Source organism: Phoenix dactylifera, chromosome 13, assembly GCF_009389715.1.
Source record: "Phoenix dactylifera cultivar Barhee BC4 chromosome 13, palm_55x_up_171113_PBpolish2nd_filt_p, whole genome shotgun sequence".
Classification (NCBI taxonomy): Eukaryota; Viridiplantae; Streptophyta; class Magnoliopsida; order Arecales; family Arecaceae; genus Phoenix; species Phoenix dactylifera.
In genome coordinates this window covers 8,677,044-8,728,863 of record NC_052404.1, presented here as the reverse complement: position 1 = coordinate 8,728,863, position 51,820 = coordinate 8,677,044, and the positions used below count along the sequence as shown (strand labels likewise).

At 38.6% G+C, this 51,820-nt stretch overlaps 2 protein-coding genes across 2 annotated transcripts; both read left to right on the top strand.

Moving 5' to 3' along the window:
* The first annotated feature begins 18,199 nt into the window (after positions 1 to 18,199).
* On the top strand, positions 18,200 to 21,171 carry LOC103722165 (trans-cinnamate 4-monooxygenase-like). The gene is made up of 3 exons (XM_008812616.4): positions 18,200 to 19,060; positions 19,338 to 19,471; positions 20,361 to 21,171. The coding sequence occupies exons 1-3, from the start codon at positions 18,276 to 18,278 to the stop codon at positions 20,957 to 20,959; spliced, it is 1,518 nt and encodes a 505-aa protein (XP_008810838.1). The 5' UTR covers positions 18,200 to 18,275; the 3' UTR covers positions 20,960 to 21,171.
* A 2,793-nt stretch (positions 21,172 to 23,964) lies between these two features.
* Positions 23,965 to 50,291, top strand: LOC103722166 (probable inactive serine/threonine-protein kinase scy1). The gene is made up of 21 exons (XM_008812617.4): positions 23,965 to 24,243; positions 26,813 to 26,911; positions 29,333 to 29,484; positions 30,227 to 30,299; positions 32,347 to 32,469; positions 35,224 to 35,332; positions 36,745 to 36,824; positions 37,125 to 37,206; positions 39,612 to 39,751; positions 39,837 to 39,947; positions 40,043 to 40,159; positions 40,264 to 40,353; positions 41,927 to 41,980; positions 42,164 to 42,238; positions 42,525 to 42,600; positions 42,816 to 42,915; positions 44,759 to 44,828; positions 46,507 to 46,580; positions 47,720 to 47,829; positions 49,062 to 49,310; positions 49,732 to 50,291. The coding sequence occupies exons 1-21, from the start codon at positions 24,118 to 24,120 to the stop codon at positions 50,097 to 50,099; spliced, it is 2,478 nt and encodes an 825-aa protein (XP_008810839.1). The 5' UTR covers positions 23,965 to 24,117; the 3' UTR covers positions 50,100 to 50,291.
* Positions 50,292 to 51,820: the final 1,529 nt, after the last annotated feature.

Below are 51,820 nucleotides of genomic sequence, written 5' to 3'. Positions count from 1 at the left end.
CGCAAGATGATGTATTGTATATAGTGCAGTTTATTTGGACTTTGCAGAATCAATATGACTAGGGATTAATAATTTTTCCTAATAGAAAGTCTACATACTACACAGCATCAATTAGCCTTGGCAAATTTTGCAACATGATGCACTTGAGCAGTGAAGGACCCAGGCAGGACCCAAGTGGGGCCCGACTGGGTGTGGCCCGAGGTGGGCAGGTGGGCAAGTGGGCAACCAAGTTCCCGGCGCCGCTTCTTATCGAACGCGACCCCTCCACCCTCCTTTTTAGGTATTCTCTCACTAGGGTGCCTGAAAACTATTCCGGGTTGACCGTATGCGCCGGCAGATTCGGGCCCTTAAAGGATAGGCTCCGAGGGCGAGCAACAGCCTCAATTTTTTCTTGGAGCCCTCTTTTTGCCGGCAAATTTTGGAAGAATCGATCCCATCTTGGTTCAAGATGTCGCAAGTAAAACTGTATGACGGCATCTCGGATCATCTGGATCACCTTGAGAGCTTCAAAGCTCTCATGATGCTGCACAAAGCCACCGACGCCTTGCCCTACAAGGCATTCTCTTCAACCCTTAGCAAGGCGGCTCGGTTCTGGTTATGCTTCTCTGGGCTTTGGTCCGAGTCCATTCACTTCTTCGAGTAGCTCACCGGCCTCTTTACGGCACATTCCGTCTCCAGCCAAAAACGACGTCGCCGCTCGGACGCACTGCTTGACATTAAGTAGAGAGAGAGAGAGAATCCCTTAAAGAATACGTCAGTCGCTTTAGTGGCAACACTGGAGATCTGCGATCTGGATCAGTCAATCGCAATGTCGACAATGAAGAGCAGCCTGTGGCAATCGAGCTTCCTCTTTTTTCTAGAAAAGCGCTTCCCCCATCGATCTCGCTGAAATGTTGGAACGCACCGACAAGTACATCAATGCAGAGAAAGTAATGACCTCCCATTGTGGACTAATCTTTACACTATGGTGGTACCACCAGCCATTGCTTGGCCATCATTGTACGCCATGTTGGCCCAAGTAATGATAAAATTGGCTTCTCTATATAACGGAGGCAATCCAGAGAACCTGAGGTACGTATACAATATTGCTCACAGAGACTACAGTGCTGAAATCCTCTCCTTTCTATATTGTTGTCCTATTGTTTTGACTTAGGCATCGGAGGATCTCCGCCGGATACTCTTCGATAAGTAGACTTCTTGCAAGCCACCCAGTGGAGAAGACCAGCACTCGACGCCTCAACCAACCTGCTCAACTCGTCTCCAGCCTACCTCAGGGTCGTTTGAGCTGCACTGCTGCCTCTATCTGGATTCAATGGCAGCAATCTCCATCTCCTACTAAAAGATAAAACATCAATATCTCGCTTCAATTAAAAAACAAACTCAAAAATATTGAACCTAAGACTCAACTTAATATAACTCGGACTTGCACTAGAAGACAAACTATTCCAACTTGAATTGAAATAGGATCCTATGATAAACTAGGACTAGAATCCTAGTATAAGCATGATGAGCAATGGACCCCAACATTATTTTCTATTTGAGCATGCAATAAGATAAATTCTAACCCATAATATTTTAATTTTGATAATGGCATGGATTTACGGAAGGATTAAAGAAACTTAGTGTTGGAGATCTTTCTTCTAAAATATTATAAATCTTTTTTATAGAATTCTATTATTTTATCTTTAAAATTTAATTAATGGCTTCTGCACACCCTGAATAAATAAAATTAAGTTTTAATATTATCCAGTTTGAGGCAAGCTATGGAAGGTGCTTTCTTTAGAGTAAAATTCATCCTACTTAGGTACAAATAGTTGATAGTGGTCCACTCTCAAGATATAATGAACTACTTCATATTCTTCTTAAAGTATATTCTAATGAAGGAGAATCAAGATCGGACTCGAACTAGCCAAATCCAGATATGCTGAAAATCAGAAAATTTGATTGAAGCAGTCACTCTCAATCCTTTTTTTATGCGGACATAATCTTCTTCTCAAATGCTTAATAGGTGCATTTGAGTTCATTCACTCACTTATTGCTCTCAATTCTTTTCTATGTGGTGTTATTCAGATAGAAGGAGATGTTGTTTTGATGGATAGAAAATGCGATCCCTTTGCTATTTATAAATGTGAAAAGATAAGTATGATTGGATGCTTAGACACCCTTTCTTTGAATACATCCCCTCATATAATCCATTTATTCATCAAGAGTTGTGCCCATTGGAATTACCATCAGATCAAATGCATCTTTTCGTGAAAATTCATCTCTTCATTTATGAGAGTCTTCCAAGAGTCCATTTGCGAAGCATCAGTTCAAGATGTTTTGCAAACAAAATGAGCATCTTTACGCTTCATTTTGAAATACCGCATGAAAAATAATTAAAAATATATCCACAGAAGTTTCTTAGAATTTTAAGAGAGGAAAGATAAATAAAGACAAAAATCTAAATCTTATCTATTTAGAGAAGTAAGTTATTTGGGAGCCTAAGATAAGATTTAATATTTAAGTATACTTATATTTAGTTAAATATCCATCTTGCAATTTATTCCAAAAATAACAAAATTTTGAATTAAATATTTTATTAATAAACCAACTCTTAGAACTAGGACCTCATGGTCATGCCTAAGATATTTAATTGGATTAGATACACTATTTTGAGCAATGAAGTTTTAAGCCATGTGTAGATTGATTTGCATATCTTGTTTAAGCTATGTGTAGCATATTAGGGCTCGTTTGGTTCGCGGGAAAAGAAGGGGAGAAAGTGTGGTCAACGGGAAAGTAATGAGATGCCTCTTGTTTGGTTGGAGTTTTCAAAGGAGAGAGAAGGGAAAGTTGTATTCCCATGGGAATGTGATTCCCACATTTCATGGGAAAGTCTTTCCCATGAGAAACATGGGAAAGTTACTTTCCCATGAGGTGGGAATCACTCCATTTTTACTTTTTCCCAAAAAGTCCCTTCAGCATTAAAGAAGCATTAAAGAGGCATTAAAAACCTAATTTTTATTAAGGGCATAATAGGAATTATATATAACTTTCCTAGGAAAGTGGATGGCCAACCAAACATAAGCACCTTGGAAATTTGTCACTTTCCCATGGTCAACCAAACATGCCAAAAGTACTTTCCTAGGCATCCTCTTCCTAGGAATTTGTTTCCCAGGAATCATATTCCCAGGAAGGAAAATGCTTCCCGCGAACCAAACGAGCCCTTAAGAGCAAAAGTCTCTCTTACGTGCTTCCTTTTAGCTACGTTGTCCTCTACTCTGTTATCTTATTTCAAAAATATACCTCAAACTATCTTTATTATCATTTTATAACGTCATGTCCTGCAATATATGTGGTCATATCTAGAGCCGGAACCTCACCATCCAAAACCAGTGCCGCAAACATTTTTTCCTCTTAGAAGAAAAGGCCTCGTTTCCAATGGCGACCAACGTAAACAGAAAGCAGAAAGAACACACCTCCTTTAAAGTGTGGTCCTTCAACACGCTTAACACACGATGGAGCCGAGTCTGAATCCACATGGAGACACAGGAAAGGGAGATATCCAACCAAGTTGGCCACAATCTACGCCCTTGAAACGCAAACAGCGAGCATTTGCCAATTGCCCTGAGCAGCGGCAAGACTTTTCCAACGCTCAGGGCCCAGATTATGGCTACGGAGAAAAGGCTGCTGAAGACTTCAAAGCGTTGGGTTGGGCTGATCTTTTCAACATGCAAGGAAAAGACTGAACAACAGTTTTGAGGTCTGGAAAACTAGTCTTTGGTCTGAGATTCCCATTCCCTTCGCCCCACAGTCCGCATCCACCTTCCCTTCTCCGACGGAAACTCCTGTCGTCCCTTCGGCCAACCGCGGTAATATCGTCGGGCAGAAGGCCGACATGGGGATGGAAGACTGCGAATAGTCTTAGGCGTGGTCGTAGGCTTTGGCCAAATCTTTGAAAACTGGAGCAAAAGAGAATCACGGAGGACGAGGATGATTGGCTGCTGGTCTTGGCCTCATTTATCACTTAGACAACGGCGACTTCTGCATGAAATTCCACTGGAACAGTATGCTCGGCTTAGGATCCAGGACAAACTTTTAAAAAAAATAACAGAAAAAAAAAACGCTGAAAGAGAAAAATAGGCTTGTTAAACGAGAGTAAAATAGAGAAGTAGAGAAGTTTTCAGAGCCATGCACCAAGTAGTGGGACCAAGTTGATTAAATCAAGGATCGGAAGCTTCAAAATCATGGTCATTTATGAAGAAAAGCTCAGAGTCTTGCGTAGGGGCGGCCCAATATATTTGGAGGTCTAAGACAGATTCAGTGAATGAGGCCTTTTTTTTTAATAATAAAAAATTTAATATGTATAAAATATTTAAAAAAAGATATGAAAATAGATAGCCATCAAGTACATTATTTCAACAAAAATGCATGTATGCAACAAAGACAGATAAAAAAAAAATTTAGTTTAATATAATTTTTGAATGAAAGCACGGAAAAGTAATTATGCTTAAGGAAGGGCCCATAAAATTGATTAAATAACTGAGATAATGCTTGATGGTGCTGTTTACCATGTCAAGCAAGAGCAAAGTAGGAAAAGGTTATCCCATGGCACTTTATGGTCAAGGTAAAGGAAAGAATTTGTCCAGGAAGGAACCTCTCTATAGGAGAAAGTAGAGGCATTATGGGAAATTCACTCCATCTAATTAATAAAAGTCCCATCCCACCATCCCCCCTTCAGGTGAGTACCCAAGCAGCCACTGCAACATCACGATTCACGGCACAGCAGCCATTCAACCCCCCCGTCCCTCCTTTTCTTTCTCTACCCTCCAAGAACTCGATCTCCAATCCCCCTATCTTTCTTGCTGACAGCTGGATCAGGAGTAATGTGAGGGAAGGAAAACCAAGACCAAAACCAAAAAAGAGAAGGGATGAAAGATAAGAGTGGCTTCACACATGTATGAAGCCAACCAAATCCCTCCTCTTTTTTTTTTCTTTTTTTTTTTCCTAAAGAAAAGGGGTAGGGGGAGGAAGGGACAAGCCCACCCCCGCATAGCAGCCCCCACTGGGCCCCCGCCCTGCCAGGAGAATGTTCGATGCGGGCAGAAATGGCCGTGTGTTGGGCACCCCGACCGGTTTTACTCATACCCTCCCCACCCGTAGGCCCGGCTCAGCTACTCCTCTGAGCTCTGGCTCGAGTCCTACGTATGAGTACGTCACACCCGGCACCACCCCGGCTACTAGCGGTTCAAGAGCGGTCCTACACCACAAGTCCAAGCAGTGGCCAAAGTAATGAGCTTCGGTCCACAATTTAATCGTCGCCGCAGCGATTCGAACTTGGGACCTTATGGTTAGAATTGCTGCCCAGTACCACTAGGCTACCACCTTGGTGTCTCCACCCAAAACAAAACTACTGGCCCCAACTTCCCAAATTGCCCCTCTGCAGGCCAGGAAACTCTCCACCTCCCTTCCATCAAGGGGGAAGACTCGTAGCCAGCTCCTGTTTCCATTTTATATGGGGCCTTTGCTTCCTTTGGGTCAGCCTCCCGGAGGCCTTCCGTTGGCCCGGGACCTTAGGCGACCGCCTCGGTCGCCTAGGGCTCGGGCCGGCCCTGGTCTTGCGGAATCAACCCCTCATTAAGAACCAAACACTTTAAATTCTTGAACGGTTTAAGCTTGTGGTGTGTGTCTTGTGTCATTTCATGGAGTCACAGCTAGCCAATCGCCAGCGGGGAAAGCTTGTGGACATAAGATATCAGCTGAAGAATTCAAAAAGAAAGGGTTGAAGGACAACATTCGGAGAACAAAAGGTTGCATTCAGGGGTTCGGGTTGCATCTTTCGCAAAAAAGAGGCCAATAATTCCTTCTTCCATCCATCTGTACAGATCTCGAAGTAGTTATTATGAAATCCAGCGGCTGACGCATCATTTTTTGTATGCAAAGATACAACATGCATGAAACCTACATTCAGAGACCAGGAATTGAAAAGGACCAGCTAGCGTGTGCGTAACAGGCGAGGGCTAAATTTCGTGGAAGAGCAACGAAGGAGGGAGACAAATGCATCAAGACAAAACATTGGGCAATATACGGCTCCATCGGAGAAATATCCCACGTAGATTTGTCCAAAGGCTTGGTCGGCCCAAAACCTTACTGCAAAGATATTTGTAGCATTTTGTTTGCTTTAACCTATGGGGTGCTCAATGTAAGGCCGTTTCTTTCGTTACGAAGAGAAAAAGACACTGCAGCATCACTTACAAGATATATAAATCGTCAGCATGCATGTCTTAATCCTCATCTCGTTTTACACATTCCCATTTTCTATATGCCCACTTCATGGAAGACTCTAAATTAAGGACTCCTCTGGTTCGTAGAAAAAAAAAATCGCTAAAATATTTTTTCCAAAAAAATAATTTCTTAAAAAATAATTTTAACATGTTTGGTTGATCATAAAATAGTGCCACATCTTAGAGTGGCTTATGTTTGGTTGAGCATCTATTTTTTTTGAAAAGTTGTATGAAATATCTATTATATCATTAATAAAGAGAAAGATCTTATCCATAAATTTTGATGGCTTAAGAGTAGTTTTGGAAAAAAAAAATGACGTCAATTTTCAACCGATGAAAAAGTATCTTTTTCTCATCTTTTATAGATTTTTTTTCTTCCATAAAACATGAAAACCTTATTTTCATAAAAATATTAATTTTTTATCGCTCTCTTCTTTGAAAACTTCAACTAAATAAAAAATAATTTTTTATTTTTTCGTTGATCTTATCCTTCTTCTCTCGCTAGGAACCAAACAAGTTTTAGGTGTCTGAAACCTACCCCCATAACGTCTCCGCAGTTGGTCGCGCTCGCGGGGGAGTGAGAGTGATTTGGCTCCCAGATGTCAAAATGGGCCGCCTCCCAAATTCGCCCATTCACAAACAAACGTCACCTCAGCAACTCAGCTGCCGACCCACCAATAGATAAAAGCCCATTTGGTTGGCAAAACGATTCAACATGGTTCCCATCGCTATTGGCCACAGCCAACCATCCAACTTTTCCGAGCACCTGATCCACCTCCTCACCCAAGCTAGGACCAATGGCTGCAATGCAACTGCCATGGCTCATGGCTGTCCCAACCTTGCAACATGGTGGCCGAGGGAGGGGAAACGCGATGGACCCGGAATCCCATACCGTGCATATTTTTGCACCGCAGAGTGATGTACAGTGCTCGATGGCCTTTATCAAGAGATGCATGGTTATCAACAGCGATGCACCATGTATGGCATGTAAAGCTGTTCCATTTGATAGCCATCTATCTCCATGATAGGGTGATGTAGTGGCTACGGAGAGTTATACAATACTCAGCGATGTATACCATGCACCAAAGAAGATCCGTGCTTAATCCAATGATGGAGATAGGAGACAAGGATGAAGGTGTCCTCTAATGAATTGTTCATATCTTGTTGGGAATTTCTAATGTACCCAAACCAAGTAACACAGGCCGCATAGTTCCTAGATAGATCCCTACATGGAGCCGGTCAGTGCACAAGCCCTACATGGAGCCGGTCAGTGCACAAGCCCTACATGGAACGTCCTTTTTTTCTATTGATATCAATCCTTATGAGATAGACACTCTATTGGTGAACTTTACTAAAATCAAATGCATAAGATATTAAGATACCTACATCCGCCGCCTAAAAATAAGCTAAATATTGAACTTGTATTTTAATAATGAAAATTAGGGGGTAAAAAATTCTGAAAACTGATTCAGAACGTGTTCTACTGGACTGATTGGCTTGGTCATGTTACTACTGGACTGGCTTGTTTCAGGCAAAAAAAGCTTTCCTTTAAGTTTGGATTACAATGGGCCAGAAGTTTGTGAACAAAAAAAAAATGTTTCGTATTGGAAGTTAGCAAAAAATGGGGAAAACTCGGAGTAATTCAAGTAGAATAGCAGAATATATCTTGCTATAACACAATCCGCTTCCCCAATAGCTAATCTTGCCCATAACTGGACTAGTCTAAGCTCAACCATGATAACTTCAGTTGAGCTTGGGGCATAGAGATTGGACTTACCCGTGAAAAGTGGTTCCCCCTACTTACAATACTATGGGCTCGTTTGGATCGCGGGAAAAGATTGGAAAAAAGTGTGGCTAACAAAAAAATAATAAGATGCCTATTGTTTGGTTGAAGTTTTCAAAGGATTAAGAGGAAAAAGTTGTATTCCTATGAAAATATGATTTCCATGTTTTATGAAAAAGTGTTTTTCATGAGAAACATGGAAAAATTACTTTTCCGTGAGCCGGAAATCACTCCATTTTTATTTTTTTTTTAAAAAATCCTTCAGTATTAAAGAGGTATTAAGGACCTAATTTTTATTAAGGGTATAATAGAAATTACACATAACTTTCTCAGAAAAGTGGATGGTCAACCAAACAAAATCACTCTGAAAATCTATCATTTTTTCATTGTCAACCAAACATGCCAAAAGTACTTTTTCAGACATCCTCTTTTCAAAAATCTGTTTTGCAGGAATCATATTCCTAAAAGAAAAAAATACTTTTTGTGAACCAAACGAGCCCTATGTGTGTATTTCTAGATTAGTTTAGGTCGGGCCAGGGTAAACAACACAAAGGCGGAACCCGGTTCGACTTGATGGGCCAAAAATTCCAGCCCGAGCTGTAAGAATCAAGCCAGGCTGGACCGTACTCCTAAAAAACACCATGGACAAGGAGAGACGGAAAATTCTATTTTTTAAACATGCACAAACGAGCGGGAGCAATCCATCTACTTTTTCTATAAATAAGAGGGTGGCTACAATTGATAGAAGAGGAGGTGGTCGGGCAAATCCCTCCCCATCAAGAGTACAAAATATGACACAAACTAATACCAAATGTGCAATTTGTTGAGTATTATAACTCTTCACCATCTATTCATATTCACATATGATTCATAGTTAATTTCTTGAATCAAAGAGCTCAATGCCTATATGAGTAGAAGTTGGTACAAAATTTCTCTCGATGAGCTGCTCATTGGGGGAGAAACGATCTTGTATGAAATTTCTTGATCTCGCACAGTAGGAAATACCTCCCATCTACCCAAAACAAATTTTTCGGTTTAATTTGAGCTTTAACTCAATAGCACCAATTAATCTGCCTGCCACATATTCGCAGCTTAAGACACTACTTTCTTGCAATAGAAAAAAAAAAAAAAAACAATACCAAGGTATGATGAAACGAATATCTTTGGATAACGAATCCCCTCAAAACTCTTATTATTGAATGACAACAACCATTTTTTTTTGAAGATTCAACATTAGCTGGACAAATTTGGAAATGACAAATATGTGCATCCATTTTTGGCCATCATAATAGTCCAAAACAGCTAGCAATAACAATATATATATATATATATATATATATATATATATATATATCATTATTTACTCGAAATCACTATTATCTAATGCATATTATTTTTATCATAAAAATATTGTTTTTGTAAACTAAATATTAGAATTATAAAATAACCATGGTTAAAACAAAATAAATATTTTAATATAAAATTTTGTATATATCATTTTAGCAACGAGGCACCTTTGTAGTTTACTATTTTATATGAAGCATTTTTACAGGTATCTAACTAAGTTGACTAATTATCCCATCAAGTATATATACTCAACCCTGCGGAGAATAGGTGGTAGTGTAAATTTAGTGAAAAGAATAAATTCATAACTCAATATCGATACAGAAAAATATATCAAAGTAGAACTTTTTAAAATATAATTCAGTTTATTAATAGTTTTTCTAAAAAAATAATCAAGCAAATATTATTATTGTTATTCTATTATAAATAGGTATTATTTTATTCATTAAAAAAATAATATCTTAAATCATAAATCCTAAAGCCTTAACAATAGATAGCGGTTTTGTTCGAGTCCTGTTATTTATCTTGATTTGTTGTCATCATTCGATTTCAATTGCAAACTTGTGTTTTTTTAATTCTTAGTTGTGATATAATTATGCAATAATATTTCCGACTTTTTTTTCTTTCTTTCTTGACCAATTCTTCCCATCTCGGGTGCCGGTGGGCAGCTCTCTAATGTCAGGCTCATGCATGCGGTGACATCACGTGGCCCACAAATGACGTCGCCCAACAAGGACAGCCGTGCGAGATTAGCTTGCTTGCTTGCTGCTGCTACTGCTTTTTTTTCTTTTTCTTTTTTTTTTTTTTTTTTTTTTTGTGGCTTAGGCGGCGTCTCAAAATACTTAAGCCTCCTTCTTCTCCCCTTTTTTTTTTTTTTTTTTTTTTTTTTTTTTTTTTTTTTTTTTTTTTTTTTTTTTTACCTCTCAGTACGTAAGTACAGATACATCCAAAAAAATCTAAAAATAAAATATCATGAAGAGCCGTAGGCAGCTCTATCTCCGCATCCATGGGCTCGTTTGGTTCGCGGGAAGCTCTTCCCTTTCTAGGAATATGATTCCTGGAAAACAAATTTCTAGAAAAAGAATGCATAGGAAAGTACTTTTGGCATGTTTGGTTGACCATGGAAAAGTGACAAATTTCCAAAATGCTTATATTTGATTGGCCATTCACTTTTCTGAAAAAGTTATGTATAATTCCTATTATGCCCTTAATAAAAATTAAGTCTTTAATGCTTCTTTAATACTGAAGGGTCTTTTTAGGAAAAAATAAAAATAAAGTGATTTTCCCGATAGTAACTTTTCCATGTTTCTCATGGGAAAGACTTTTCCATGAAATGTGAGAATCATATTTTCATGGGAATACAACTTTTCCATTTCTCATCTTTGAAAATTCCAACCAAACAAGAGGTATCTCATTACTTTTCTGTTGACCATACTTTCCCCCATTCTTTTTCCGGGAACCAAATGAACCCTATAAGGCACCTTCTAAGTGTCTAGCCACGTAAGAAGCCACTAGCAGTTTTTATGATAGAGAAGTAGCCAGCAACTCCTCTTTTACACCGCCACCGGCCCTCTTCAAGAGGCAAATGTTCCCGAGTAATGTCTTTTGTCGTGCCATCCTGCATTTGAGGACTGGTGCAACTCGGATGAGTAGTACACTATTTCACACTGTTGCTGGAAATTGGACCCGGGGGCTGCCGCGAACCAAGAGGGGAGGAGCTCCGCTGCCGGGACGGTGGGTGGCGGCGCGTCGACTGGTGGCGTCCTCCTGGAGAATCCTGCAAGAAAGCCGGTGGCCGGGCTTTCCGGCGCCGGCCCTCCGAAGCTTAAGTTAGAGGGGGCTAATACGTGGGAGGAGTCAAGGAGGAGAATGTTTGTTTCTGTATTCGTTTGTGTCCCCCCCTCCCTTTCCCCCCAGGTTCCCTTTTATAGAAAGATATTATGTTACCTGGGAGGTGACAGGGGAATTTGTCTCCTTTTGTGATAATTGGGCACGATCATGCTCATTAATGGCGTCGTGGAGAATAAGGCCGGATCAGACCGGAGTCAGGGAGCTGTCACGGTTGATCGGACCCGTTGGGGTGGTTGAACCGCCGGCCGTGGTGGACCTGGGGTTCGTAGATGGTAAGTGCATTGATTGCTGAGTGAACCGGTGGTCAGAGAGAGTCATACGCTTTGATGGTTCAGTGATTCGGAGATCATCTTGAGCCGTGTTCATTTAATGATTGAGTGCATCGGAGGCCTGAGGGGGTCACATGCATTAATGATAGGGCGTGCCGAAGGCCTGCGGAGATCACGTGCCTTGATGACTTAGGAATGGCGACAGATTGCGATGGAGTCATGTATTTAGTTGTCAGATCCTTTAGAGGATTAAGCGGAGATTCTGGAAATTTGGCTAAGGCACGGGCTCGGCACGGGTGCCGAGCCGAGCCGGTTGCTTAGCGAAGTATCCTGTTGTGGGGTCGAGCATTTCCCTGGTCGGCGCTTCTTGGTTGAGTGTCTCTGGTTGGCGCTCTTTGGATGGCGCTCTCTGGTCGAGCGCCTCTCTGGTCGGCGCTTTTTGGTCGAGCACCTCCCTGGTCGGTGCTCTCTAGTCGAGCGCCTCTCTGGTTGGCGCTCTTTGATCGAGCGCCTCCCTGGTCGGCACTCTTCGGTTGAGCGCCTCCGAGGTGGCATGACTTGGGTTTTTCCCCCAACACACACCATCTGGAAGCAGTGACCCGTTCGGAAATAAAGGGTTCATTAACGTTAAAACAGTCATAATGATTAATGGAAGAAGTACTGAACTAGAGTTTGGCAACATCAAGATTACTACAGATATCTAATTCGTAGGGTAAGCAGAAATATCTAAATTTAAAGTCTTAACTATAACTGAGGGGGTTCCATGTCTCACAGCACAATGATAATTGTGATGCATCAACTCTTGTTCAATTTCTTGAGTGTTAGGTGGATTTGATCTAGATACATGGAGAGTGTATGGTGATTAACAAATATGTCGTCTATCTTTGGTTTAACCGAAGAATATATATAAAATACCATGAAAGAGATTGTTGTGAGTTGGATTGATTGCAGACTTTTTTTTCATTGGGATACAAAAGTGGGGTCCCATAGACTTGCTAAAAGATCAGCAGATTAATTTGCTTCTCTTAGAACATGGGAAGCGTTGAAAAGCTACAGAGCAGCTGAGTAGCGAAAGACATGATAACCCCCACCTTGTGGGATATCCAACCATAATCATACTTGATCTCCTGGTAGGGTCGTGCCTTTTACCGGAAAGAAGGATAAGCATTCTTTCACGTAAATCCACTGTTGAAACGATTACTATTTGACTGGATCGCCTTCTTTGCAACACATTACACCGAAACTTTTTTATGGGATGGCACCACTAGCATTTCGCAAGGTCTAGCCTATATTTTGTGTTTTGATGTTTTGGAAGGCGTACTCGCAATATATAGTGAGATACAGATTTACCAAAAAAAAAAATATATCCACTGCTTACTTTGAGATATGTGCAGGTGATGAAAGACCGCATCGGGAGTGCTTTGAGAGATCTGCAGTGGGTGATCCAACGGTAGATTTTCGTAACAGTTACAACCCGTTCCCGATTCCACGGCCTAAGTCACGGGACTTGACAGCGCATCCTTCATTTGTGGAAACCGGTAGTTGCACCGGCATTCACGTGGGTTGGTACAAGGTGGAGCTGTGGAAGCTGAAGTTTAAAAAGTCGTACGACGGAATAACAGAGTTTTTTTTTATACATCAAGTCCGAAACTGCACTTGAAACCAGAAGAGCCGTAGGCCATGGCTAAAAGTTACTTGTGGCAATCCGAGCCAAGTTGAGATTATGGACACCAAACTAAACAACTTGCTGATAAAAAAATGAATCTATCTGCATGACATCTGCAGTTAGTTGATGTATCTCGATGCTTCATGACCAGGAGTTGGCTACCAACCAGCAAATTTCCTTGAAAAACGTGTCATAGCATCCATCATGTGAGTAATCTGTCCTTCCCATTGTTGCTTTTGATCTAAGCATCACATGCACGATGAAGCCACCTCGAAGGAACGGCATATTCTATGTCAAGCATAAAGAAATAGATAGCAGCTTCATGTGTAGACAAAGGTGGTATGATCTTGCTTATACTCTATGATGAATCCTTAAGCAAGTGTAGGATATATGATGTATAACACCTCATTAGCAGAAAAATCATTCTTCGGGGGAAAGAAATGGCCACCGAATGGTTACAAGCTAGTACTGGGAGAGCGTGGCTCGGTGCCACAGATTAGGTTGCTTACTTTATGGCTTGCCATTTTAGAAATTTTTTTTGAGCCGTCTATAGTCCATATTTGATTTTTTTATTATTCTATTGGCTCATTCACATCCGTATCAAAAAAAAAAAAAAAAGAAAAAAAAGAAGAAGAAGAAGAAGGAGGAGGAGGAGGTTACAGGTCGTTACTTTGTCTTTATCAGTAAAGCCAGCCAAAGTTAATGGAGGCCACGTCTCTGTGAGCTAAAATAGTATTTAATATGTGACCGAACCCAAGGAGGGGTAGACCGCAACCCCGGCTCTTCCCCCGCCTACCCCCTCCATAACGCCACCACCACCGTAGTCTTGATCTCCGATTCCAAACAAATTGGATATAGTATCTGTGGTTTTTAAATCTTTAAAATATCTGTTATCTCGCTGCATGATTGAGATTAAGATGAACACACGGTTTATCTTGATGGATATGATAAATGAGAAAACTTGTAGTGAATCAATTTCTTCCAGGTCTAAATTGAAATATAGATTTACATAATAAATTTAAAATTTAAAATTGTATTTAAACATTCCATTCGAGATTTATTAATTAAAAATTTATTTAAGGAAGTGAAAAAATGATTGAAAGATATTGATCATTATAAATGTATTATAGTATCTGATAGCATCGGATTTCATTGATTTGCATTGAAAGATGTTCTACATTGAAACAAACAGAGATCTTGGTTAAAATAAAAACGTTGGATGGTACTAGTTGGAGCTAGGCCAAGTCAAAATCTTTGCATGTCTTTCAACAATGCAATGCATCGAATCAAAGATCCATAGATCCTGATCATGGCTTTAGTTTTGACAGCCAAGGTGGTTTTAAGTTTCAATGAGATAAGGGGCATCCCTACAGTACTGCCCTATATCTCATTCCTATTAAAAAATGTGACGTGATAAGGGTAGATTTTCAAAAAACCTATTTTACATCCTATAGATGCTATAATTAAAATTCTTCTTGTTTCTAGTACGAAATTTTCTAGGTTAATGGGAAATACCCTGCTTGCATCCATGTGGGAAAGAAAAAGGAAGAAGAAAGAGAGAAAAGAAAAAAAGAAAAAAAAAAGAGAAATAAAGAAAAGAAGAAGAAGAAAGAAAGAATGGAAGGAATGGAGAAGAGAACAAAGAAAAGAAGGAAGAGGCTAAAAAAAGAATAAGAGAAAAGAAAGAAAGAATGAAAGGGAGGAGGAAAAGAAACAAACAAAGGAAGGAAAGAAGGATGATAAGAAAGAAGAATGAAATAAATAAAGAAAAAAAATAAAGAATTGAAGAAAAGAAGAATAATCAAACATCAAGATGGATCAGGATAGCAGGACTAACCTATTCCATAGAGAATTAGGACACCACTATCCGATAAGTTTTAAAATCTTGTTTACAACATCCATGACTTGCAACTAATTGACCATAAAATATTCCAAGGGATCCTTATTTCGTGGCTGTCAAAGTTTTACGGCAGACTCAAAAATTATATGGCAGCTGTGGGCATGCATATGGCAGCTCACGCCATGGTGATAGTGGGCTATGGTCATGTTTTATTTAATAGTATAGTACTGGATTACCTAAACATTGGTATAAAGTTTCGACCTCAAGATCTCTAATTAATCATTGATTGCCAATTAATATCATTTCAAGCTCAAGACATGAATTCTGATGAATAATGATAATGAGCAATACTATGGTAGCTCAGAAAAATGACTGAAAAATCACTCAGTTGACTTTGTTTCATTATACGAGCCAATTCAAAGGGAGCAACGAGAATACAACATGCCAACTATCTGATCTTTTTAGTTATATTTTCTAATTATTCAAGCATTTTAGTAGAATAATGTATCTCTCATGCATTTCTGTAATTCTTCTATGACATGACTGCATATATACTTTTTCTCATCAATGGACGAGAGATGTGCTTGGAATGAGCTGCAACTTGTTTCAAGCCACATTTGTGCTAGGATACCAAAGCGAACTTATTTCAAGCCCATCAGATAGATCATTACCTAGTTGAGTATTAGTGACGAATCAATAAATATACTGGCAACACATATATTATCGCATGATTGGAATTATCATGCTGCTTAAGCAGTTGAATTTTAGAAATATGAATGAGTTGAGTGGTATCATGAGTAGAGCAATTGATTGAAGTTGCAGATCATGTGCACTTGCATCAAATACATCTCTTATATGTTTGCATTTGATACTGTTATGATTAGGATTTCAGTGCATTGTAGAAATAGAAGTACCCTATCAAAATAATAGCATTACACAGCTACTCAAGCGATCAATAGCACATGCCTCGGGTGCTTTATGCCTTGTTTATGCTGATGAGATTCAAGAAGAATAGGTGAAAGCTAGTAGGCAGCTCACATTCAACAACTGTTTCTTATCAAATAGCATACCAATTCACGAAGGAGCGATAATATTAGCAGAACTCGAAAGGGATGGACACAGAATCTCTATAAATATTAGCAGATTCTCTAGAAGATAGTTATCTCATAATATTGCACATCACTTATTTTTAGTTAGATGTGAAGCCCCATTGTATAGTCTTGGAAAGGTTACATAAAAGCTCTAACATGCTATTTTTGAGAGAGTTAGCAAAAGCTTAAAGGTTGCCGTACAGAATGGAATGAGGGATATATAATTTCACAAGGTACTAGCTAGGTGATGATATATCCAAATTCGTATCATATCTTCAAAGAGAGGAAAGGAGAGAGACCCACTTGCATAATAATTGATCAAGTCCAGATACTTGAGAATGCACCATCCAAGATTGGAGCTTAGAACATATATATCTGGTTTCTAGGCATAGAAACATGACCATGAGACAAGCCCCAATTTACAGCCAATGTATTTCTTATCAATCCTTTTATATTATGACATGATTTATATCCTTCTATTTACCATTGCATTATTGTAGCTAATTATAGACAACTTCAGAATAAGATGGTGTATCTGATTCTTTCTTAAATGTAAGAAATTGTCACAAAGTGGATTACGAACACTTCTAAAGAAGCATCGTGTTTAAGCATCAGTTGAATTTGCAACATCTAGATTAAATGTTGTGGACAGAACATTTTGGGCAAAATATATTGATGCAAGTCAATGACCACCCAAGACATTTTTTCCTTCATTAAATGGTCATTGACCTTACATGCAGTTGCTATCATGTAGATCAGCGTCGATCCTCCCATCATACACAACCAATTCGTAACCATACTTTATACTTCATTACCTTTTCAAAACAACCAAGAGTTTGCAGCAACACGAAGATACCAGAGAAAAGAAAGAAATCAAATTTGTTGATAAATAAACTATAAGAATCAGCTCAAGTAATATAACTAAGAATAAGCATCAGATTATTTTATTATACAACAGTAATATACCTAAGCTAGTTGAGAGGAATATATCAAGACATACTATCCCATAAGATAAAATATTTTGACTAATTTGATTGTTCACTTCGATGGCAATTCCATAAAATCGTGTGATCTTAACCAATTTAATCATAACTTCCACCACCTCTTTATGCACCCTACTTATATTCAATTGCATCTCTCCAAAGCAATGCAATAAAAACTTAGAATAACCATCCAAAGAAAATAGTACGACTTCCAAGAAGTGCTCATGAAGGAGAACGCAAACATATCATATCCGACAATTAACAAAGCAACCATACTCTAATTAAGTATCTAACAATGCACAACTTTATAAATCCCATGCTATCTTCTTGCTAGTATGCAATTCCAAAGGTGGCTTCATCCCAGAAGTTTGGGCAATTTGCATGATTTATAAACTGCCCACCCCATTATTTGTTACTGTAGATATCTCATGTAATAGTTGAAGGTCAACTTATGATGATTGCTATGTATTAGCGATGAATCCTCCTCCCACACCAATGACTCTAATGGCTAGTTTTCCAAACCAGCAAAGCTTTCCAAGATGAGCAGCCACACTTCCTACAATCTCTCCAACAGCTAGAATATTAGCAATGAATTCTCCTCCCACATCAATGGCTATAACGGCTAGTTTTCTAAACCAGCAAATGCCAATACAGACTTTTCAAGATGAGCAGCCATGCCTCTTACAATCTTTCCAACAGCTAAAAATGCAATCTTCTAAAATCTTTTAATGACTAGTCTTCTAATTTTTTTTTTCCTAAAATCTTTCAATTATCAATCTTGTAATTATTATTATTTTTTTTTCTTACTTATCTCAAGGCAGGCCTTGTAAATTGTGCTTATAAATAAAAGCCGGCTCCAGAGAGTCCAACTTTAATACAATATTTGTTTTCTTTCTCTAGTTACGTACTTAACCAATCAAACGTACGCAAGCTTGACCCAACCAAACGGCCCAATGGAAATGCCAACCACTCCTCTGGTGTCCCGCATCCCACGTTCCCACCTTACCTCCGTCCTCACCTACTCACTCCGTCATCTCTGACGATTGCGTAACGTCCCTCCGTCAATCACCCCCCCACTTATAAATAATAAATCCTCACACCGCCTTGCCCCATCTGCATCCACTTCCTCATCTCTCTCTCTCTCTCTCTCTTTCTCGCTCTCTGGTCTGTTCTGGAGAGGTAGCCATGGATTTGGTCCTCGTGGAGAAGGCCCTCCTGGGACTCTTCGCCGCCGTCACCATCGCCATCGCCGTCTCCAAGCTCCGGGGGAAGCGCTTCAAGCTGCCCCCCGGCCCCCTCCCCGTCCCCATCTTCGGCAACTGGCTCCAAGTCGGCGACGACCTCAACCATAGGAACCTGACGGCCCTCGCCAAGCGCTTCGGCGACATCTTCCTCCTCCGCATGGGCCAGCGCAACCTCGTCGTCGTCTCGTCCCCCGAGCTGGCCCGCGAGGTCCTCCACACCCAGGGCGTCGAGTTCGGCTCCCGCACCCGCAACGTCGTCTTCGACATCTTCACCGGCAAGGGCCAGGACATGGTCTTCACCGTCTACGGCGAGCACTGGCGCAAGATGCGCCGCATCATGACCGTCCCTTTCTTCACCAACAAGGTGGTGCAGCAGAACCGGCACGGCTGGGAGGAGGAGGCCCGCCGGGTGGTCGAGGACGTCATGGCCAACCCCAAAGCCGCCACCGAGGGGATCGTGCTAAGGAGAAGGCTTCAACTTATGATGTACAACAACATGTTCCGGATTATGTTCGACCGGCGATTTGAGAGCGAGGATGACCCGCTCTTCAACAAGCTCAGGGCTCTGAATGGAGAGCGGAGCAGGTTGGCTCAGAGTTTTGAGTACAATTATGGGGACTTCATTCCCATCTTAAGGCCCTTCTTGAAGGGATACCTTAAGATCTGCCAGGAAGTCAAGGACCGCAGGCTCCAGCTCTTCAAGACCTACTTCATCGACGAGAGAAAGTTAGTGTTTATATCCTATTATCTTATATCATATTATAATTAAGTTTTAGGACTTTATTAATGTTTGGTATTTATTGGATTCATGCGGCTCGGCGTTGGTAGATGGCTGTCGCCACCTTTTGTTTTCTGGCTCAGTACTTTGGCTTTGTTATTTGTTATTGTTTTCCTACCGTCTAAAGTCGTATTTACGTCCTTCTAAGATATAAGGCTGGTATAGGCTAGTTTCTATTTATTATTGATGATAGCATTTAAATATGTGGGTAAAAAAATGGAACAGGAAGCTGGCGAGTACAAAGGGGGCGACCAACGTGGAGCTCAAGTGTGCCATAGATCACATCCTTGAAGCGGAGAGGAAGGGAGAGATTAACGAGGACAACGTCCTTTACATCGTGGAGAACATCAACGTGGCTGGTACTTTTCTAATTTCTTTTTCATGGATATTTATTTTTGTCTTTATCCTACATATAAGGTACCATGAAGGATTTTTTTATAAAAAAAACGATCTTTTAATTAGAAAAGGAAAGAGACTTTTCTGGTGTGCATTAAAAAGTGGATGTAATACGTTTCTTCCAATGTCTCTGTCTGAAAGATGGATAATAAAAGAGGACATGATGTATGGATAAGTCCTACCGGTGGGCCCGACCACTATTGAAATTGAAAAATAAAAAATTGCTTTTTAATAAATTATATAAGCCCAATCTGAGGACTTATAAGGCTCTTGTAAGGTTAAAACTATAAAAATATTTCATGCAAACCCCACTTTTCTTTTTACTCAAATCATGCTGCAAATATGAAATACAGCTTGGTGCTGTAAAAACATACCAGTAAGACAGATCGGTCCCAATCTCTATTAAACTATTTTCGTCATTTATTTTTTGGCTTTTGTATAAAATATTGATTAAGAAGGAAAAATTTGAAGCAATAGCAATTAATCCAATTGGGTGGCCTATGGTTTTCAACGTAGTAATCCTTACCGCCGATCATTCTGGAATCTTATCCATGAGCAAGCAAGGAAGGTATTATAGAAGTGAAAGAGACCTCAATCTTGAAGTTTCACCAAGAAAAGTTTTAAATAATCACTCAACTGTCATCCATTGATGTGGAGGTAGATTGATGCTACCAAGCCTATCCAATCATTCACTGCCACATAGGACTCTCCACATTATTTTTTTATTTAAACAATTCAATATCAAATGAGGAGTGCCTGTTATCCACCGTATATAAACTTTGAGATTTGGATTGGTCCACTGGACCTCGTCCATGCGATAATTGCTCCTCTTGCCGCTGTGCATGCATGCAGCCATCGAGACGACGCAGTGGTCCATTGAATGGGGCATCGCTGAGCTGGTGAACCACCCGGAGATCCAGCGCAAGCTCCGGCGGGAGCTCGACACCGTGCTCGGCCCCGGCGTCCAGATCACCGAGCCCGACACCCAAAAGCTCCCCTACCTCCAGGCCGTCATCAAGGAGACCCTCCGCCGCCGCATGGCCATCCCCCTCCTCGTCCCCCACATGAACCTCCACGACGCCAAGCTCGGTGGCTACGACATCCCCGCCGAGAGCAAGATCCTCGTCAACGCCTGGTGGCTCGCCAACAACCCCGACAACTGGAAGAACCCCGACGAGTTCCGCCCCGAGAGATTCTTAGCGGAGGAGGCCAAGGTGGAAGCCAATGGCAATGACTTCAGGTACTTGCCCTTCGGCGTCGGTCGCCGGAGCTGCCCGGGGATTATTCTTGCATTGCCAATTCTCGGCATCACCATCGGCCGATTGGTTCAGAACTTCGAGCTACTGCCGCCACCGGGGCAGAGCAAGATCGACACAGCTGAGAAGGGAGGGCAGTTCAGTCTTCACATATTGAAGCACTCCACCATTGTCTGCAAGCCTAGATTGGTTTAAGGTGTTGCTTTCTATTCCTGTGCTGTTCTTCTGTTTGTCTTCTCTTTCAATTCTGCAGTGGCTGGTGGGAAATATGAAAAAAATTGTGACTCTCGCTGAGATTGTATATTTATCTATGGAGAAATTGCAAGAACAAGCTGTCATTTTGTACTACAGAATGTATGAGATATTCAAGGGTTTACCGTTTTGTTTAAAGGTCTCTTCTTTATTGACTTTTGCTGGTAGATTCAATGAAATGCTTTAAGCCATTATTGCTTTGCTGTTATTAATATAGAGTACCCTGCTAAGGCAACGCTGGAATGGGATTTAGTTAAAGAGCAGAAAAGTTACTTTTGCAAGCGTATTCCTGGTTCATTAAACTGAGTTGAGAAAACGGGAAAGAGACATGCACCTCTATGCGGCGTTCAGTTATTAATGATCTAAAGAAAAACTAGGTTGACCCATGATTGTCTCATATTTCTTGTTGCTTTTCATCAACGACGATGTCTATGTAGCATAATTAATGGAAAACTGGCGTGAGCACCCTACCCAATTTTGAACTCAAGTTTAAAAATTGAGGTCAGGTTCGGCTTGGATTGAGGGGCTTGGATTGAGGATTGGACTATGTTGGGTTCCAGGCAAAAGTCTTAGAATCTTGGTTGGGTTTAGACTAACATCCAAATAGACCCAACCTGCTTGATTCCCTTTCTTGGAACCTACTGTAGTGAGGCATAATAATGAATATCATTGAATTGCTTATATTGTTTTCAGACTCTCCTTAACAAGTGTTGCTCCTTTTCTACCTAAAAAAAACAACTATTGCTCCTCTCCTTGTAGATTTAAGGACCACAGTGGGAAACATGGGGTGTGTTTGGTTTGCAACTGAAAGATGAATCAGAAAATTAATTGAATCAAAAGGTATTTTTGAAAAATTAATTTTTTTAAATAAACCTGATGGAATAGGATTGGAATACTGGGAAGAGAGCCGAGATTGGATTTTGAGGATTAGGGTATTTCCATTTCCTCCGGAAATTGAAATGGGAATGAGACTTCCACCAACCAAATGATTAGAGTTGGAGTAACTTATTTCCATTCATATTGCAAAGCCTAGCTCTCCCAACCAAATATGTACATGGTTCCTCCTTATGCTTAGCTTGATTAAAGATACAAGGTAACATATTCATGAGGATCACAACACTAAACATAGTCTCATGCCAATCCCATTTAAACTCATCCTTAAGATTCGGAAACATAAAATAATAATGTCAGCATCGGAGTCGAAATGTCTATATTCCGTGGACTCTGCTGAACCTTTATTTGTTGTCCTAATTTATTTATAGATTTTCTACACATATATCATTTTAAATATATAAAATTGTATAAAACTCTCACAAAATTGTCATTTACATGTATACCCTTATACATATTTATTTTAGATGTATACCTTTTATTTTCTTTCTTTTTTTGCATATGTTTCTATACTGTCTAGCATCGTTAAAAAACAAGTGATCTAAAATTAAAAAGACCAAAATATCCTTATGGGTAGGCATGCAAAAAAAAAAAAAAGATATCCACATAACCCACAATTTTGAAATGGTATTTATATAATTTCACAAATTTAGAAGGGTATATACTCAGAAAAACTTATTAAAAAATTATTAAAACTTGGATGATACTTGCCAAATCTTTTTTGACTCAGTTGAATCGACAATTTTTAAAAAAATGCCAAGTAACATTATCAATTTCTTTTTGTTCAATATCTTAATTCAGTAAAGTTGGAATTTTGGATGAACATTTTGCTGATTTTATTCTCCAATTTAATTTAATATAATTACTATTATTGTGCCTATGATATCTATACATTCTTCATGATTTTTGGCATATTAATGCATATTAAATTTAAATTAATTATAGATGTTTAGATTAGTAAAATAACTTCTAGTGATTTACAAATTGTGAGTTATTCATTTGTTGAGACAAGAATTTTGTAAAGATATTATGATTTCTTCCATAAGAATTGATGTCAATCTGCCATCATGCAACATAATAATATTAATCTTTTTATCGCCATCCTCAATTAAGAGTGATTGAATTATCTTCACTGTTGCCATTTGAGCATATGGCCCAAAGCTTGTGATGGAATTATATTTAATTTGTGACACATGCTTAAATGGTAGAAGTCAAATCTAGTCAAGATAATTCAGTTATTCTTAACTAAAAAGATGATAAAAAAGGAACAATATTATCATGTCGCATAATCTCACGTTAAAATCAATTTTTATGAAATAAATCATGATGCCTTTATAAAATTATTGTCTCACTAAACAAACAACAACTCAATATTTATAAATTACTAAAAATATTTTACCGATCTAAACAATTATAATTAATTTAAATTTAATATGCTTTAATCCTTTAAAATAACAAAGAATATATAAATGTTATAGATACATTGATGATTATTACATCAAAATCAGATAAAGATTAGCACTACTAAAATGGTCATCTAATTTTTCAACCTGATTGAGTTAAAATCTTGAAAAAAAATTGATAATGTAACTTGGTCTTTTTGACTTATTGATCCAATAGAGTGTTTGGAAAGTAGTCTTATATTAATCTTCTTTTCTCCTAGACAAGCTAAAAGTAATTATAAAAAAATTTGGCAAAGCTCAGCCAAGTTGTGATTATTTTTTAATAAGTTTTATTTAGTATATAACCTTCTACATATGCAAAATTGCATAAGGACTTTTGCAAAGTCGTTATTTGCTTGTATAACTTTGTATTTTTTTACATAAGAATATTTAAGTTATTTTAATTTTAAAATATTTTTTTGATAATGGGTTAGATGGTATGGTATATGGGGAAAAAAAAAAAAAAAAGGAAAGAAAAGGATGCAGAAGCAAAACAAATATTTGTTTTATAAGGATGCATGTCTAAATATCAACTTTACGAGTGTGTTTACATAATTTTGTAAATGTTAAAGGATATATATGCAAGAAACCTTTATTTATTCTCGGAAATACCCGCCCGGTAATTCGATACGTTCTGACTTCTGAGCAATCCTTCTTTCTCCACTGCCCCCTTCTGCACTCGCCCGTTCCAGATCGGAGAAGCCCCCCAATTCTCTCACGTCTCTCTCGTTATATCTTCTCCTCTCTCCGCTTCTCCGATAGGAAGCAATGTTCAGATTTCTCAAGGAAGTGGTGGCCGGATCCGGCGCCGGCATCAAGGATCTCCCGTACAACGTCGGCGAACCCTACCCCTCCGCCTGGGGCTCCTGGACTCACTACCGTGGCACGTCCAAGGTTCCCGCTTCCCCATCCCCTTTCTCCCTTACTTCTTGTTTTGTTCATCAAATCTTTGTTTTGATGCCAAGAAAGCTCGCAAATCTTGGTCGGTGCTATAAATAATGCTGGATTTGGTTGTCGTCATGTCAAGAAATCGTTCAGGGTTGAGGGTTGTTTGTTTTACTGATTAAAATTCTTTTTTTGAGAATTTTCGGCTATTCTTTTCTTTACTTCTTTCCTTCTTTCCTTCTTTCCTTCCTTCTCGATTTCTTGATTTCTGGTTTTCTTTACCGGAAGGGTTTGAAATTTGGGATTATTACGGTATTTTAGAATTGCTGGATATCTTGATTCTGATCCAAGGGTATAAAAATTCTATGAGATCTGTGATTGCAAAAATGATTGTTCTTTGTTTCACTTGTCCTGTTGAAGACTACTCTGTCAAAGAAGTTGCATTCGATGTGTAGGATCTTTTCTCGAGCTATTTTATAAGTTTGGAGGGATGAATTTTACTTTGCACTTCTAGAAGTTTGTTGTTTTAGTGTGACTAGACGCTCTTTTTCAGTTTGGGGAGTTAGCTTTGGCACACAGTTTTAACGGTTGTTTGGAATGACCGTCTTCCAGTTATTTGTTGGGATGAGATCAGCTGAGGCGTGAATGAATATATTCGACTGTGTTTTTGATTGAGATCCTTAGCAATGATTATCTTCGTTTGATAAGATGCCCATAGATCTTGAATCTAGACGGTCAGCCTTTATTATCTTTGTAATGCCGATCAAGAACCGACAACCATTATTCATGTGCCTCGTTTCCACATTTAATATGCTCTTTAGATTATCATATTTTGCATATTAGACTCTTTAACATGGTCTTCTTGCAAAAACTGCTTCCTAGGCCAATATTTGTTTAAACACACTTTGTATCATGGTCTGCCGTACCGGTGCATACCGGCCGGTACGGACCGGTATGTATCGGTCTGGCTTCGGACCAGTATCGGATCAGCGTGGAATTCGGTATCGGTAGCTTATCGTTGGAGAACCGATATGGATCCGGTACGGATCGGTACAGAATCGGTACAGACCGGTACGGAACCGGTATGGGATTAGCGTGGATCAGCATTGAATCCGAAATTGGTACGAACCGACACTGTACCGGTCCCGGCCGCCACCGGTACGCCGACCGGTACCGGTAAGGCGGAACTTGCTTTGCATATTTGCCATTAGTTCTCAACCCAATCCTGAATTGAAAAATATTTTTCAATTCTATTTGTAAGATTTAAGATGAACAACTTAAAGTCCTTAAATGTTAGGTCTAAATCTAAATTGCAATTCAAGTGTCATTATTCCTCTTTCGAAAGGATCGTGATGATAATATTGCTTTATTCTTTCTAATAAAATCACGAGCCAAAATTTACTTGCTTAACTAGTTGCATCATGGCCTAAGGATGCTCATGAGAATCTCTTGATTATTAGATGGACTCTATGATCAAACCCAAGAATTCCTTGCTTGTAGAATTATTAGGCAGTTGGGACCAACTCATCCTAAAGCAGGCTAGCTTTGAACCCTGATAATTTGTTCATCGGATTAGTGCTGCTAGCTGCAATTCTATCTAAAACTATTCCTTTTGCAACTTCTTCATTTACTTTTGCTTCTCCACTATAATGGCTTCTTGAGCAAGGCAATGCCAACATCTTCAGAGACTTAACTAAGACATTATAACACCTTGTCCTCTGAATTGTCCTTCATTTTTAACCTTCTATTAATTTGAGGAATATCATGGCATCCCTTGCTCCATTACCGTTGGTTTTACCACCATGTATCTCCAATGAAGGTTTGTTGTACCGGTACTAAGTATCATACTGGTACCTTATTGGTATGATATGATGTGCTTGATATGGTACGGTATAGCTCTCATGCTGACATAGAGTCAAGAGACTCTTTTCTCATGCCTAGCTATGGTACCACTCGAGACCGAGTAGTACAGGTTGGTACAACACAAAATCAGGCAGAACTGATTGATTCCACCTGGTACAGGTCAATTTGGCCCTGGTCACTCCGCCATACGGAATCTCGGTACCTTATCGGTATGAAATGGTATGCTTGGTATGGAGCGGCATATGTCGATACAACAAACCTTGTCTCGAATATAGGTTTCTTTGCCATTCATGCAACTTGTCTCCTCCTTTTGAATTGTAGTGCTCATGGTTAATCGTTATCTTAGCATCGATCTACTATAAGTTCTCCATGCCTGGATACAGCTGGAATTGATTCATTCGTTCAGAGTCTTCAGACTGCTTGTTGTCGTTCTTTCTACAATGAAGAGCTGAAAGAGTATATACATATGGAGGGCCACTGATGGTCAGGACATTGATGCAAGTTGAGCTTAAGCATGGATATGCTGTACTAATGTTTATACTGGCTTCTTTTTATGCTTTCACACTCACAGCAGAACAATTTTCTAACTGTATAGGTGTATTATACATATATTGAAAGATTTAATGTTTTATACTACCTTGAGAAATGCAGTATTGTACTATATTCTTTTATTCTTATTTTGCTTGTTCCTTAAGATTCTGTTCTGTTTTTCCAGGATGATGGATCGATGGTATCCATTTTTTCTCTTTCAGGAAGTAACAGTCAAGATGGTCACTTGGCTGCTGGTCGTAATGGTGTTAAGCGCTTGAGAACCGTAAGTTATGCATCATTATGCATGTCTGTTGATTGAGTGCATAAGGTAGAATGCGGCTTTGCATCTGTCTCATTTTGTTTATCTACTTAAAGGTCATCGGACAGGGCATGCCTGTTGGCTTTATGAAATGATATGAATATGTATGCTTCTAGGCCTTCAAGTAAAATTAGAATGACAATTTTACACCTTTTCATTTTATTTTGTTTCAGTATATCTTTTAACATGGTTCTCATTAAAAGTTCAGAGCTGCAACGGGACGAGCTTATTTTCCTCGTTGTTTGCTATTTAAGCATGGACCTAAATTATGCCAAGAAATGACTCCAGAGTTAGTATGATCAGAAATCTTGTGGTTTCTCATCTTTTCCTATTACTTTAGACGAAGTCTATTTTTTCTTCGGTTGTCACTATTTTCGATTTTCCAGCTTTTTAATACAAAACCATAATCAGTAAGACAGTGTTTGGTCGGGAAATAAAACAGGCATGAGGCTTGGAATAAGCCTTATGCCTGCCAAACTAACTTTATAAAGCAAGCATATGCAAGGAATAGTTGTTCTGGTCAAACTTGTTTATGCTAGGCATCAGTATTCCAAAGGGGAGCTGTCATAAGCTATTCCCGGCATAAAGCTATCATTTGTGTCTACTTTTACCATTTTTGTGAAAAAAACCCCTTACCCAAAGTTTCCGAAAATTGTGGCCGAACAAGCATTGCAATAACTCGTGGCATAACTATTCCCATAAGCATAACTTTGTGCTATTCTTCTTTTTCTTATTTGCGAACCAGTGCGGCCTAAATTATTTTGGGCAGTCAGGCCTTCTTTTGGGATATGTTTTAGCCTGACTTGTTCTTTACTACATCAACATGCACCTAGTGGATAAGCCCTATCCAATTATATTGGGACAATCCTAAGAAGCGCAATTTGTTTTTGATAAATTTGTTATTACTTATTCCAATCTGCACATCTCCATATAATTTCTAGTGCTAAACTCTCTCTCCATGTATACTCTCATGTCCACTGTATAATTGCTCATGCCAATATGTCTCTCCTGTTACAGAAAGAAGCTTACAAACTTCTCTCCACTTTCCCTTCTTGTTTTAGCTAACTTATTAACCTTTCAATTCTTTCCTTTGAAGTGTATGTCTGGTGCATCTGTGCTAATAATATCACTATCATCACCATTATCTATATTTCAGTTCATTTGTATTAATGCACATGAGAAAGCTTGTGGTCATTGGTGTTCCCCCTTTTTCTGATTCTGTTTAGCTGGTTAACATTCTAATCATTGCTCATTTTACTGTCGTCATTATGTCCCCAGTGTTGAGTCACCCTAAGTGGCAATGCCAGTCTGTTCTTTCGCTGAAACTAACTTTATTCCATTTGGTACGGGAGTCCTTGCTTTTTTTTTTGGGTACATTGAGGGTCAAAGACCAGAAATAACTGAAGACAAAAGAAACTGCTGCCTAACAAATGTAATACCCACTGCATCTGCCATCACTAAAGGTTTGATATGCTGTGGAAGAAGAGACAAGGACTCATAATCAGTATTAACCCCAAGACCGGCCAGTCTGTCTGCTGGTTGATTTCCTTCCCTTAGAACATGAGTAATGGAGAAGAAGCCCAGATGAGCTGTGTTCAGATAGCAAAATATCTGATCGCAAAGGATGCATTAAAGCTGTAGCTGTTGAATATGTGTTCAGATGCTGTGTAATCCAGTTGACAACAGGGAGCGAATCTCCTTCTAAACCAATGCTTGTGCAAGTGCAGATGGTGAACCGCCATTAACAAACCTTCCCAAGCTGCTCTGAGTTCTGCCTCCAGTACCAAGCTGGTTTGAAATCTCCCAGATGCAGCATGAAACACGAAACCTGTAGTATCCCTGATGATATAACCTGCTCCTGCCTCACCTTCTTTCCAAGAAGCATCGATATTCACCTTGACCATCCCGCAGGGAGGGGGTACCCAATGTGGTGCACTTCTTCTAGAAAGCACCTTAACCAACCTATACCAAAATTTTAAAAAACCAGGTTAAATTTACAGCTCTCAATTTTTTCTGGGGCTGCATAATATTAGGGTCTTGTTCATCTGTTTGGATGTTTTTAAATTTGATTATTAACCTGTCGTTAGCTACATAACAAAGTGTAACTTCTCCACTTGACTAGTTAAAAGGGCTACCTTCATGAACATTTGTGTTGGATCCTAATAAAGGTCTATGCTGTAGGGTTATGTAAATGGCTTCCTTGGACTTTAAGTACCAATTATTTTTGCTTTTCAGTTTCGGAATTTGCCTCGCAGTTTTTGGCATTTGCCTCACATATTGGTTCCGAGAGCTTTAATTCTATATTTCCTCATAATGGATGCATGCTGATGATGCCTTCACTCATTATGACAGGTTGACTAAGAAGCTTTATTTGGTATCTTGCAGGTCAGGCATCCAAATATTTTATCTTTCCTGCATAGCACTGAGGCTGAAATTTTTGATGGATCTACAACGAAACATACAATTTACATCGTTACTGAACCAGTGACACCCCTTTCGGAAAAGATAAAAGAATTAAGTTTAGAAGGTACCCAAAGGTATATGAACTCCATTTTGCAAATTATGCTTGTGTTAGTACTTCTTTTGCAGAATCAACTTCGTACTATTTTTCAGTAACAAGTATGCATCATTATGCGGTACACCAACAGCATAATTCATCGATCATTTTGGTATTTAAATTAACAATCTGGATGTCCTTTGTGTTTGCATCAGTCAGTTTTTAATCCAGACCAAGCGAAAAAATTCCTGTCATCTGTTAATTCTAACATCTTGGCATGCTAAAGTGAACTAATTTTGAATTGTTTATATTCTCATGCATATGGTGCTTCTTTTTGCCTTGAAGACCTAAACTGTTCAGTGTTCTACATTTCCTCCCCTTGTATTGTTACCGTTTTCACTTAAGATGAGAGTATTTGTTGTGTTTTTTCCTTGATTGTAAAAGGAATGTCTCCATCTCAGTTTTTCAATAATTGAATGACTCTGTCTTGTTGATGTCTACAATATCTGTTGCAACACATAATTGAAATCACTAGTGATTTTTCCAGTTAGCTTATCTGGGCCGTGTTTTCTTTGCACTAGCAGTATCAATGTGAATTTCACATTTTTATATCAATGATGAGTTCCTCATGTATTGCAAGATTATAATTGAATTGTAAAAAGAGTTCCTATACAAAATTGTAGAAGCACAGGAGTTTCTGCATTCTTCTAGTATATAATAGTTTTTTTTAACCTTTCCTTTTATGAGTTTTCATGTTTTGTTATCTGTCTTTTGACATGCAGGGATGAGTATTTTGCATGGGGGCTGCAGCAGATATCTAAGGCTGTGAACTTCTTAAATAATGATTGCAAACTTGTATGTAACTCTAAAACTGTTCACTTCCAATTTTCTCATTGCATTAATCAGTAAATGTTGAGTATCTTGACGTGTTGTTCATTTTAAATTGCATTTTCTTAGATGTTGAGAAAAAGCTTTTGTTAGCATCTTTACAGGCCCATTGACCCTTAAGTTTTGTGAATGCTTTAAGCATATGCGGGAAGAGGAGGGTATAAGCTTAAATTGCATCCAGTTTTTTAAAAGAGGAGGGACAAAGAAGAAAACTTTACTCTGAAGCCTACTGCATAAGGAAACAATATGCATCCATCCAGTAGAAAGATCCTATTACCTATAATCTCAAATTTATCACTTACAATCAGAAACAGAGACAATAAGTAGTTCCTGACACACTTATCTAGTCCAAGGAGATATTTATGTCTTATATGAAGCTAGGATTTCCTTTTGTGTAGATATGCATTTAACGTGTTCATTTTAGAACTCCATATAAACTGTTGTAAATTAACAAAAAAATAAGTATCTTATACCTCTGGAATAGTCGTTAAGCAACCTAGTTGAACTTCAAAGGGACTTTGTGGAATAAACTTTTAAGGTGATTTTGTGCTACTTGTATAAAACAACAAATTTCATCGTATCATGAAGTGACGCTGAACGCTTTCTTCCACAACTCAAATTTTTTGATCATAAATCATCCTACCATAATGATCTTGCAGGTTTAATTCTTTGAACTGCCCAACTATAATTTTATAATTACTGATGTTGGGAGGTGATGGGCCTGTTTCCTCACTTAAATTTGAAACAAATATTGAATGTATTGGTTGCTTCCATAGATTCTAGAAGAGGAAGGCTTTGTTCCCTGCACCAATTTTATATATGGTTACTTGAATGGAAAGATGCCTCCCTGAGGTGATTCACAGTGTGGTTATCAGTGGTGCAGGTGCATTGGGTCTCTTGGAGTCCCTTAGAGAACTGCATTCTTTGTCTGTCAGATTAGTGTTAAGGTGTTCAGAGATTGGATCCAGGGATGATTGTTGGTACAATGCCATTAGCAAGCTTAATATGTCAACGAACAAGATACTGCCGTGATTGTTATCGTAAAAGGATTCTTGCCAACTTCTTTGGAGGAGGTCAAAGTCGATACACTAAGTCCTGGGGGCAAGTTGGTGACATGGCAAAGATGCCTGTCTAGCTGTTCCTCAAATGTCATATTTCTAGGAAAAAAGCTGAGATTCCTCCCTTCTTCCATATGAGAGAAATCTTTGAAGAAGAGGCAGTGGATAAAAAGTCTGGTGGATAAAGGCAGTTCGTTAGAATGCAAAGTCTTTCCTAGTTTGCATGTCATCATCTAGCTCGGGTGTTACACCCTAGCACAGGAATTCTTGTTCCTAGGATCCTCTTCTCTTTAATCTATCATGTGATCCTTGAATGCTAATGTCACATATGATAGAATCTACAGTTGGTTTGATTTGCAATTACAATATTGCCTGTGCACATGTGGTGCTACAAGATTCTTCAATTAATTGTTCAAAGACGGGGCATGTTAAACTGCCGTAATGATGTAACAATTTATTTGTGAAGTTGAGATAGATGTAACTCTTGATTGTAGCAAGAACACATGCTGGCTTTTTTTTCTTCTTTCTGAGCTGTCCATGTGAGTTGCAAGTGTTGCTCTTAAGAGGAAAATCCAACCATTGCATCGTCATATCAAACCATTCACATATATTTAGTTGGTCATGCATAAAAAGCTCCTAACTCATAAGTGTGAGAAATCTGATTGATAATGCCTATAGGCACTTAAGGAAATATCAGTGTTTCCCTCTGTAGTTTATATTGATGTTCGTTTCCTTATCAACAAAACTAGAGGGTGGAGGAATACTGTATTATTCATTGTTTTTGCATTGACCCAAATCATCTCTAGCCACCATTATAGATGCTAAAATTTCGAAGTCTCTAGCACTTTCTTTTTATTTGATTATATGAATGTGAGCCATTATCTCCTTGGCCCTTGCTGGATTTAAGTGCTACAACTATAATCGCTGTATCTAAAGAATTTATACTACTATTTCAGGTTCATGGTAATGTCTGTTTGGCCAGTGTTGTTGTTACTCAGACATTGGACTGGAAGCTGCATGCCTTTGATGCCCTATCAGAGTTTGATGGCAACAATGAAGCTTCTAACAGTGCTATGCTGGTGAGTTCTGTTTTATAATGTCACTGCTTCCTACAAATTTTGATTACTCAAAGAAAAGAACGTTTTGGACTATCTTTTGAGAAAGTTGGCTAAAGTTGTTTATATAATCTATGTAGTAAATTGAAATTGGCCTGGTTTTATGATGGCACTAAAACAGAAGGTTTCATAAAATTTAGTTACAAATTCAAAACATTCAAATTCTGTACGTATAGCTACTTATTAGGCATCTTTTCTGGACATTGTATGATCACTACTGCCACCAATCATTTCTACATCATGTTCTTGAATATATTTTTTTAACAGCTGAAATAAGGTTATTTTAATGTGGAAATGGGGAGATGGTGTTATCTATAATTACTTAACAATATTACCTGGGGTCCTGGACCCTTTCCATGGGTGCCAACTGTTCAGGTGTTCTAAGGAGTCTGACTCTCTGGCCTCTGAAAAACTTGATACAAGACACTCCTATAGAAGTTATAACAATATATTATAATATACGATTTCATATATTAGTCTAAATGTGCGTGTCTGTATAAAAAAGTAATGACTAGCATACCAAGTTGAGTTGTCAATTGTACTCATAACAAACTCACATTTCAAGCCATATTACATTAACAAAAAGGAAAATAAAAAGATATGACAGTGCAGTAGATGTGTCTAACTCTTTATGCTAATATTATGTTTAGCTCTTGAAGCAGTTAAAAAGTCAAGGTGTCAGAATTTTCATGGAAGTGTCTTTTGATAGGATAATTAAAAACTGTGCTGAGTGCTGGCACGTCTGGCTGCTGTAAGTAGGACACTCCATTTTGTGGGTGACAAAAAACCTACATTTCATAACATCTCATGCCAATTAAAAATAAGATGAATATATGACAAATTGACAATCCCATGGAGACATCCGACTCTGATATTGCTGTTTAACACATGAATCATTTATGTGTTAATGTTTCAGAACTTCCACCAAAGTGGTTTTTGGTTAGAAACTTTCAAAACGCTGTGCCAAGTGCTGGCACTTCGCCTAGGCTAAGCTAGTCATTCCAATTTTTGGGATGTCTTTGGAGTGATGTGCCAGGTCATGTTGTCTCCACATGTTTGGAAGTGTCAACATTCCAAATCCTGAAAAAAGAAGTTAAATTAGTGTCATTATGCAGTAGGGCACAAACATAAGTGCTTTATGAGCAGTTTGTGAGGACTAGTTATCCTAATTTTTAGCCACATCATTTACTAGAAGCAAAGGTTTGATTCTCTGCAAATTTGTAAATAAATCTTGTATGTTTGTGGTGCAATTATTTTGACTTCTTGATTGTAGCCTAATGTTTGTTAAGCCCAGTTCTATGTCCATGGTTGACTTTTCAATTGTGTTCAAGTTTTGCGGACTGGCACTTTTGTGTTGATACAATAACAGGATATATCTCCAGTTTGCCCTACTCTGTGCCTTGAGTAGGAAAAATGGGAAAGCAGGAGAAAAAACATCATGCATATAATTAATGGATACATGTACATAATATTTAAATCGAACTTCTGCGGTGGGATAGTGTTGGTTCCATAATGGACTTTTAGTTCACAAAGCATCTCACTTTTGACATTATATGAGCATAATTGGGTTCCCCCCTTCTGTGTAGAAACTTCTTGTTGGAAATCATTTAGTAGTTATGACCTGTTTTTATGTTGTACTTGGCCTATGCACTTCTCATAATTTGAAAAATATTCCCTGTTGTTAATATTTTGCTTTATTGGATCGGTTAAACAAAAACTGGTAACCTTCATATTCAACTTAACTCAACTCAACTAAGCCTTCATCTCAAGCTAGTTGGGGTTGGCTATATGAATTCTTTTCCTCTATTTTGCTCTGTTTAGAACCACATTTTGTGGAGCAATATTAGGTCCTTCCTTATTACTTCATCCCATGCGATTTTTGGTTTGTCTCGACCAAGGTATGCTGAACCGAACCGAGGCCGACAGGCACCGGTACGGTACAGCATATAAAAATGGTTCCGACTCAAAGTGGATCGGAACCGATTGGTTACGTACTTGTACTGGCGCGAACCGGGCCGGTTCCCGCTGATACAAGCCGGCGGTTCGCATCGGCCCAAACGTATTTTCCCCGCGCGCCCACGCGGGCTCCAGCCCGCGTGGACTACTCAATGCCACAAAGTGGCATCTAACTCATTTGCAGACGCGCGCGGACGCCGAGCGATTTTTTTTTGGAAATCGTGCGCGGACGCGTGAGAGGAGAACGCGCGCCCTGCTGGAAAATCGCACTCACGCGCGGTTCCCCCCGCGGGGCAGCGCGCCCGCCAGCCCGCGTGGGCCATTTAATGCCAACGTGTCCGCAGACGTGCGCGAACGCATTGTTTTTTTTGTTTTTTTTTTACGGCCGCGCGCGTCTCCGGTTCGGTACCGGTTCCAACCGGTACTGTACTGGTATCGGTGCTCACCGGTACGTCGATACCATCGGTCCGGCGAACCTTTGTCTCGACCTTCTTTTTTTTGGACATGTATCAAATCATTCCTTCTTACGTATGTATATAAATTTATGTTTCTTCTGGTTATTGTAGGCAAGTTCTTATTGCTGTCATGGCTTGAGTAATCCCCAATTATCTCTTATTGGTGCTAGATGATGGCAACTTGATGAATTTAGTCAGTTGAAGTATCTAGTTTTTCTTTGCTGGACATAATATTGTACGGTCTTTAAATCTTTGGTGCCAGATATCTATTGAATTTGATTATTTTGGTTTTCTGTGCTTAATACAGCAATTTGAGTGGCTAATCGGATCACAGTACAAACCTATGGAGTTATCAAAGTCAGACTGGGCGGCAATTAAAAAGTCACCTCCATGGGCAATTGATTCATGGGGATTAGGTGAGTCTTAACTCTTTTGTCTGCTTGTTCTGGTTAGTTCTGTTTGCTTCGGTTTGCTTCTGAACCTTTGCATGTTGTTGGGGACCCTGAAACAATTCATGCCTTAATTAATAGCACATCTGGTATCTTACAGAACAACCTCTCTAGGCTGATGCTTGTTGTAATGTTTGCAGTTCAAGGGTATCTGAATTTGCATGTGTAATAACCTGTACATGGATGGGAAACAATATGAAGGACTTGATTCAGTTGAAAATGGAAGTTGAGGTGAAGAGAAATAATGGGGATTTAAGGGGCTGTTAATGGTTTTGATAAATCCCGCACTGATGGCTTCTAATTCACAATGGGACCTCATAAACTTGCCAATCAAAGTTGCTTGAAAGATGTTAAGACACAAATTAAAAACCACACAGGAAATGAAGACCGAAAAAACTATAGAAAAGAAAATATAAACCATGCAGTTAATAATTTATCTCAATGGCTGTAAAGGACTGTTGGTGGCAGAAAGCTGGCCAGGGATGTCCATGTATTGTCTTAGTGCTAGTTTGGTGCTCAGATGTCAAGGTGGCCCAAAAAATGAATGAATTTTTAAAATGTAAATATTATGAGAAATCTAAAAAGCTATGATGCAATAGATGGAAGTAACTTATCATATAAGATGAAGTAAGCCAGCAGATATCAATTTGGCAACATCTCCTACTAATTTATAAACCAACCCCATTCTTCATGTGTGAATGGTGCAAAATGTTGAGGCAGGCGCATGGGCTGTGATGCTTAGGTGAGATAGCCTTCTTTTATACATTGCTTGTTTCATAACTAGTGCTGAAGATACAAAGACTTATTGCTAGACTCTTGAGACTTTGTAGTCATGTATACAAAGAATGCAAGATTTTTTTGTCCCTCTTTTTCTTCATTCATCTCTTTCCTTTGGTACAAGGCAAAAGGGTTATCTATAGGCTTATCCACTGACAAAATTCTTTATGTTTAAAGTAAATGGAAATCAGGCAGTGCCTCTAGGTTGTTAACTTTGTTTTGATCAATATTGTTATTTTAAGGATGATTTTCCTCTGAGAAGACCTACTTTTCATGTGCTCAATGTGTTCATTTTGTGACGCCGACATGTAACATTAATCTTCCTGTTCATGCCTGCATGTCTGGCATCAACTGCTCCATTGACATGGTCTTTTCGTTTTTAAAACATGCTCAGCATCGTAAAGGGTGGCTTGAGCCAACCTCGTAATTTATCAAGAAATATGGGTCCGAAGTGTTGGAGAATGATGGTTTATGATAATAGAAATTTATTTAAGATATGCAGCGTTTCCAATGAAATTACTTCTTTGTATATGCTCGTATCATTTTGTGATGTGACTTAGATTCCCTATTAAGCTGATAGCATGCATATAATATTTTCTCAGGCTGTTTAATTTATGAACTATTTTCTGGTATGAAGTTGGCCAAAACAGAGGAGCTGCGTAACACTGCTTTTATTCCCAAGGTGCTTCTAATTATATCAATGTCCTCTGTTTTCTTTTCATGTTTCTCTATACCCTTTTTTTTTCCCTCTAGATGTCGGGGAAGTAATTTTATGATAGATGATTTTTTAGCACATAGTCTAAATGGCAATGTTTTAAATTACAATTAATGAAAAACCACCTATCTTTTCCCTCTTCAAATCTGAAATTTTTAGGGGGATAGTCCACTTCATACTTCAAAATTTTAGTATAAGTTGCTTACTATTTTATTATATCATATTATTGCTATTAACATCCAGTTATATATATTTCTTGTTTTCCAGTCTCTTCTTCCAGATTATCAGAGGTTGTTAAGCTCCACGCCATCCCGCAGATTGAATCCGTTGAAGCTTATTGACAATAGTGGTAGGTTCATTTTCTTGTCAGTGTCTACCAAAGCTTATAGATAGAAGTGTAAATTCTTTTTTGTAAATAACTCCATATTATAAGCAAATGTAGGAATTTCTGGAAAGCATAATGATTTCTCTCTTGCATCATTTGCCACTGACTAGTACAAGTGTGTTTCTATTAAAGTTTTAATGTTTTACCTGGCCAGATCTGGTTACTCAATATTAAACTGTTTGCCTGAAATCCTTGGATCATTACTCGACAGTTTGTCATAATATCCTTTTAATTCTTATGAATTAGAGAAATAGAATGGGGAGAGTGAGAGAGTGTGTGGAAAAAAAGGAATAACATATATAAAATACCTAAATGGATGTATATATATCTTCTACGAAAATTAGGACTACATCGATCACTACTGATTCATGTGGATGCATGACAGTATATTTACAAATTGTTCATGCTAATGCTGTTAATTCCTTGCCTTTTTAACTGAAAGGGATCTCATCACTCTCTTTTGTTTCAATAAGTTACCAAGTAAAACTTTGAAACCACTTTCAATCAATTAGACATATGTTTTACTGCCTTTATATGGTTTGTGATTGACCTCTTTATGGACAAGATATGCCAAAAATTTGTAGAGGTTAAGCCTTATCCGGACTTCTGTACTGGACAGATTTAACTACTTAAGTTTCCACTAGTTGGACTGTTGATTTATGCTGTGGTGTTAATTTGATTTGATACTTTCTGTTGATTGAAGCAAACTACCAAATTTGGTCAAGCATTGTAAATTAATTTAAAGGGTTAGCCAGTTAGGGAACAATGAATGGCTGGACAAATTAATTGGGGAGGGGTTGGGAATTGATCTGAAGAACAAAGAACGTGAGAGTCAAGAAAATAGTTAGGATTTTAGAAACTCACAATACTTTGTTTAGTTTGAAGGGGCAGCGACATCTTGGATGGAGAACGTGGATGTGTATCCCTTACTGTCCTTTGGTGTCAAGCTTATCTGGTCCTTGTTGTCTGTTTAGCATGATATTTTCAGCTTACTTCTGTTCTCCACATTTAATTATTTATTTGGAATTCGAAAGGCAATTCATTGAAGTGTCACGATGATCTCTTTTTTGTTTGTTTTTGGAGCGTGCCTATCAATTGTCTGAGATGAAAGCAAGGTTAAAAATAACAGTCGTTATAATGCTATGAGGGCTTTTGTAAAGGTTTTGGACTTCCTCAATCATGTTATTTAAGTAATAACATGGAAAAAGACCACAGCCATTAAAACGGTCTGTTATAGCATAAAGAACAGCGGCTATTTTCATTTGTACCATTTTCCTAGATAGTAATTCTTTTCAAAATTCAAATTTCTTAACCAAATTTGTTTCCTAAAGTGATTGTACGGTATGGAAAAATAATATTTTTTATTAAGTGAAAGTGACTTGGAAAATAATACTGGTGTCTTTCTGCTATTGTCCATTATTTCCCATCATAATGCTGTTATAATTGGCATCAAAACAATAATTTCTTTAATTTCATTTATGGGAAAAATCAGAAAATTGATCGAGCATTGGAGGGCAAATAATGGCAATTTATAACCATTATAACAGATAATAACGATTTCGAATGGGGTCCATTATAACAAACAACACCGTTATTAGAACCTTGGATGGAGGGGGAGTCTTGGAGGTCTATTACTTTTATTTGCATATTGTAAAGATATCAGTAGTTCCTGTCCAGCAATTTTGAAGTGGTAAGACTATATCCAACTTCCATGCCACTTCTTATTCATTTTACTTGCATAAGGTGATGTGGGAGAACTTCTAAATTTTAAGCCTGTAGTTTTGTGAATGGAGTGCAATAGCTGGTGATTATGTTTCTGAATCACATTATTTGCTAATATTCCTTTTACTTTGGTCGTGACACTTGGATAACAGACCTTAGTAGCTAGAATCTTCTACCTAGGGTAATGCACTTGCTTTGGATTTTTCTGGAATCTCAAACCTGCACCCGCTTTGTAAGTGCTTCCCTACCGAAAGTATCTCTAAAATATCTGCTTCCTTACACTCGCCGCCACTTCCACTCCCATACCTCTTGATTCTGGCAACCAAGCTACAAATATGCACAAATACTAAGTGTCATATCAGCAGTTGGTTTTTCTACTTTATAGCCGTTGAAATAGGGTGCGTGGAGATGACAGGGCTTGTTCTCTATATTTACAAGATTTATATTCATTTTTCATCATCTTATTTTATATATGGTTATTAGTAGTCATAAAAAGTCTGAAGTCTTTAAAAGACATCATTCCTTCCGCACATGTTATTTAAGTTCTGTGCTGGTTAGACCAAACTGTTTGAATTCTTTTTCTTGTTAAGTCTGTCAATTTGTTCGGTGTTTTCCACCCCATGTTGACCTAGGTTCCTTGTTGGCAGAATTTTTTCAGAGTAAGTTGGTGGAAACTATCCAGTTCATGGAAATTTTAAATTTAAAAGATAGTGTTGAGAAAGACTCATTTTTTCGCAAGCTTCCAAACTTAGCTGAACAACTCCCTCGCCAAATTGTGCTGAAGAAGGTACTGACAACCTGCACTTATAAAGCTCATTCTATCATTTTAAGCAATTGAACTTAAAAAACAATCTGCACTTTGGCTGTTACAGTTGCTTCCATTGTTAGCTTCTGCCTTGGAATTTGGTTCAGCTTCTGCTCCTGCCTTGACTGCATTGTTAAAAATGGGTTCCTGGCTTTCAGCAGAAGAGTTCAGTGCGAAGGTTACTTATCTCTATTTTTTTCTTCTATTTCTATCTTATAATCTAATTATAGCAATCTGGATCACTTTTGAACAATGAAATCTTGCATCTTCTAGGTGTTGCCAACTATTGTCAAACTTTTTGCCTCCAATGACCGAGCTATTCGAGTTGGGCTTCTTCAGCACATTGATCAGTTTGGAGAATCATTATCAGCACAAATTATTGATGAGAAAGTATGCTATCAGTGTGAACATACTGCATACCATTCATCAGCTTTTTGAAATGAACTTACCTGCTAATTGGAGATCATGATTTTCTTTGGCATGCTTTTTTGTAGATTTTTCCTCATGTTGCCACTGGTTTCTCCGATACTTCTGCCTTTCTTCGTGAACTGTCATTAAAATCCATGCTTGTTTTAGCACCAAAGGTATGCAACTTAATGAAAGTTTGTTCAAACAAGCTTATAAGAACATTTGTTTAATTTCTTTTTCATGAAACTGCTAGAGCTTATGTTGTTGATTTTCCATGATACTAGGTACAGTACCCTCATGGTCTGTCTAGAATTGGATCTATGCATAGTCTTGAATTATTGAGCAAGTTATTGAATTGCTTTTAGTCATGAGATTTATTTATTGTCATGCTTGGTTTTCCATGAAATTTTGTATGCTTGATTTAGATGATCAGGAAGTAAATTTAGGTCCTGTCTCCTTCCCTGTATCTGGGCCTCCTGCAGATTCAATTACAGCATCTCAATGTACTTGGGTTATTTGGATAGCTGCAGCTTATTGGGCTGCAGCAACTCCAGATGCTAAATTAGGCTGAGATTCAGAAAATCATTTCGCTCATGCACACCATCCCAATCCCCATCAGCATTCAACCACACCTTCCTCTTTTCCCATGCTCACAGGCCATTGTCCACTTGATGCTAAGACAACTCCCAACTGCACCATCAGCTTCTACTTTACCTCCCACCATGCAGCCATACCCCCCTTCCCCCACACCAACCACCACACCTTCTCCACCCTCCACAAGGCTTGTTCTGGCTTTCTCACCAAAACTTAGCTTAGGAGATCATGGTGTGCATCCTCTCTGATGTTCTTGTCTATAGCATGCATGAGAGACGTGCTCCATAAAGTGCCTAAGAGGAATACAATAACTTAGACTACCATGATTAATAAATATGTTCAAAATAAATATTGTGAAGATGCAAATCTTGTTTTTGCTGAAGTGTTGAACAGTCAAATGGGTGGAAGTATGTAGGTTAGAATTGAAAGTACAAGAATACCAAGGTGCAAGCATAATAAGACTAGGAAGGGCACAATTGGTACAGATTCCAATAAAGGTACTTCTGGATGAACCATAGAAAATAAATTATAAAGAACTGATTGAGCGGTGCAGTTATGCATAACTAAAATGAGTGAAGAGTGAAGTGGAATCATATGGAACATCTGGAAATGGTGATGAATATAAATATGAAAAACTATGTATGTTATTAACAAGAATTGAGTCTATGCTTTAAATTTTTGCCTGAATTATTCGATGCATCGTCTTCGACAATGCTAACCCTGCACATGCTGACTATGGTTTCATGAAAAACATCATGGGCTTCTTTCATGTTTCCCTTTTTATGCCATATGGAGTGATTTGGAGCAACTAATAATCTCTATCTTTATACTCTACTGTTCTCTTATGACAGTCTATTAGAAAAATTACTCCTTCAATTTATGGGCAAGCTGGCAATTTTCTTCTCCATATGTCAAAATGAGCAAATCTCAAATAGTCAGTCAATTTTTGCAGTTCAGATGTTATGAGAATGAATGTTCCCTAGTGATCCTCGTGGCATAGCATGGACTTAAGAGGGAATGAGTGTTCTTGTCTTTAATGGCACGAGAAATTTACTGCAACTTGTGTCTCTATTGATGAAGATATGCTTATGTTCTGGAGTTGCTTAATGCTTATATGGTTGTTCCTAAACTACTAAATTTTCTATGGTATTGCAGTTGTCTCAGCGTACTATTTCAGGATCTTTGTTGAAATATCTTTCAAAGTTACAGGTATTCTTGAACATATGTTATCAAATGTGTAAAACAAGATTTCCTTCACTTGAATCCTTCTTTTTAATTATTAAGTTTCTTTTCTTGTTTGCTAAAAGGTGTCATTTAACCAACTCTCTTCTTTTTAATTAGATCAACTCAGTTTAATGAATCCATTTATCATGTATAATTTGGCCTATACAGGTTGATGAAGAGCCTGCAATCAGGACAAATACAACAATCTTGCTTGGAAACATAGCCAGCTATCTAAATGAGGGGGTTTGTCCTTGCATCATTATTCTTTGTTTTTATGTTACTTTTGATTTTTACATTACTTTTGATTCCTCTAAATGTTTCCAAGTGCTACTGACTTAAAACAACAGAGTTTAAGTTATTTCTAGAGAATCTGCAAGAACTTCAGCCTCAGTGCTAGCATGTTAATTGTTGTATAAAGACAATGTCACCATGGATTTAAGAACTTCGGCTGTTATAAATCTGATATAGAATTGAACAGAGATATTACCTCTCCAAGGACTTTGATGATTAATTTATATGCATTCTACAGACAAGGAGGAGGGTTCTAATTAATGCATTCACAGTTCGTGCTTTGCGGGATAATTTCGCTCCAGCTCGTGCAGCAGGCATGTGAACTGCAGAGGTCTATGTCTCTGCATCTATGTTTCAGTCCAGATTTTGGACTCTGCTGTCTTGTTCTGTTATGTCGATATTCTTATTCTGTCTTATTCTCTGCATCATTTTTTCTCTTGTTCTCTGCATCATTTTTTTCTCATCAAGTTTAAAAACGCAACCTTGTTTAAGTTGTGCGTAATCTAATATTCAATTGGCAATGTGGCAGGAATCATGGCTTTAAGTGCCACTAGTTCATACTATGACGTGATGGAGATTGCAACACGCATTCTACCTAATATTGTTGTACTTACAATTGATCCAGATGGGTAAGTTAAATACTAAACTTTAGTGTTGCTTTTTTTTTGTTGGTTTCCTTCAGACTTCCCCTGCTTTATTAACTTTGTATTGGTATATCATTTTATGTGCTAACTGTTTTCTCACTAAAAAAATATTGAGGATAGTATGCATCTTTGTGGAGTCTTTAGAAATTGTTGAACTTGATGCTTTGATGCATGAAAAATTCTTATTGTATTCTGGGGTGGCAATGGGTCGTGTCATGTTTGGTTAGCCTCTGCTATCGGGGCCCAGCCATCTTGACCTGAGCCTGACCTGATCAGCTAGCAGGTCGCAATCCTCTAACTTGAACCAACGGGCGGTTAACTATATTGACTGAAACCTGACCCTGGAATGGAAGAGAAGAAATTCGACAGTAGAAAAAGGAGGTGGTGGAGAGGGACAAGTCCCGATGGTGGTGGCAGACTGCAGGCTTGTGATAGGGTGGGGGATGGTGAGGCAGTGGGCTTTGGGGCAACAGTTCAAGCACCATGGTGAAGTGATGAAAGGTGAGAAGGCAGGATTCCAGCTATGGTGGATTTTCAGCTGCCTTGGGTCAAGGTGGGGTGGGCCTGCAGATTCTAGCTGTCACGACATCTTTGGGTGCCATGCCCCATGCAGATGGAGGCATATGGGCATGGATCAAGATGGAGACAGGGAGAAATAAGAGGGAGCAGGTGAAGGGAGAGGATGAGAAGAGAGAAGAATAGGGGAGGAGGAAACAGGGCAAGGTATTTGGTGAGGAAACAGGGAACAGGCATATTTGAAGAGGGAGAAAAGAATTAGGCATTAGGCCATTAGAATTCCTGCCTTGCAAAACAATTCATCAGGTTTTTGGTTTCTTTTTTTTCAAACGAATGACTGTCATCTCATCTATAATATTTTGTCTTTTAGTTTGCTGATAAAGAAAGCCCTCTTTTGATTTATATACCTTTTCTATATGTTTGGAACAAAAACCAACAGTTCAGGGTTCGCTGACCTATATGTCTGGTAAATGGGTTCAGATTTAAATTACCACCCTTATTATATGTAAAGATTGTCATGCTATATAAAGATCTTATTATGCATATTAAATGCAATATGATGCCCTTTAATCATTTTAGTATCTTGAAGTACTCTCCATATTTATCTTCACTTTGAATCATTACAAATGATCTAATCATTTTTTTTTGGACCATTCATTTGATAGACTGAAACGTTTCCATTTCACCTAGAGTTTAGGGGTTCTAAGGAAGCCGAAACGGGGCTCAAGTCTGAAAATTTTGATATAACTTTTGTTTTGGTCATTTTGAGTCATTTCTGTAAATGCTGACAATAAATTAAGAATTCAAAATGATCAATTTTTCGTAGTTAATTAGTTATGATTAATTAGTTTTCTTTGATATTAATGGGCTTTGGAATCATATTTCAGGGAGCTCAAACTCTCTTTTTGTCTATTTATCTTTAGTCAGTCAGTATTATACACAGCATACATACACCAAACTAGAACCATATGACAAATGATAATGGTTTCTAGGGTTATATGCAGTTATGAAAAATGCTTTTTTTTTTATGATCTTCAATAAGAGTTCACTTGTACATTTATTTTTCCGCATGGCTAATCATCAAATTTCATAACTTCAGTAAGTGCAGTTGTAATTGCAAAGTATATTTGATAATCATGTTAATAAATGTTCTAGTAGTAGTTTGTAAAGACATGTATGAAAGTTACTGAAGACTTTAGAGAAGTTCACATGCTAAAAGTCTAGATAGTTCCGACTTAATGTTTCTTACAAATTTTTTTCTCATCTTTATTATTTATGAAACAATTTGCATTGTACGTTTTTTTTCCTTCAGTGATGTAAGAACAAAGGCGTTTCAGGCTGTTGATCAATTCTTGCTTTTAGCCAAGCAGCATCATGAAAAGGTACGACATTTATTTGTGTTTCTTCTGATTGAGGCAATTGACTGTCCAACTAATTTTTCATAATGTCTAAGGCATCTTCACATATTTCATGTTTTAAAGTAAAGATTGATTAATTCAGAATTGTTGAATAAGGTACTTTATTATATATTTGCAATCATATTTATAACTTAGTTCAACTTTTTGTTGATTTGGGTTTTCTTCTTTCATATTTTAGGTTGTTCATTTATATGTACATGGTATTGGTTAAGAAAATCAAGAAATGTATCTACTTATTTTAATTGATGTGGCTGATTAGGGGGTGTCAATGAGAGATTTCTTACCTGCTGTACTGTAGGTATCCTCTGACTTTTGGTATCATATGGATGTTCAGAAACATATAAATATTATAATGCTGGTCGGTTTTGGGGATCTTCAACGATCTGATTTTGCTTTCTTGTGAAGCACTAACTCATGCTTTGTCGTAGGAAGCTTAGCTGGTGGGTAAAAAATGCTCAAGCATAATAGTGCTAGACTAGAACTTCTGAGAATTGAATCAGAAAGATGTTTATGGATGTTGATGTACAACAAATTGTTTCTACTCTTCTAGGCTGAAGAAATACTTTAATTTTTATAAAATATACTTTATTTTGTACTATGAACACATATATTTACTTCATGAACTTCAGTGGTTCAAAAATTCAATATATTTAGTAATTGTGAATTTCTTCAGTGCCTTGTGCATTCAAATCTTTTTATCGCTATTTTTTTGTAGCATTCACAAATATAATTAATTAGATTCATGTAGTTATAGAATGGTATATTTGTTTGTCCTAAAAAATTACTATGTAAGATGGTATCTTCTATGCAGTTGTTTTCCTTAGAAGCTATGAAGTACTGCCTTAAGGACCTTTTTGGAGGTCTTGGTCTATCAAGGGTTATATTTATCATTTATCCCTTATTTTAACTTAATAAAAAAAAGGAAACTACTGAAAATTGACATTATTAGATCATGTACTCAAAGAAATAAAGAAATAATTGCTATTTCACAATGAACACTGTCAATCTTTAAACAGGCATCCATGGTTAGTTTATGGTAGGCTTTACCTAAATGTTGCTGAATGGACCGAATTCAGTCAATTTCAATGGAAATTAACCAAAACTACTAAAACAGAGCAAAGCCCAAAGTTGATCCCTAATTTTAGTTCAGTCTCAGCTGAAATGGATTGGTTGTGTTGGACACTCAAAACCCTGCTATGAAATGAATTTATCACATGCTACCTTGTAGTTTGATCTTCATGAATGTTGGACAACTCTATTTGCTTGAAATAATATCAGAGATAGCCCAAAACAGGAATTCTTGGTGAATGAAGATCCATAAAGCTGGTACCATGTCAGGATGGTTACTGTTATGGTAATGGTGCCTTGTATGTTTTTATGTATGCATATGTTCCTGCATGTACTTAACAAGTCTGTAACATTTATTGCAGCAGAAATGTAAGCTTCACAGTTATAATTTGTGTGATATCAGTATCATTTATCAAGTCTTTGTATTCCTAGGGGAAACCATTGTGCATAAGATACTGCATTTTTAGTTCATGATTCAATAAATAAGCTTCCAGGTATTCTTGGCTTTATTTTTCAGTTCTCTCATATTCTTATCCTTTGTAATTACAAGTTGTGTTCTTTTGGTTCCTTGTAGCTTGTTGCAGGAGATAACAGTGAGACTGCCGGAACTGGAATGCCATTAATACCTGGAAATGCTAGCTTACTTGGGTGAGTTAACATTTTTATGGCACATTTAACCCATGGAGTTCATGAATTTGACGTTTTTTTTATTTTATTACATTTTGTATGATACTCCAGCTAGTGTTGTCATAATCAAGGTTTTCAGTATCAGTCTAGTGGCATACCAGTATAGGTCAGTGCAGTACAATACATCCCTGTATTGGCACATGGTATATTGCTAAAGGCAAGACAATAGGTATAACATGTGTCGATACAGTATTGCGTCGAGCCCCCATACCATACCATATTGGTAGCTTATGAGGTTGGCATGGTACGGCCGATATTGGTTGGCAGAGAAAACCTTGGTCATAATTATTATAGCACATCAGGCATAGGTTTCCATGTTTTCTCATTCATTCTTATACAAGCGCTATTACATTTTACTTTCTGATTGCATAATCCTGAATTTTGTGCCATAATTCCATCTTATAGTTTTTCCCACTTTGTTTTATTGTTAATCAGCGAAATCTGAACCATTCAGTTATTGCTAAAAATCAAGTACACAAATAATTAAAGCAAACTGAACTAACACAACCATTTTCACTGAGTGGGGTGTAGATCTCTTAGGCAATGTTTGGTATTACATAAGAAAAGTACTTTTATGACCCTTTGAAAGTAAAAAAGAGCACTTTTTTAAGGAAAAAAAAGTTTGGTAATATTGTCTAAAAGGTGGTTCTACAAGAAAAGTCAGAAAAGCGGTTTAGAAGAAGCTTGAAAACCTAGCTTCTGGCTTCTCTTCCCGCAAAGCAGAAACAACACCAAACATGCCTTGTGGTTAGTCCTCGTTGCCAACAAAACTTTGAATCTGTTTCCTATTTCTGTGGAAGATATATGGTTCGCTAGGAATTTTGGCTCCTCTACATGGTGCTAGTGAAGACTAAAATCCATTAGTGCATTGACTTACCAATGTTAGTTGCACCTTGAAAATAGACAAAGTTTAGATTCTGGTTCAAAGGTTTCTTTTTATTATAGACCTGCAACTAACAGTGTTCTGAGTTTTCCTCTAGTTGATGGTTTTAGCCTCTTTTCTTTTGTCATGTATTCATTATCTTATATAATATATAAATTTTTAATTTGGATTTTTTTGTTTTTGAACTGAAAATAAAACCGATATGAAAAAAATGCAGATGGGCCATGAGCTCTTTGACATTGAAGGGAAAAGCTTCCGAACATGCTCCACTTGCTTCTGCAAATGCAAACACATCACAAATTTCAGCAACCTCAAATGCCAACTCAGGTATTTTTTTCTCTTTTGACTTGTCTCACAATTAGTGAGGCCAAGGACGGCGGAACTGGTACCGGGCACCGTACCGATTGCCTAATGGGATAAGTCGGTACGGGCCTACGCATTGCCCTGTCGGGCCCATACCGGCACATCTTCTACAGCGGGGGAGAGGAAGAACGAGAGAGGCAGAGAGAGAGAGAGGAAGAGGGAGGGAGAGGGAGAGGAGGGAAGAGAGAGGCCAGGGCCGACCGGCGGAGGCAGAGGCCGAAGAGATGCGGAGGCGGGGCTCCGCATTCGGGCCCCTGTTTCAAACGTTTTGGGCTATCCGAGGCTGGTAGTTTCATTCGAAACAGGAGCCTAGAGGTGGAGCCCCGCTTCTGCGTCTCTCCAGCCTCTGCCTTAGAGGCTTCCCAACCTCCGCCGGCCGGCCCCAGCCTCTCTTCCTCTCCCTCTCCCTCCCTTCCCCTCTCTCTCTCTTCCTCTTCTCCTTCTTCCCCTTTGGCGAGTCGTCTCGGTTTCAATGGCGGAACCTTTCAGGTCCACCATCGGTACAGCCCGAGACGCCCCAAACCAGGCGGTTCGGGACGGTTCCGCAGACTTTGAGTGAGACATTTCTAGTTGTGTACTAAAGTATGCATGAGGTATGCAAATAGTCTTCGAATGTAATAATTATGATCAAAGTAAGAATCATTAATATTTTTCTTGAGATCTCATTTTTTTGTTTTTTTTTTAATTGCTCGTAACTTTCAAAGGTAGGGTCCCTCATTTATGTACTATTTTAATTTGTCGAGGGAAAATACATACATCAATTTTTAATGTCATTGTCATGCATTGTTTGCATGGGGTGACGTGGTTTCGGGTAGATGGAGACCACGCAGGGTATGTGATGCACGCGGTTTCTGCCTCTTCTGTTCTGCATATGGGCCAGCTATCTGTTATTGAATTTTGAATTTTAGATTGGACTGGTTGGGCTTTATCCGCTCTCTAGACTGGATTAGCCTGGTATTTTGGTTTGGGTTGGGCTTGCTTTATGCAGGGATTGGGCTTGGCTTCTAGATGTTGCTTGGACTTGTTGGGTAGTTTGGGCTCTCCTACCTCTTTCTTTTCTTTTTATGTTTTATTGTTCTCTCTTTTCCTCTTCTATTTTCTCTTCTCCTTTTGCATCCATTTCATTTTGGACGAAATTTGTGGTGCTCTCTTCCTCGGTATCTCTAAAAACAACAAAAATCATGCATTGTTTGCAGTGATGGATACCCAGAATGTTGTACCAATTCATGTAAGTTTGGGCACCCACACTTCTGATCAACCTAGACCTCCGTCTCCAACATCAACAGATGCTGGCTGGGGTGAACTTGAGAATGGGCTTCTCCATGAAGACCACGATAGTGATAAATCTGGGTGGGATGATATTGATCCAGTTGAAGAACAGAAACCACCTCTGCTTGCAAGTATACAAGCTGCTCAGAGAAGACCTGTAGTGCAACCAAAACCAGGTAAGCATGCGTGTGTTAGCTTCAACTTGTTCTATGCAATGGTATAAAAATGAATTCTGCCGTTTGTTCAGTGGCTCTTGTACCATTTTTTTTAATCGGTGACATCAATGCATGCCATGCATTAAATTCCCTGCCATATTCAAAGATGATAAACCTTTTCCAGCTACTTTGTGAAAGGGCAGCTTAGCTTTATTTATTTATTAACGGCAACCAATCTTCTATGCTGATGTTTTTCGTTGCTATTGGCACAAATTGCTGGCCCACACGCTTTTCTAAGCTGTGAAAAGACATGACTAGGTGGGCCCCTTGTTCTTTCTTGATCTAAAGCTGATGCATCAGCGTAGAGAGATGGTTGCTTACGTTCAGACATTTGAAGCCTAAATGTATCACGAGTATTTGCTCACTTTTCCCTGTTTTTCAGCTGCAAGTTCTTTGCGGCCAAAAACTACATCGAAGCCATCTAAAGCAGAAGATGATGATTTGTGGGGTGCAATTGCTGCACCTGCACCTAAGACTGCTTCAAGATCTCTCAATGTCAAGTCTGCATCATTGCAAGATGATGATGATCTGTGGGGTTCTATTGCTGCTCCACCACCCAAAACAACGAGACCTCTGAATCCGAAGACAACAATGGCCAGTGATGACAGTGACCCATGGGCAGCCATTGCTGCTGCTCCTCCAAATACCAAAGCCAAGCCTTTGTCTTTGGGCCGAGGCCGAGGAGTAAAACCGGCCCCTGCAAAGTTGGGTGCTCAGCGAATTGATCGGACTTCCTTATCTGGATTGTAAGTTACGAAAAGAATGCAATTGACAAGGAATTATAAGATGATTGGTGATATAATTTTTTTTGGTTTTGTGGCTATTTCTTTTTTATGCAATATTCTGTAATATTATTCAAATGTTTATTGGAATAATTTTCTGTGTATTCTAGTCTACTGTGTTCTAAGCTTTCTCAAAATGAATTTTCAAAGCCTTTCAGGATGAGCTGTCTTGCTTCCTTGGAATGGTAATATGTTGGTTTCCTTGTAACGGAGACACTGTGTAATAAATGGCTAGTTTTCTGCTCTAGATTATTTCTGAACATCTTTGGCAGCTTTCAATCATGTTTGTATTAATTAGGCTGTTACCAGTGAGCTATAATCATAAATATATAGGTTTGGAAGAATAATTGTATGTGTAAATAGTACAGATCACTTCTACCAGAGAAAGAAAAAGTAAAATAATTCACCGAGATGATTACTTGCAGCCAGGTTCAAGCATTGTTTCAGCCAGATCGTTTTAGAAGCACAGGAGAATAGGCGAAGAGCAGTTATTCCAGTCAAACTTGCTTATTTCCAGAGCAACTATTTTAAGGGTGGATTAGCATAACTTTATCCTTGAATTAAAGCCTTTTATTCTGTCCATCTGTTTTATGGACAAAAGTATGCTCGGATTGGAGTTACTTCGGCCGGGAGAGCAGCCAACTTACGGAATTTACCATCCCTTATCCAGCTCGAAGAATGAAGCCAAATGGGTCCTCATTAAAAATGAGGATCGCTGCTTTGGTTTGACGTCAAAACCAAAAATCACGGAGTATGTTGAGAAAACAAAAGCGTAGAAAAAATTCCTAGTACCGTCCCCAAAAAAAAAGTAGAAAAATTTCGAGTGTCAATGATACATCGCCTGTCCTCTTGGATCAGATTTTATCAAAGAGTTGATTGCATGTAGGAACATCTGAAGCTACATGAAGGAAAAGCATGATATGAGACGAATGTAAAGGAATAAGCGCTGGTGGGGGCTATGGGGTTGCAACCATTGGATGGACCGCGTGCCTCCTCCATCGCCTGGCTCTCGGTAGTTTGTTACTTGAGTAGTCTCTGGAGACTCCACCGATGGAGGAGGAGAAGAGGGCATTGGATTTCATTCGAACAGTAGGCATCTAGCTTAATTTTTACTATAGTAGTCTCAGCAGTTGGTACTTGAGTAGTTGCTCCTTTCGTTGACTCGAGAGTTTGACTGTGTAATTTGGCAGTGATCTGTGGCCATTATAGCTTGATTTTTGATTGCTACAGTTTGTAGTAATAATTCATTCGAACAGCTGCGAGGGAGAAGATGTCGGCAACCAGAATAACGACATGCTATCACGCCTGGGTCACTGCCATTGCGTTATTCTTGTCCTTGCCGGTCTCCGTCAACCATGGGCCAGTAGGTGGGCCGCACCTCCTCTTTTGTTAACGTACATGATTACATACGGAGAGATATGTTACAATGGTAGAAAATGAAGGCAGGGAGAAAGGGAAAGAAAAAGGAAAACAAACACACGAGAGCATACGATAGAGCCAGAAATGCTTGAAGAGGTCCAGATTTCAGGATGATTGCGGCTGGTGGTTGCCAAATTTTTGATACTTTTGTTCTGAAGGCGGAGTTGGAAGGCTGCTTGGACAGGCTTAAGGTATGCCAGGCGCGTGTTGCAGGTCAATACCTTAGTACTGAAGGGCGACTCGGCTATTATCATTGAATGGATCTAGCAG

Coding starts and splice junctions, on each gene's coding strand:
- LOC103722165 (XM_008812616.4), top strand. CDS start 18,276: ATGGATTTGGTCCTCGTGGAGAAGGCCCTCCTGGGACTCTTCGCCGCC. Junction 19,061..19,337: donor TACTTCATCGACGAGAGAAA/GTTAGTGTTTAT, acceptor AAAATGGAACAG/GAAGCTGGCGAGTACAAAGG. Junction 19,472..20,360: donor GGAGAACATCAACGTGGCTG/GTACTTTTCTAA, acceptor GCATGCATGCAG/CCATCGAGACGACGCAGTGG.
- LOC103722166 (XM_008812617.4), top strand. CDS start 24,118: ATGTTCAGATTTCTCAAGGAAGTGGTGGCCGGATCCGGCGCCGGCATC. Junction 37,207..39,611: donor GAAGCTTATTGACAATAGTG/GTAGGTTCATTT, acceptor CCTTGTTGGCAG/AATTTTTTCAGAGTAAGTTG. Junction 40,354..41,926: donor TGCTTGTTTTAGCACCAAAG/GTATGCAACTTA, acceptor ATGGTATTGCAG/TTGTCTCAGCGTACTATTTC.